Source organism: Thermobia domestica, chromosome 12, assembly GCF_964235325.1.
Source record: "Thermobia domestica chromosome 12, izTheDome1.hap1.1, whole genome shotgun sequence".
NCBI classification, from domain to species: Eukaryota; Metazoa; Arthropoda; class Insecta; order Zygentoma; family Lepismatidae; genus Thermobia; species Thermobia domestica.
This window is the reverse complement of record NC_137465.1, coordinates 129506138-129570236: the sequence shown is the minus strand read 5'-3', so window position 1 is coordinate 129570236 and position 64099 is coordinate 129506138. Positions and strand designations below refer to the sequence as shown.

The window sequence follows — 64099 nt, the reverse complement described above, 5'->3', positions numbered from 1 at the left end:
TATATCCTTGCTTACATGGCGTTCATGTTTTAGTCAATTCATTATATATAATTGCCAGACATGTACTTGGAGAGAAACAGAGAAGTGTATAATCTTTTGCATATTTATTGCATTCAACTCAACATGAAGTCTACTTTCATTGTGAACTTCTGAACTAAATTTGCAAATACGGTACATTCAAGTTGGATCAGAAAGGAATTTATTAGTTCCTTGGCTTTTGGATGGACACGAATCGTGTGAACAAACTTTGATAGTAATTTTACAAGTGAAAACAAGTCAAAAATGTCCCTTTCAACCTGTGTCCAATAACGAGAGTTTAGGAGTGACAGGGTTAAGAAAACACGTGAAAATGAACTTTTGAGCTGAACACTGCCAAAACATGTGCCCATCTTAAACCTGCAACTTGTTCTATCCAAAAATACCCTTTTCAGAATCATGCAATGGGGAAAACACGATTATTTCCTCAATATCTCATTTTCTAGGACGTTTCGATTCTTCATTTGTTCTTTTTCAACTATAACGAAAATTACTTAACTGAATTGTATAAAGAAAGATTGTTTATTTTGATAATTTTTCCACAATTAGTATAACTTATTTACAGGAGTTAAATGTTGGTGTGTGTCTTAAGATGTGAACATTGATATTGAATTACACAGCTTATTTACAAGTATTTCATCACTCGTATACTCATGGCTTGTTTTGGGGGAAGGAGTTAGATATTAACCATTCTTCATAATAATTTATCAATTTCTATGTTGATATCTCAAGGTGCATTTCAAGATTCAAGTCTGGAAGAAAGATGATGGGTATGTAAAACAGGTATGGAGAAATTATCAGAAACAAACTTTTCTTACCTGATTCAATTGTTTCCGTTCCAGTTGAAAAAGAACACCAAGAAGAGTAAGAAACGTCCAACAAAAATGAAAGATACTGAAGACATATCTATTATGAGAAAAGAAAAAGCCCTAATCATTTAAATTGATACGAATATAATAAGGTTTGTGCATGTGTGTGTTCATTTCAATAACTCTTGCAATTTTGGATCTCAACGAAACCTACACCAATGTCTTCATTTGAATCTCAGAATGGTTACAAAGTATTTTATTATGCTTGAATTCCAGGGAACTGACCAACAATGATAAAATATGGAGCAATCGCGTAAAGTAGTAATTCCTTAGAGTGGCTACAGTTTTCTGAGAAATTGGATGAATCTATTGTTTTCGCCGTTCAGCAAGGCCTTGACTTTGACGAAAGTAATAATTGGAAAGCTTAAGCTATTGGAACAAACCGCGGTGAAGATTATTCAAAGTAGTCTGTCTATTCTTAATTCACAGATTTGTCTGTTTCAAGTCGTCACTAAAATTGGATTAGAAGATATTGTCTGAAACTGCGGTTGAGTTGTATCGTCACGAATGTCTGGATATCCTAAACGGTAGTGAAATGCTATTCCCTCAGTCCTAGTTTGAATTTGTGGAACAGGAAGAAGTCTGTGGGATTCATATCCAGGGAATAAGGAGGATAAGTTAGCCTGGGGAATCCAAATTTCAATAAGAACTATGTCACAATTACTGCTGAGTAAGGTGGAGGATTGCAATCCAGAAGAAATCAGTTGCAGCGTTCTCGCAGATGAGGTCTCTCACAATAAACTCCAGCAAGCGGTCAAGAACGTCGCAACACAAGGGTCCGTTAATAGTTGCACTCTCAAGAATGCATTTCTTATGAATGATGCCTTCGCTCGAAAAAGATTACCCTCGTCTCGATCCTTGATTTCTAGAGGCGAATCTTTTGGGTGGTGGTGAACTTGTTTCCATCCACCCCATGCATTTTCTTTCTGTTAATGGATCATATTGATAACACCAGATGTCGCCACCTGTGACGATCTGATACAGCAACGATGGGTCCAATTCCACGGACTTAACAACTATGAGCACATTCCACTCCCTGAATTTTTTGCTTACTAGCTAATCTTGATCCAGATTTTAGTCTCACAACCTGCTGGATCATTTTTCGGTTGATCCTCCGTCCTCCATCGCGCGGACGATCTGCCTACATCCGGTTGTAAACACACTCCACATCATCCTCTTAATGACTGGTGGCAGTATGTTCACTTCTGGAGTCATCAAAAGTATTTTCATGTCAATCACAAAACCGAGCGTACCATTCAAGCACACGACTACTCAATATGGCAATCTCACCATAAACATTTCTCATTATGTAAATCTATTAATGATTTTCATAACTTTCGGTAAAATTTATTACTACACCTTTCTACTAAGAAAGAATCCATGACAGAATCTGAATGTCTTCGAAGATTGATATTTAGAAAGGAGTAAGTGTTCTCTTCACCGAATCTTCATATGTCCTACAAATTAAAAATATTATATAGCATTAATCTTATATGACAAACAATTTTCTCTCATTAGCAGTTACAAAATACCAGTATCAGTTCTGAAACTTCATTCTCAAACTTTGTAGCTAGATCTCGACTTGGGAGCAAGTCTTGAACTCCAGTGATGCTTCAACAAGAAGCTTTCTGAGTCAGAAGATTCGGATTGTATGTTTCACTATTTTCAATTAATCTTATCAGTTACAAGGTACAACCAAGGTACTTCAGCTAGTACAAAGAACACCTCTCTTGTTCTTTCAAAAATTAGATCTTATAGTGATTGGCTCTATTGTAAAGAATTGAAATAAAATAGATACACACTTCTCAACAATTTATTTACACTTAAATTGTAATAAAATGTTAACATAAAAATAATCGCCTTAGCCCATTGTTTATATACAATATATTTCATAATTATAACAGTTCTTTAAATCACAATATATATATATATATATATATATATATATATATATATATATATATATATATATATATATATATCTTAATTTACAGCATATTTACTACACATTAACTGTTGTATAAAGTGCAACTTTCAAAAAAGTCAAAATGAAGTTTTCTAAAAATATAAGTAAATTTTTCATAAGGCAAAGTATACATTTCACAATACTCATTTTATGATATATATCGCGTAACATAACTATTCTATCAGGCCTTGTTTCCATATTGTACTAAAACAATATAACACACTGAACAAGGCTATGTGAAAAAATAGACTGAGTGGAAGAAGGAGTGGAAGTCTGATGAAGACAGTTATTGTGTTGAAACTGTTACGTGATTGTGTTTTTATGTATTTTTTCACATAGCCTTGTTCAGTGTGTTATTGTGTTTTAATATCGCGTAATCCGTTCAAACCTCCTATGCTCTTACGTAGCCAAATAATATAACGAGTGCTTTCAGTGTGCGTGAGGACTTTTCTCAAAGAGCTTACGGATGTGACTGGCGCATGTAAAAATCCAAGGTCTTCCTTGCCGCCGCCTTTCGTTCTGCGACGGCGGTGTTCAAACTCTGCCAATCTGTATTTTAACACTCACCACCCTCCATTTGCTTTACAACTTGGGAATATTCAAAACACAAATGAGACACAATTCACCTGACAGGACTTGTAAATTTTACATTACGTATAGACATTGCTTGTTATATACTGATTTGGAAATTACGTAATTCTCATGCTTCCAGTGAACAAGTTCGCGGTAACTCGAGTGAATGATTGGTGTGGCTTAATAAAGGCAGCATTATCGGACTCTGTTTCCTTCCGCGTTGATTCAGTAATTTGTCCCATATTCCTGTACCACTGGAAAAATTCCTATACTCACAAAAAGTGATTCACAACCGCACTATCTTTCAACTACATGGATCCTCCCCTCTATTCTGATGTTCGAAGGTACCTCTATAACATTTTTCTACGTTGCCTGATTGGATATGATGGACACTCGCAGATTTCAAGTGGAGAACTCTGTGTTTATGACTACTATAAAGAATGGCACAAGAGAACCACAAGTTCGCATCTATGACATGCGTGCTGTATCAATGACACAATTAACATTTTAGAAAGAATGTGGTAGGAAACTGAAAAGACTCCATTTTTTTATTAGTGTGTGTTACATAATTATAATTTTAAAAATCATTTCTGTATTTGTTTTCGTTCTTACATTTTATCACACCCATTTTTTTCTACTCTTCAACTTGAAAACCTGTAGGAGGAGGACAGAACAGAGCAATAGGAGAATCGAACGGAAAGCTTTATATCACGGTATTTAGTATGTCTTTAATATTTTCAGTCTATTATCTTATCACATATTAGTTAGGACACGTCATTTTAGTATTGGACAATCTAAGTTTAAGAACACCTATCAGAGCAAACTACGTAGACTCTGTAGATTGAGGAACTACGTCCTTCGATTCTCTCATGTTACACACACACACAATACTCTTTAAATGAATTTTAGAAATTTTGAAGCTCAAACATTATTAAGCACACAGTAAAAGTCTATCAAAAACACATACACATTTTTAACAGATAATTCAAAAAATATATTCCCAAACATTTCTGACACTGATTTAATATATAATTCACATTAAACAGTTCAATGGAAGATTCAAATTTACAAATCTACTTCAGCTGTTTATTTTTACAAACGAAAAGTATAAAACAATAAAAAACAAAATTAATAAACCATAATAATATTATATTTAAGTTCAGTGTGAACTTTTGCACAATTTCATATAAATTTCTTTTATTGTCTTCAAAACCTTCAGATGTGGCTTTCCTTAACACCTATGCGACAGTTAGATGTAACTTACCTATGCGACAGTCACTCAATTACAGAATGAAGACATTCCTTTCTAATGTTCTTTCATTATGTCACGAATGTGAATTTAAGAAATGTCGTATAGCGTACGTGTATGCGTGTGGAAGAAAGAGAGTCAAAAATTTAAGATAATCAGTTTCATTACCACTGGATCAAATGGCCAAAAGTTGCAATCTTCACTTAACTTTGGAAGCAACAGATATTCTCAGATGCTGCGGAATAATGTCCTCATCCAACCTCCACTGGTTACATTATATACGCTGGACAGAATCCTCAACCTTTTACGGTATAATTTTGAAAATAACTGCAATTTACTAATGTTTTAGAGCACACAGTCAAGATATTTAATTTATATTTGTTTAGCAGCTTTTACATCGTACATACAATTTTGATTGCTACGTTAAAAATACTAAATGTTTACATTAAACCTCGAGAGAATAAATTTAAAAATCTAGTTCACAAGGACTTTTTATTCAATAGGTTCAAAATATTTATTCTTATTTAGGAAACTCGTGTTCAGAAGTAGAAGCCCCAAGCGCACATAACGATTCTCTGTCACTTGTTTTCGTAATTCCAAGTGTATAAGAAGAAAGAAAAAGAAAACTTCTGGAGCAACAGCTACTAGGGTTCAGCAGCCAGCTTGTGGGTACTCATGCCTTTGGGATGATGTGTAGCTCCTCTCGCCATCAATGCTGGATTTAAGTGTATAAAAAAAGTATAACACATAATCAGTGGTGTTATTCTATTTTTCTAAGAGAAAGAGGGAGATAGAAGATCGATAGATGTAACTCGTAGGAAACCAATTATACACGGTAGACAAAAGCAGATCTTTTACTGGATACAACATGTGACAAGTAGGAACCTACACAACATCCTAATACAAGGTGATGTGATAAAATTAGGTAGCACTGCAAATATTTTGGAAACGAATTATCACTAACTTTACCACTCAAATTATTCTCACGAAAGAGAAAAAAAAAATTAGTGAGACGCGCAGTGAAGATCTTCAAATATTTTTGATACTCGTACAATTCTTATTTTTATATAATGTAACCAGTGAACTGGTTAAAGTCCCTCCAGCTCAGTGCCTGGATGTTTCTGTGTTATTCCATCGCTACTTTGTGCATAATGTAATTCAATGCCTTATTAAAAAATAAAACAATTGTATAGTATGCCAGCAGGTCCTCTTCATTGAATTCTACAAATTGTCGATAGATTTCCGGTCAGTAAGCATTTAAGAAACAAAGCACCAACACACAAAAACTGTTTCTATCATTTATGCCTGAATTCGCATAGCAACCTAAAACTGAGAGCGGAACCCTGCTGTACCCAGTCACCCAGCTCAATTTGAATCTTTGAATTATGAAATAAATGCTAATATGTATATCCAGTACATGTAACTATTAAGAGACGGCTGACTTATTATCATTCACACAATATTATTCAAAAATAATGTAAATTATTAAGAAAACAAACATATTTCTCACTCACGAAACTTTATAATAAATAATTATATAAGTACATTATCTCCCGTTGAAGAGATTACTGTTATTAAGAAAAACTTTTAAAAATATTCGTGACTTAGCAACTTCGGAGAAAATCTAGTGACAACTTTCATTATGTTCCGGAGAGCTAAGTATTTCACAGATTGAAAAGTCTTAAAATAATGATTGAACAATCTCTTATACTATGTTTGAGCTTTTTCAATATTTGTTAAATGCACATCTGAAATGCATTTCATGAATCATGATTTTATAAAAATGATGGATTGTCGCATTACATTTACCACATATTACTTCTCATCTTTTATTTTTGTATTTTCTTTTTAAGAATTAATTGACTACTCACCAAAATAATGCTCCTTCCAATTATATTTCTTTCCTATTTTAAATGCTTCGCTCGGTCATTTTTTGTCACGGCCACAAGGCTTAAGCTGTTTTGCATGCACCGTCTTCACATTGTTCATATATATCTGAACCGTGGTAATATGATGAATATTGCGCAATATATTTTCTCGATACCAATGTTTATCTACTTGCCCCACTAGATATAAATTACTCTATTTACTAGCAACATAACAATTAATATGTTTAAATTTCGTAATTTGATTAAACTCATCCGTAAGATCTTCCTGTAGTACTACCAATCTATATGTTCTGATACACATGTTGATCCAAATGTTTGCTTTGGTCTGCATGCAGTCTGTATGAACAAAAAATCACTTGCAGAAGGTTTCCTGCATATCCTGAACTGCAATTTGTTGAACTTCCTATTAAAATCAAAAAAGTTAATGTTTTTAAGTTTATGAGTGAACTTAATTTTAGTATCTAGACCTCTTTTCTCAAAAGAAAGTGCAGTTGTTCGTAATTTTTGTAACTTACAAGTGTATCGTCTGCGTAGCGAAAAAATATTTTTTAATTCTGGAGTGGCCCTGCTTAGCACAGCCGTTAATGCTCTCGCTTTTGGTGCGAGCAGTCCCGAGTTTGATTTCCGGTAGGAACAGTCGGTCGGAAAGGTGTAAAAAGCGTTTTCAGGCCAGGTATTTTCAGCGAGGTTTTTCTTGGATTTCTTCATTCACAAAAGGCAAATGCCGGGATAGTAACTAACTAATATAAAGGTCCCAGGCTGCTTCCTTCCATCCCCACTTCCCCAGATAGTATGATCGCAGAGATACGTCATCCCTCATACGTGACGGACTAAAATTGCCATAGATGCCGAAAACCCAGAAATAATTCCTAATTTCTACTTCTGGATTATCTAGAATGCTCGTTTTATAAAGGTTCATCACTATAGTAACTACTGGTAATAAAGAACTAATACTGGCTAATAACACCATTTCTTCTTAAAAGAAATTGAAATATTGGAAAGAACATTAGTTAGGTTAGTAGTCAATTGATTATTACAATGTAATCCATAATCTTCATGAGTAATTAGTTTTACATTGATTCACTAACGAGGAAACCGATTCAAGTGTGACACGAAATTGTCGACGAGTTTATGCGCAAACGAAGTGCTTTTGTGTACAATTAAACCAATTAGAGGGGAAAATCCTCGATCTCAACCATTCCGGAAATATAGAGGAATACGGGGAAAGCTAGTGCTCCGATATTTTGCGAATTTTGAATATTTAGCGTTAGTACAAGTAAAAGTGTCTTTTAAAAATGAATAATTCCTTCATCCAGGAAACTGTAGTAGTACGTCGCCTTAGACATGAGGGTTACAAAACCGAAGAGTCCATAAAAAATTCCAGGGGAAGAATGTTTTGGACAGGCGAAAATACTGGTTACATTATTGCCTGAAATAGGGGTGTAAGATGTCAATGTTCAGGTATCTTGGTACGCTGAATCGAATAAAAGTATTATCAGTCAAATAGGATGAAAAATGTAACAAATGGTGGCCTTCCGAACTTTCCAACCATTTATAATTTCTACAATTATTAACCTATGGGAACTGTATGTGATATACAGTTTTATAAGGCTTACCAGTTTTCGTTTTTTAAGTTAAAGATACTATTTTTGCTTATTGATCCATACATTGTGTTTAAATATATGTCACACAACTACACACTGACGTACTTACGTTTGCAACAATGTGTGTTTCTGATTCATATTATTTAATTTGTCTTTCTACAGCACTTTTGCACAAAATTTAACATTGTATTTTTGTTCCCACAATAACGTCTCTGTTCCTTTGGCAATGTAATTAATACATTTCTATTACGAACTAACGACATGATATATTAGCATGTAATATTATACAATTTTGTTCTTCGTGTCAATGGCGTTTGTTATTCCTTAAGCTCCTCCTTTTTCCGGCCCCGGGTAAAAGCTACGCCACTCACCTCAACATTCAACACCACTTTTATTCCACCCTGGTGCATCTTTCTTAACGTTTCAATGCAATTTGCAAACATATTCACTCGCAACATAGCCGAAAATTCCCAAACATCGGAGCACTAACCATACCCTTATTCTTCTATACCTCAGGCACGGTTGAGATCGAGGGTTTTTTCCTCTAGTGGGTTTAATTGTATACAAAAACACTCCGTTTGCGCATAAACTCCTCGACAATTTCGTGTCACACTTGAATCGGTTTCCTCGTACGTACAAATATTCGACAGACATTCAAAGATCTTTCACAACTCATTTACCGAAGTTTCTTATATCATACGTTTAATTTGCTTATTATATTTGTTTTGTCTCACAGTTTAGTCTTTTAGGAGAAAAAAAAACGATATAAATGAATAATAATAATGAAAGGACAATACCCATGATCTGAGCGAGATTCGAACCACCATACACATCTTGCTATCGCGATTATTGTTCTTTTCTGGCAACAACAATATAAGGCATCAAGGAACGTAACCAAATTCAGCTGAAAATGCACAACAATGTTAACGAACGTTATATTCTTAAGCAACTACAAAAATAAAATTACGTTTTCACTAAGTTGAATTTCTGGTGGATCACAATATTCACATCTTTACACTCATCACAAAAGCAGATATAACAGAATTATGCAAAAGATCGCCGCAACCGACTTCCTGTAGTGCAGAAACTATAGATTTGCATTTATTATTTCCATGTTATTGGCTCTCTGCTCACGTTTTATTCTTCTTTCTCGCACTCCCCGAAAAATGGCACAAAATGAGTCATGAAACTGTTCTTCCCGGTCTAAATATAACTTCCCAACTAGTTCCAAAGTGTCAGGCACTGCTGTGTCACTGGTTTTCACTAATGGTATAATTCTTGCAATATTATCATCATCCATAGCAATAGCATATCGGCAGAGATGGGCACAGAAGTCATCCCTGGTAAAAGTGTTGGTGATATAAAAAATAATTTTAGTGCATATGTCCAAACTGCTTTCATACACGTCAAATGTTTCAGTTCCGCAAGCTAACATATCTTCCGGAATGCAACCTACTAAATTGTAATCTTTCATCAAAGTATCACACAATTCGCGCGCTTCTAAAAGATCATCCCTCGAACAAATAATGCCGAAATCATATGTTGCACTGTGGTCTTGACTGGTGTCAACATCACCCCCATATCTCGACCATTCAGAGGAACGACGAGAACGTCTCCTTCCAATTAATATTGGGTGATTGTTACGATTCCTTCGAAGTACGAAAGAAAAGCAGCTTGAGAAAAATTTTCCCAATCGCACCCTACTGGTCATTGCAACTTCACTTTGTTATTTATTGAAATAGCACCTCCTGAAATTCAGAAGAGATGTTTTACAAACTAGCAGGCTGAAAATGGATAGACAAGCAACACTGTAGACATGCAAAAATAGAAACTGAAGATTTAATACTAAAAACAAAATATTACTAATATAAGTCTAAAATTTCAACTATCACAGTAATATTATATCTTTCTTGTTTATAATAAAATTAATTAATGACAAAGTTGTCATTGTAAGTAAGTCTAATAACTTTTGTATTTTAGGTTAATACTAGTTTAGATGTCCATTCTTCGCACGGAGAGAATAGATTTATAGAAAATATTATATAACCCCTTCCTCCCTTCCGATAAGCATTTCAATGACAGTGTAATTACAAGAACCCATAAAGGTACTCTATTTCTGGCATAAATTTTAAACTTTCCCACCCCTTAGGTTACGCCCGTTAATTAAAGATGATAAACTCCTTTAAGGCAGGAACTATGTTTCAATATTTATCTTAAACGGGTGAGCCATTTTCCGTGATGCAGTCACAAAACAACGGATGTGTATTTCAATGTGGCGAAAAAAAAAAAAAAAACTGCTCCTCCTCATTTAAAACCGTAACTTCGGAAAATGCCGAACAACGTCCGCTTATTTATAATGAGCCGTTTATCGTATATCAACAATCAGAATCAAAATCGACGCTGACATACAAGCATTCACCTATACGTAACTCAAATAATGAATATCTCTAGTTACTAGTATCAATTACCCCCTTCGCTGGGTTAAATTAAGGGAAAAAAATATTAATATGTTCCGTTAGTCAGTCACTTTTTATTATTACTAAAGCGCTCTTTGATATCTGTCATTTTCGATGATTTTTATATATCCCCCTCCCCTCCCCATGTTGCGGGGCACGGCATCTTCAGTGTCATTGTTCACTCAGCAACCCCGAAAACTACGAATTCGACACTTACATTGGTCATTTCGATGATTTTTATGTATCTCCCCATCCCCCAATTTGCGGGCTGAATCTGGATTTAAACTGCATCAGAAGTGTCACTGTTCATCTGAGAGACCCCGAAAACTATGAATTCGACACTAATATCGGTTATTTTCTATCATTTTAAAATGTGTCTGCCCTCTCATACCTTCAAGTTACACCGTCAAAGTGATATAACAAAAACCATCTCAGGTTTAAACTTCATCTAGGTTGTAAATTTTATCGAAATCGGTCCGGTGGTTCAAGAGTTACTACGTTATATATATATATATATATATATATATATATATTATATCCCTCTTATCCCCTCCCCTAAGTTCTACCGTCAAAGTGAAACGATAAAAAAAAATCTCAGGCCCGAACCTTATCTATGTTAAAAATTTGATCGAAAATGATTGTTTGGTTCAAGAGTTAGTAAGTTTTATTTATTTTTTAACTCCTCTCTCCCCCTCCCCTAAGTTCTAGGACCGAACCTCATCTATGGTGAAAATCTGTTCGAGGTTGGTCGGGTGGCTCAAGTGATGGAGTCACAAAGCCAGTCACTTTCATTTTTATTTTTAACATATACAGTGAAACCTGTCAACTTGGCCACCTCTCTAAGTTGGCCACCTGCTTATCTTGGCCTAGTTCGTCTTGAACCTGCATTTTCCATAAGACATTCGTTACTTACTACTCTATAAGTTGGCCACCTGTCTATCTTGGAAGTTGGCCACACTGAAGCAATGTTTAGCCTATGATGATAATGATAAATTTACCTGCGTATCTTGGCCACGAAAAATACAGTTTTGTTATTTTTCTTAACTCTTTCGAATTCCCATATGAGAGGCAGATGTTCTGTATTTGTGACTGGACACAAAGAAGCATAGATTCGCACGATTTGTTCTTGGGAGGTCAATGGCCAGAACACTACCCTTATAAAGGGGTGGTGAAGGATGATGTGAATAAGAAAAAGCACGTGCAGGAATTCAGGAAATGGTTGTACGTATTTGTTTACTCCGTCTGTTTTGGTAAAACCATTAGCTATATCGGCTCCTTTCATCAGTGGGAAGCTTTAGTAATTCCGGAAAATTCTCAAGGTTAAAGCTCAATTGTCATTTATCGGCACCTGACTGCATGTCAAAAGGTTGCGGAGGTTTTGAGATATGAATTCCCTCAAGATTTTCTCAAAGCATCTTTTGCTCCGAGGGAAACAAGAGGTAGTTAACTACAATATTAGAATGTGCATATCTGCCAAAAAGAATAAAGCAAATATGTCTAGAATGAACCACCGTTTAGTAACAACTGAAAAGAAGTCATATAAATTGCATATGAATTTCTCAATTTATAACTTAGCTTTTCTTGTTTTCAATCTGAATAACTCAGTGTGCTATAATATCAATTTTAATAAACTGCGTACATACACTTCTATTTCATGGTTGTTTTTGTTATTGTGTTTTCAGTCCGAATAATCCAATGCACCAGACTAGATTTCAGGAAGAGAAAGGTATGCATATATATTAAACATACTATCAAGAGCGTCGATCCTGGGGGGACCGAGGGGGCCCGGGCCCCCGAAAGCTCATGTGGCCTCTATTTTATTTATGAGTATACAATATTTGGTATAATTTGAGTGCAATTTGTCTTAAAATCTTCATATATATACCTTCTGCATCTGAATGGGCCCCCCAAATTTACAGAGAAATCGGCGCTCTTGCATACTATAGTAATATGATATTTTCTAGTACTGTATATTTTTATGATTACTCTATATACATTATTTATAAGTAGCTGTCGTGCCATTGCTTATTAAAACTTTACAATCAAGTAATACTAGAAATCCTATTCTAAAAATACACAAATCACACTTTGGCCACCTGTCTAAGTTGGCCACTTTTCGATGGAACCGATTGTGGCCAACATAGAGAGGTTTCACTGTATATATATATATCCCCTCCTCTACACTGCACCGTCAAAGTTAAATGACAAAAATTATCCCAGGCCCAAACGTCATCTATGTTGAACATTTGATCAAGATGGTTGGGTGGTGCAAGAATAAAGTTTTATTTATTTTTATATCTAAATCTCCCCCTCCCCTAGGTTCTACCGTCAAAGTGATATATATATATATATATATATATACAGGGTGGTAGGTAACTCCACCGACAAACTTTAGGAGGTGATTCCTTATATGAAATGAAAGAAAAAAGTTCTTATAAACATAGGTCGAAAAACGTCTGGTTTCAGAGTTATGAACCGCCGAAAATTCGAAAAATCATGTTTCGAAAAGCCCTACCTTAGAAACTATAGGACGCGGTTTAAGGAATTACACAGGAACTAGTATGCGAACTATCCAAATATCCATGTTTTACCATCCTCCGTTATCGGCGAAACGAACGCGTTATTAGTACTTAAAGGAGTATCTCTATACCTCAATTTCCTTTTTACAGTTCGTTTCGCCGATAACGGAGGATGGTAAACCATGGATATTTAGATACTTTAATATTGCAAGAATTTCCTGATTGCCCGAAGGTGGAAATGTTTACCATTTAAACCAACATATTGCTACATAAGGTAAATTTTGTTTCTTATAGAAGGAATGTTCTGTCTGCATATAGTTTTTAAGTTGCTACATGACTTCCTTAATTGTTCTAAAGATGTGTGAACAACCTGCAGCACCAGCCTGGGAGTTAGATTTTTATTTTCATTTAAAATGTGAATAATTTACAAAGTACTGAGATCATAGTTAATTAAATATATTTTCCCTTTCGACAAATAACTTCTGTCATATTACAATAATTTCATCTTTCTAACTTGAGAAGCTCATCAGATATTCTATTTTTTTCTCTTTCAATCGAAGGGGAAAAATATAAAACACCTCTTTTCTATTAAAACGAGACTTTACAAAAAAATGGGACACCTTCCCGCTTATAAGGACTTTATATTCCGCTTTTATTTCCCTAACTTTAGGGATTTATGTAGTACTCTGTTTTGGGCAAAACATTTGAATCCCCTTTACTTCCCTTGGCATACACATTTCAAAAAAATACCTTTCTTATTCATTGCTCTCGTAATAAACTGAGCTTTCTATCAAAATTTTGTTTCTAGATATATTAATATGGCCTGAATTTTCAGTGAATCAAATCTTTCATATAATTCGTACGTACCCTGTCCCTACCACGAGCGGAATTTTCGAAAACGCTGAAATACATGTTTTCTTTGCGTTTAATTAAGTTTATATGACGAGTTTCACTTCAACTTAAGCAAATCCTTGCATTAAGCATTTCCTGAATAAATAATGGGAAATCTTAAAATTATAGAAATTGTTCTCCTTACCAGGGTGGAAAAAAATCATGACTTTTTTCAAAAAAAATCATTTTTGTTGATTTTTTTGATTTAAATCGATTTTTTTGATTTAAATCAAATCTTTTTCTTCGTATGATACAAGTCGCGAACTGAAGAAAAAACATTAGGAATTAGTATTAAATGTTAATTATGTCATTTAAGTGAAAGTATTGGGTTTTAATTTTGAATTAAATCCCAATCGTTAACCTATTTCAATCCCAAACAATGTTTCTTAAGCATTAAGGAAAAAGTACAGCAATGTATATCAACATGACACTTTTCTTTTCACGAAAGTTACTGATATTTGGCAGGGGCATATTTTTAAACAATTGGAACTAGCTAGCGGCACGAAATACATATAAAGTACATAAATTTCGCCTAAAATTAACTAACTAACTCTATGACCTATGGAACCCGGAGGTTCAATGCCATGTTCACAAAAGCTCTCCTGACTTCTATCCTTAGTCAACTGAATCCAGTTTCTATTTTGTATTCTTATTTCTGCGAGATCCATCTTAATATTGCCCTCCCATGTGCGACTAGGTCTTCCTAATGGTCGTTTTCCGATTGGACTTCCAGTTAAAACTTTGAAAGCGTTCCTACTTTCTTCCATTCTCGCTACAGTCCTGCCCACCTCAACCTCCAAGATTTGATGACCCTAACAATGTCTGGTGAATGGTATAAATTATGCAGTTCCTCATCATGAAGTTTTCGCCATTCCTAATTTCCGTTCCTTTGGGTTCCGAATACTCGTTTCAGGATTTTATTCTCAAATACTTTCAGTCTGCGTTCTTCCCTCAGCGTAAGCGACCATGTTTCACAACCATACAACACAACAGGTATAATTATCGTTTTATATATTTTAAAGCTTCAAATTCCTCGACACAATTCGCGATGATAAGAGATTTTGAACTGAATAATAACACGAATTCCCTGCAGGAATTCCAAAATAAAAAAAAAATCAAGATGATCAGTTCCACAAGAAGAAACACTTGTGATTGTTAAAAATATGCTTTATGTGACGTGAAAACCAGTTCAAATACGAGTTGTCCGTGCATTTAAGACATCTATACATAGCAGGCACGTTTTTATACTTTTCTGTTGGCTATTTTATTTCCTCTTCAGGGTGTCTACTATATGTTCGTTTTCAAATTCCAGGTTTTATCAAGGTTTTCAAGGTTTATTTTTCCTTTTTTTACAGGTCTATTCAGTAGAGTGACATTTATTGTAACACGTATAAGTTAATGCAATTTTATATAGTTCTTAACAAAAATTGGTTATAATTAGAGAATGCATATGGCAAGTGATAGTTTCTTTAAGTGACAAGATGAAAAGAAAAAACTGACTGAAATGTAGATTCTAAAAACATTTTACACAAGAAAATGTTTAATTAAAATATCCCCTACCAGAAGGCCGGTTGAGAAAAATGTGCAGTAGCTTTAAATATCCTAATGTAGGAATACTATACAGGGGTGAACCTTAATTAAACCGACTAACTTCGAGAAATGATTCTCGGCACCCAAACAAGAAAAAAAAATCCTCTTTAACTCTTCTCCAGAGCGCATAGTTTCCGAGCTAAAAGGTGCCGAAAGTGTGGAAAATGAACTTCCGACGCTTATATTTCCAAAATTATCCAAAGTAGGGAGTGCTGCTTAAAATCTCACAAAGGAAATCATATGTTCAGAACAGATAAGACTTCCTTAAAGAGCTATTAATATTAAGCTGCACTCTCTACATCTACATTCCTACTTTCCAAAAACATTCACCGCCTGCACTCTGCTCACGTCTGTCTGTCTTTCTCAACTACGTTTCCACTGAATAAGTTATTATTGGCTTTTAACTTATGTTGTAGTATATAACTTTCTTGCATTTTACAAAAATATACTTATTCCATACCAATCCCACAAACAATATTTTAAAAACAATTTTAAAACTTCCAGGTTCCTCATCCAATTCCAGGCTATTTCCAGGTTTTTCAGGTCCAAAAGTAAATTCCAGGCTAATTCCAGGTTTTCAAGGTTTTCCAGGTCAGTAGACACCTTGCTCTTACAATTTTTCCTGCACAGGCGCGGCAAATTTTCTGCGATCACTTCGCAGATCGCGGCATGTTCTGCAATGGGGTCAAGTATCCACTTTATCAAAAGTATTATTCGATATTTTAACGCATCCAAAATTTGTCGTATTACGACCCCGAGGAACTTCTATGTATTTAGTACATAATTTCGCCCAAAATTTTAAAATCTATTTTTTATTTATTTTTTTTTTTTTTTTTTGTTTCGGAGAGGGGATCGAACCCTCTAAATACGCCCCTGTTATCTGGAAACAAACAAATAGACATGAACACAAAAGAGCTTTCATCTTAAATGTCCATGGTGATTTCCCCGTTGGAACAGAAATTTTAAAACCCTGTGTTACAAAGAGAAGAAAGCAGGGTTCACCCGTAACCCGTTCAAACGGGATTTTCCCTGATAGTTCCCACATGATACTCGTTTCATGCTGTGCTTACATACATTTGAGTCTCACTGTATTATGATTGTTATCTTCCATAATCGGAATAACAGAAGAGAAACGGGATTTTACTCACTTTCACTTTAAATTAATTCATTTCGGAATTTGATTTAAATCAACGATTTTTATTACAAAAATCAAGTGATTTAAATCTTGATTAAAATCGTGATTTAAATCAGATTGATTTAAATCAATCCACCCTGCTCCTTACCCTCTTTAGGAACGTATTTTTCGCAGCTGAAATACATATTTAATTATCTTTATTCAGGAGTTTACAGGGTTTCTCCGGGAAGTAATAGAACTAGCCACTGCACGGCGCTCCAGTCGTCAAGAGCGTCCGCTATGAGCACGATTGGTGGTGGTGGGTCTTAGATAACCACCGTTACCCGGATCAGTATCTACCGTGCTCTAGTAAAGCAAGAGTCGCTTATGCTGCAAACCCCAAACGTGTTTAAAAACGATGTCGAGAAGTCGGTGCAAAAAGTGCTGGATGATGGACAGAAGGAAATGCGACTTAACATTTCCCGCCAAATGTTCGAGTAAGTGAAGAGTAAACTGGACTTTTTATACAACGTAACAACAGACACTGAAACATGAATGTTTCAATATGACTCTGAAAGCGAGCGTCAAACCATGCGCCCCACAAAGGCAAGGATGTTCAAGTCCAGGATCAAGACAATGCTTGACAAGAAAGAGGTGAGAAAGATTTCTGCTTCACGGGAAGACTATCGAGGCGGTTTACTATGTGGAAGTCCTCACACGCCTGCGAAACAATCAATAAGGTCCGACCGGAGATTGCTAAATGTTGGAAGATCGATCGCGATAACATGACTAGAGTCATACCACGTTCGATGTAACGTCAATACTGACTAGACTCTGTGTTGCCGCAGCCACCGTAGTCCCGACATGAGCCCAGCGGACTTTTTTCTTTTCCCAAAGCTCAAAAGAAGCTAGAAATATGTCAGTTTTAAAGATGTTTTAGTCATCCAGGCAGCAACGACGGATGTTCTGAGGGAGTTGCTGAAAGATGACTTCGCCCATGAGGCGTAAGCTACGTGGAAATTACGCTGACAGTGGTGTGACGACAGCCAAGACCGCTTCGAAGAATTTTAATAAGTTGTATCAATCGGATTAATAAACTTACTTCCTGGACCCAAATTCATTACATATTCACAATGGACACTTTCTCAATAAAAGGAAATTTTGATGTTATAGAACTGACTCCAATGTTTCCTTTCAGGAGCCAAATTTTCAATACGGCGTGGTGCTATATTTTTATATAACTGTTTATATACCAAATGTCTAATCTCCAACTTACAAAATCCTCATATTCGGCGCTTTGTGCATAAAGGAAAATTTCAATATTATAGAAACTAGCCCCTCCCTCCCCCCCCAGGAGAAAATTTTCGAAAACACTGAAACACACATTATCTTACTTTTATATACTTCTACATCTTCAACTTAAGTGAAGTCTCACAATTGGCACTCCATGAATAAATAAAGGGAAATTTCAATATGATTGAAATTGTTCTGGTTTCCTTCCATTGTGGCAAATTATCAGAAACGCTGAAATAGTGTTTCTTGATTTATATCTGGATCGGAGATCAATTGACACATGATCTTGAGTTGTCAACTAGATTTTAGGAGCAATCGAGAGTCTTACAGATTTTTGTACCTAATTCTTCAGCAGACAAGGTAACTAATTTAAAATTATTATTTTTGCAGCTTTATACGTTCTCGCGGGTGCGATTCCTGGTGGGAAAGCATTGAAATTTGAGCGCATTGCGTGGTTCGGATTTCACCCTAACTATACATTTGTCTCTCATCATATAGCCTCGGTGCCGAATAGGGACGCTAAACTTCAATAAACAAACAATAAATGATTTCAAGTAACAGAAAAACTTTACAGGAGGGAATTCGGAAGAAAAAAATTCCCACATTCATTTGTAGATCACGTACATCCGAAATGATTTCTAAGGCTCCAAAGATCACCTCGATAATTACATGTGGTGCAAAGCCGACGGACACATTTCAAAGTTGAATATTGGGCAGGCACAGTAGCTTGGGGTAGTTTGAGATGAAGGATGGGGAATGGATAGGATGACATTTCATAAGAACACGAACAGTTACAATGGACCTTTGGAGAAACGTCAGCTAACAAACAAACAAACAAAAAAAAATGCCTGAGAAATCGCAGCACTTTAATAAGACTTACATGTTAGTTTTGTAATAAGTACGAACACAGAAAACACATTGTTCAACGCTTCTATGATGTCCATAGTAACTGTTATGGTGTTCTTACGAAATGGCCCCCTATTATCTTCTAATTTCCTGTCAGCAACCCACTATAAGTGTTCGCTCCTCAGCAATATTCAACTTTCAAATGTGGAAGTCGGCTCCGCACCAGTCTGTATTAGTTCGTATAGTCAGGAGTTAGTAAGAACATGGAACTTAATGAATAATATGTTTAGTAAATACTGAGAGTATCTGAAATACCTACAATATAATTAAATAAGTACTAATCTTTTATTTTTTAAAAAAGTAATTAATTCTCTTCAAACAATTTCGGCCCTCTTGGGTCTTACTTAGTAACATGACCTTTAGTCATGCTTCTCGCTTACGTATTCATTTTCGAAGAGGATTTTCCTGAAATATTTGAATATATCCGGAAACCCTTTAAATTTGTACTTTCACAGTCTATTCTTGCACTTCTTACTACAGAAACCTTTCCACACTCAATATGCAAACTGAATATATATACTTTTTCTATACAATTTTATATTAGTAATTATGACTTACAGTAATTAGTAATTCGATTATACACATACTAACGTTATAAGAAATACCAAACGAATTCGTTATCAAATTATATTCCTACAACAACATATTTATAGACATGCGACAATAATTTTGGACATGAGTGTACATATGTTATCCTATTTATTAAATTACCTTTATCGAGATTGAGTAGCGGATATTTTGTCCGAATGAAAAAACCTCGAACACATTTGTATCTGTATTCGTGGAACTTCGATGCCTGTTTCTTGTAAATGCATGGATAAACCTGAAGTGGGGGCCATCTCGCCCTTCGGATTTCTCACGCGTTCCTTCATTCTAGCAGAAATATTTATCGTACCTATATAGGATTTGAGCTACAACAAACAAACATAAATCCTTGAAGTAGTTAACTCATCCTTACAATAATTCTTGAATATAGACAATGTGTTCTCAAAACTAGTGCCAGATTTCACGGAGAAACTGACCCTGAACTAGAATCATATGTTGCTTTCTATGGAATATCGGGCCACAGACGTGTAGAGAAATCAATTTTTTCTCGATTTGGAATGTAATATTTGGTGACCTATTGTGAAATTCCTATGCTGACTTTTTCCAGTTTCTCGAAGTGTACGAGTCAAACACATTATTCTCCCTCCTCCCCCTTTACAAAAATATTGACTTGATATTGCCCTAAACAACTAATTAAGCACACCTAACAACAAAACAATAAAAGAGCAAATAACAAAATGGAAATTACAAGATACTTGAATATAAAAAATAATTGAATCTTATTATTATTATTTTATAACTTTTATATTGAATTGCTTATAACATTTATCCAATACTGTGGTAATGCCTTTCCATCTTAATCTTCAGAGTAGTTTGAACAGTTGGTAGACTCGAACCTTTTCTTTATTTTCTGTGAATAATCGTAAGTTCATCCCTCAAATATTTGATCTGATCCTGCATAATGATTAGATTCTCAATTATTACCGCTATCCTTTAAACCATATTCATCCCAATATCTGCTTTTCCAGTCGAACGGATTTTATTTTCCACTTCCTGCCCTCTGTCTTTCTCTTTATTGAACTTGGACTTTCTGAGTAATTCCTCTTTTTCCTTTTATCTCTCATAAGAAATATACGGTTTTGTTGGCAACAATCTTGATTTATTGGAATCCGCTTATTCTGAGGTCGATGGTGCTGTCAGAAATTCCTTCACAAATGAGTTGATATCCTTTAGGATTCCAAGATAAGTTCAGCCAAGTGTCCGAAAGTAATGTTAGGTAGAATACTCTCAACTTCAATCTTCGCACGTAGATTCACTGTTCGCCTCTCATAAAAATGTATCCATTCTTAGAAAATTGACCATGGTATTTAACTCGTCCAGATGTTTATCAATATCTCTCTTGAACAGACTCCATAATTGATACCGGTGCCTGTTGTCTGTACTTGGAATATGGAAAATGACGTTTCGACAAATTTGTGCGAAATTTCTTCGACTACATTTCACATAAGGTTTCTCCCATGCTGGACAGTTTCCCTTCCTATGTTGTCCTCCACAATATTTACATCGAACTATCATTGGTAGTAACGATTTGGTAGATGATAAAAATTGTCCTTAGTTCGCTTTTTTATTGGAGATCTGATCGTTTCAATGACGTAAAGCATTTAAGTCACAATTAGTACAAGTAATTGTTTCTCTATAATGTCCATGGCTTGTGTAATCTCCATTGCTTTATGAAAGAAAATATATTTCGTGTTTAATAATTTCCACCGAAAAGAAACTGGTTCCAAAGATTGTCCCAAAATTTAAATTCACAATACGAAGACTGTTTTTTCAGCTTCAAACCAGATGTTGGTATATAGATTGGTGTTGTTTTTGTTTAATTGAATGAAACTGATATCGTTCCGAAATGATATTCATCTTTACAGCGTACTAATCTTTCATCGCTATTTTAATTTCTTCATAAAACTTACTAACTGGTGACTCAGGCCAACAAATATTACATAATTCTTCATAAGTACTGTAGATGTTCCTATAACAGTAAATGCCTATAATGTAGACAGTTTCCTCTAAGGAATTTGAACGGCATAAACGGTGAAATATTTGGAATGGATGATATTTTTTGCATTAGATTCTTTAATGCGACTGCACCAATATTTACAATATAGCATCCTCAAAATGAGAAAACTAGTAAATTTAATTACGTTCTGTAACTATAGTTTACGTTTAGAGTGTCCATACAACTTCTGAGCATAAATATTCTGATACTTTTTAATTCCTTTATTGTGAGATATTTATATATTCCAGATCGAGGGCTTCAACTAAATATATCTTAACATGATTCGAGAATCTATCGACAAGAGAACATTCACGAGAGCCTTCAGAATAATCTAAGATATATCCATCTGGTTTGCACAGATTCAGTCATGACAACTACATATTCAAAACAGAGTATGTGCAACCTTCTGTAGCACTTTGAACCCAGTACAATTATTCTGTAGCACTTTGTGCCTGTTCCAATTCCAAACATATTCTTTATTAGTTCAAATAGTACGAGATGGTGTTGATGAAGCTCTGATCCTTCGGAAATGACGGAAAAGACATTCATCTTTGTAAAATGTGAGTGTGTTATTTTATTTATTTTTTTTATGAAAAAACAATAAATAAAATAAAATAATAATTAAAAAAAACTCATGCCACTCCCTTCCTGTGACTCGCGGTAAAGAATCTGTAGTGTCGATAAATATAAGGTCAAGAAAATTTAGTCCTGTTTCTGATTGCTTTTCGGATGTAAATTTTATATTTGTAATCTGAAACTGTACATCCCAATATTTGCAAATAGGATTCCTAACATGTCACTAGGATAGTAGAATATATTTTCTCAGCCATTTGTAAAACAGTTTTTCTAGACTTATAGTGGCATTCACAAATTACTTTTCTATTCTGGGAAGTGCGCGAGAATCTATTGTGATCTGCGAATGCAGAGAATTTCTGGATGATTCTGTGCTCTTCAAATATTACAGAAAAATTCTTTCTGCGGATGAATAAGTAAGAAAAAAGGAATGACTTGCAGCAGAACGTAGCGTTAATAAGGAAGGTCCTAAACGGGGCAGAAACTATATAAAGAAATATAAATAATTTTTTAGATAAAAGATGCAACTTTTTTTTTTTTTTTAACTGAAAATGTGTGTCCAGTAACGTCCATTAGTAAATATGCGCAGCGAGTTTAAAATACATTCTAACAAATATCTAGAACATATTTTGAAACCACTGCGCATATTTACAGAGAAAAGTCATTACGCAGAACGTAGTCCGATACAAATTTACAACAAAACGTAATCAGATGAAATGTCAATATCATTGGCCACAGGTCGGATTACTAGTTACTAATACTTGTTACAGCTTACCTTGTTACAATTAACTTAATTTTTGATTTCTATACAAAGGACAGGGAAAGGAAACACATTATGAGAATATGTGCACATGTAGATTAAACAAACAAACAAAACAAAACAAAATAAAACAAAAAAAAAAAGTTGGTTAACGGCAGAAAGCTTTACAAGAACCCGAAGCTAACATGAAAGTCAAATGTTAAAACGTCAAGTTTCAATACAGGGTCCTGTCAAAGCACTTCCCGTTTTTGGAGAGGGCGCTGTGTGAGTTGTGGTGGGGATACGGCGGCGCGGCGGAGGGTATTTCGATTGATAGCAGTATGTGTGGCATTTTCACTAGTCGCAATGGCGTGACGTGGTAAGCATCGTGCGTTTCTTGTGAAAGGGTATATTTGTAATGGTGGTTTTGATTACTACTCAGCGGGCATTTCGTGTTCAGTTCGGCCTTAGCTGACATGATTCTTATTCCGGATTCGGGATACCAGACTATTCAAGTTTAGGTATCAAACTTTAGAGAAACAGGTTCTACACTGAGAAAAAATTGCATGCCCAACCGGTTTAAAAGAGCTTGTTCTACGATCAAACACATCGTCACAATCACTTCATAATTCATATTGTCCACTGCAGAATATTGTAATGCTATCCCAAAGTTCGTCGAAAGAACCCTACCGCCTCCCCCCCCCCCTTACCAAATTCCGTAAAGTTCACTGAGTCTCTTCTCGATCTATTACTGTTTTCGAAATTGCTATTGGTTATTAAAATTTGGCAGGTTTTAGAGGGAAAATTGGATATTTCTGGATTTAGAGAAAGCGACGCGACGTTATTGTAGATGCTTTCTATTATTAATTAATTTTGTAGAACGTTGTATCTATATTGGCGTCTAGGGCCAGTCGTATCTCTTATAAATTTAGGTAAGAAGACAACAAATATCCTGAGGCTGACATTTGACTTGAAAGGAACAGCATTGTTCGAGAAAAGAAATCGAAGAAGATATTTTAGGGTTACATAATAGAAGGAAGAAGCTGGTTAAGTGCTATATATGGAGTACAGGGACAGAGACTTGGACATTACGGAAGTCAGAGGATAAATATTTAGAGAGCTTAGAAATGTGGCGTTGGAGGAAGATGGAGAAGATAAAATGGGCAGAAAGAGTAACAACGAAGATGTTTTAAAACGGATAGGAGAGAAGGGGACGCTTCTAGCCAGCACCTTTCGTAGGAAGGTCAATTGGACTAGACACATCTGGCGAAGAAATTGTTTTCTTCATACCGCCACAGAAGGAATGATGAAAGGAAGAAGAACAACTGATCAATGATTTGAAAAACAAGAAAATATAGGGATTTAAAAGAGGAAGTTGAAGATCAAGAAACATGGAAGAAAAATTTCCAGACCCGAACATAAAATTGAAAAAACTCATGAGTCCCAGGACCTGCCGAAAGGCAGAATACTTAAGAATAATAATAAGTGTAAAGCTACACCCCCCCTTCCCCTACAAAAAAAGCATGTCCCACTGCTGAGAAATCTGTGTCGTAGTACAGTGAAATAGAAAAGCCAGCGTAATACAGTGAAGAAAGAAAGAAAATTTCATTCAGCTCAAGGACTTACGGAGAAAAAAGACACGTTCACATACATATTCACAAAAAAATTTCATGTGTACCGTTCTAAAATTTATAATGTAGCTATGTACACTTATATACCGTATTATATCTGCAAATTTATGCTATTAAACTCATTGCTCGTCGGAAAAATATCCACCAATCTGTGTTACACAAGTTAGCAGTGCATCTATTTCGTCTCACGGCAGGACACTGGAGGGTAGCTATATGCCGATGTACAATTCCGTTCGTAGCAAGCAGGCATGTTACCAACGGTACGTATACGCATAAAGGGAGACAAGTGCCAAAAACACGAACCAAATCTTAGCATCCTTCTACGTTCACCCATGAAATACATGTTATCTGCTTATGTAAATAAGTTCCTTAACCTATAAATACCGACTTCATTATGCAATTTAGTTCTTCAATGAAATTATAAGCAGACCCACGTATGTCAATACAAAGTAAAGTAGCCACTCAAATAATTAATGTCGCAAATAGTCTCAAATCATTTGTGCTGGATTATGTCGTTGAAATTTTAGTTTCTTCTTTCAACCGGAATAAATAATAAACGGAATAAAGAGGTGATACTGACTTGACAGTCAAGTGAACATCGGCACCATTTAAAACATTATGAAAAACTAGTTTCAAATTACGCTTAGTAAGTAGCGGTACGTTTCTGTTTCTTATCTTTCTTGAACGGTAATCAAAAATTAGGTGGCTACGACTTGCCGTTATATGACGATCGACATTACTTACAATGTATCTCGAAAAGCTCGAAGTTGTTTCGAAACGACTTGCTGGGTTGTGTCGTTAAAATTTTCACTTGTGTTCAGGGTTGGCAAAAACCATGGTTTTTATTGAAAAAACCAAAAAACCAGGTGATTTTGGTTTAAATAATTTACTCTATGTATTTATATTAAATATGGACAGAAATTAGTTTGTTTACACTTGGTGTTATTATGCAACAACAAGGTTATGCTGGAAGGGGTCACATAAGCTTAAAGCGGAATCCAAACCGCTTCTCGGCTTACATCCAAGAGAAATTGTCCATTTGGACACGAAACCGGGACTAATTGGTTACAAATGCAAATGTCGACTCACTCACAAAGGACTTCTGATAAAAAATACGTTGTACTGATCTTTACATAGGCCTACTTGTTAACATAATTGTCAAGAGTTATTTCAGAAGGACAAAAAGATAAACAGTTACGCAAGTAAAACATTATACAGAATTATATATAAATCGGGAAACTCCCGCCTTAGCCATTGGGAAAATCCTGTTATTACTTAAAATGTATTTGTATGTAAAATATTAAGGTCAACTTATCATAATCAATACGCTAAAACTGAGGTATTAAATTACAAATTTGGTATGTATATAGCATTCAATAAAATTAAAACCAAGTAAAATCCAAGCTGATGTTGGAAGCTACGTAGGCAGTTGATAAATTTGGCAATTTCTATCAATATATTTAAGCAACCTTGGCTTCTTTGTAAAACAACAGGCATTCATTAAAGTAGAAATATATAATTTGGTTTCATTTCGTATGCTTAGGCTTAACATCCTTATGAAATACCAAGTGTATCATGGAGAAGACTTTCGCTTAGAGGGACACAACTTCGCAGCCCCACTATTCAGCTATGGAGACAGGTAGAGTTATAATTCTTGTTGTGGTATGTACATAGGGATATAAATAAACTATATTTTATTATAGTTTGGTTTGCGCATGCGTATCTTTTTGTACATAAATTAACAAATGATTAATTTATCTGAAAAGTCGAAGTTAGCGAATTTTTCTCGAGCACTTCCGGTTCGAATTTTAAAATTCTGTTTTCACGGTTGGTAAGACCTAGTTACCCGATTTCCGAAAAAAAAAATGTATCGCTTCTGTGTGCATCCGTTTTGTCGCAAAAAAAATTCCAGAAATTGTAAAATTTTCAAAAATCGCCATTTTTGGGCGCCATTTTCTCGAAAACACCATCTTTTAAAATTCTGAAATTTTGTCAGATGGTTTAGCTTTACATGAATAATAAACACACCAAATATCATTCCCGACCAATGCTTCATGAATTAACTACAGCCTTTTGAAGTTAGCGAAGTTTCGTTAACTTTGATGTCACAGTTAGCAACACTGGAAACAATAAAAGTGCAATGGTTTGATGATGTTTGTGGTTCACATTAATTAAATGAAGAATAAAAGGTTTTCCTGACTTTTTTATCATTATTATTATTATTTTGATCAAAAAAGCTCTCTGGAATAGTAAAATGAGCCTCCCCTTACTCGTCTGTTTCGGTTCACATTCGGTTAGGTAGTTTAGGTTGGGTTAGGTTAGTTTAGTTTATGTTATATTAGTGTAGGGGTCCTGCATAATTTTCAAAAAAAAAAAAAAAAATGAAAAGGATAGAATTTCGCTTATTTCTACTAATATTAGGTTAGTTTGTTAGGATAGGTTAGATTTGGTTACGTTTTGTTACGTCTAAGTACTTGCATCATTCATTTCTCCTGTAAATTTTGTGTTTTTTACGTACCTCTGGACCCCTTTAACTAAACATACTCCCATAACGTAACCAAATCTAAGCAAACCTAACATAAACTAACGTAGTATTAGTAGAAATAAGCGAAATTCTATCATTTTTTGGAAAATTATGCGGGACTCCTACACTAATATAACATAAACTAAACTAACCTAACGTAACCTAAACTAGCCTAACCTAACTAAAACTAACCAACTCTACCCTAAACTAACCGAATGTGAGCAGAAATTACCAAAATAGTAACATTTTTTAGAGAAAAAAGCTGGACCCCTTCTGCTAAACATAGGCCACGTTATGTTACGTCTAAGTACTTGCATCACTCATTTCTCCTGTAAATTTTGTGTTTTTTACGTGCGTCAGGATCCCTTGAACTAAACATACTCCACAGAAATTACCAAAATTGTAAAAAGAGCCTGACCTCTTCTGCTACACATAGGCCGTAAATATAATTGCTATTGATTTTTCGCTAAAGCATTACAATACACTCTCCAGCTGCGCATCAGTAAGACCGCTTTAAAATGATAACGGTCGGGTTAGCTTACGTTACGGAAGTTTGGACCAATTATGTTAAAATTAGTATAGTTTAATTCCTTGTGTCTGGGTACGCATAGCAGCTGGAGCTGGAATTGGAAAGTTAATCTGGTTTCTTCGTATACTTACATTTGCTACAATTCTTCCATCCATATGAATTAAATTCTGGACAAGTATATCCTTCACACTATTCTCTTCTACCTCACATTTAACTTCGCACTCATTAGTTCCATCTAACCAACAATTATTTTGAAGATAATTTAATCAGAACAACTGTGGAACTACATACAATAAAAATCAATTTCTTGTTTGAAGATTTAAATTGTTACACATTTTCATGCTTAAAGAATCCTCCCCAAAACGTCTGCCTTCAGAATTCCTACAGGTGGGCAAGTCAGACCAGTGTTGCCAACACGTTGACATAGAAAATTACTAAACGACAGGTGGAATGACTCCAATTTTATGTGAAAAGTCGCTAAAAATTGGTGCCAAAGTACGCCCGGCACAAACTTCATAAATTTCTTACACGATTTATAAAACACTCAAAAAAAATTACAAATAAAAATCTAACACTTTAACTCTTGCTTCTACACCTATGTTATACGGTATTATTTGTACTTCATAACAGAAGATGTGGAAATTAAACGACATTGAAGCTAGATTGTTCTCCGTTAGTGTGCAAACAGAAAACAAACTGGGATTATGGAGGAGTAATCACGCGATTTGTTTTCCCTTACGTTGATTCAAACAAAAAGAACGGATAGAAACACATGAAATGAAATGAAAATGTCTTTATTGAAGCGGGCGAGGTTCAGCCATGGCTGCTCTACCACCTAACCCTTGTCAAAAGAATACAATATTAAACATTACACATCAAAAGGAACAGAAAAAATCTAAAAAACATAACAAAACTACGTCGGATTAATAGTGATGCATTACAGTTTGCTTGCAGCACAAGAGTCGCCAATCTAATTGTAATTTAAACATCACCAAAAAAATTGTTAATCCTCAAAATGATTTGTTTCAACCTTGGCTATCGAATCACTAGGTTTAACAATTTTTCTCGATATTGGCAACACTGTAGCCTCCCACCATTCTGTTTTGGTTTAACAAATTAAAGAAGAAAGAGTTACCAACGTGGTAACAAAAAGCAAGAGTTCTCATAAAATATACCAGAAATACAGTTCAGTTAGACATAATAACTACACACGTCGTATCAAAAAGAGAGACTATGATTTTTCCCACGTCTGCAACGCTGGAGAACGTGCAAATATTAAAAATAAGTTATAAAAGTGGGGCAGGGCAGTCCAGTGTTGCCAGCCCGATTAGATAGAAAAGTAGAAGACTCGAAGATTAAAAAAAAAAAAAAAAAAAAAAAAAACAGAAAGCAGTAGACACATAAAGGGGCATCATTTGAGTGCAATCCAAATTCAGGGAGAGTAAAAAATTTGCCATTATTAAGGGGAAAGTGGTCAAAACAAGCAGTCCAGAATGCATTATTACTTTCATTTTAAAATAAAACAATACATACAAAACATAAATTTGAATTTTAAATTTCATGTTTTCCAATGATTAGGTAACCTTTTGGAGGTAGAAAGACCCTCATGGCCCCTTTATATCAATAATATTTGATACACATATGTATGAAGTAAGACGTAGTGAAAGAGCAAAGTAGAGTGCGAAAATGTCTTATCATGCATCTAGCGCCGCTCCCCGCCGCATAGAACCGTTCCCCGTTCTATGTATCAGCGTTGTCAAGGGTAAAGAATATTGTCACATGTCACTTTGAAGAGTTTCAGTGTGATTGGTTAGTTTGGTAATTATTGGTGCACCCCCGCTCAGAAAATCCTGGATCCCACCCTGAGTGTGATCCTTGTTGGAGGATGAGTCCTAGCCCAAGTGAGTACGGGCCTCAATGGAAATAAGAACGCGAGCCCCATTGAAGGTAACGAACAGGAATCCATAAATTGCACATGTAACCAGTTTAAACGTTAAAGTGAATATTTAAAAAGAATAAACGCATTGAACACTACATGTTGGCATACGGAAAACCTAGTTTTGAGCGAGCATTACTGGCGGAAAAGAGAGCAGCCAATCAGGTTTGTCTCGATTATTTTATTTATTTTTATTTTTTTTAATATTTTTTTGTTTTTTATTTTATTTATTTATTTATTTATTTATTTTGGCTTCACCGAGTTATGGGGACAAAATGGGCAAATCCTCATTTCTAACATTTTTGCTCGTCCTACAGGATCGACATCCATTCGATATATGCAGAGAAGAAATTGCATGAGGGCGGAACTCTTTTCTTACAGGTAGCTTATGAAGTTCGTGTTGTAAGTCTGTCTCATAATCTTTCGGTAAGAAATGAATAGAATAAATATTAGCACTGTTTACATCGATTCTGTCTGCGCGTTTAAACCGAGAAACTTATTGTCATTGTAAAAACAACATTTTAGGAAAGGGGTGCTATGTCATACATGGAGTCTTCCTTTCTCAATTCGGACATTGAGCAACAACAAAGTTATTTTTATTCATTTTTGTCTCAATAATTACCCGTTCTTTATAAATTTCACGCGTCGACACCGCTTACTGTATTCCCTACAATGTGTTTGTTTCGTGCTCTCTTCCACGCGACGTCACGTCGCGCAAGAATTCTGGGTATTTTTTTTCTCTCGATAGCAGAAAATGTGCTATATACATTGCATCTAGCGATAGTATAGCTATATGGTAGTCACACGTGATCATGACGTAACACGATTTTTCGCTAACGATCGTGGAGAGGTGATCTAAGCTACCCTTCCAACTCAAGTCCCAATCTAAACAACATGTACTCGTAAATTTTAAAGTGTCATAAAGATCACCAACCATCATGCATACAGAAGATGACGTACAGTTGTATCCTTGTATTTAGTGATGGGCAGTGGGAATATTCGCGGTGGGAAGTAAAATAAAAAAATGGGAATATTCCCGGGTTTTTTCCCTCGGATATAAATTCCCGGGAAGGGATTTATTTCCATTTCTTTACTTTATCTTCCAAATTATAAGAACCATGTGTCTAATTACTAGAGCAACCCACATTATGCTTTATTTTTTGTTTACTTATGCTTTATTTTTTCAAAATTATGCTTTGTTGTTAATTTCAATCATTGTTTTACATTAATCGTGTATAATGTATAATATTTACTACACATTAAATAATCTAAATATCTTGATCTATTTATTAATATTTTATGAAGCAATTTCTTTCATATTTAATGAACTTTCTACTTAATGCACTGTAAAGAGATATGCTTTGCTGGAATCAGATTTTTCTATCACTTGTGTGCATCTTAGAAGTGCATATATACAGAAAGGGAAAGTATACGGAAAGGTGCACAAAAAGTACAGAAAGTGCTCAAGTTTGAGAGGTACTCATTACAATATAGTGTGGAGTTCTTGTGTACTATTCATTGTTGGCGGAAAGTTTTCTTTTTTTCTTTTCTCCACATCAAAGTATTACACCCAAGGATCTTATAAAATAGAGGATCTGCCCTTACAACAAAATCTTGAAGCCATACGTCACAGTTTCGCCACCCCTACTCTGCCCACTCTGCCCAATAGGATCGCAATGTTTTGAGCCAACAATCATGGCGGAAACGAAAGTAGCCAATAAGACGATGGTGGAAACGAAAGTAGCCAATCAGATGGGCCTATGCTCGGTTGTTTTTTGGTTTCATTGATTTAATAGGATGACGATACATATGGGCAGATCCTCTATTTAGAACATCCTTGATTACACCGAAAAATTTACAGAAATAAAAATTAGCTTTTCATTGTTGCATTGTTATGTTCTCAATGATTTTGTGTTGTAAATATTTTTTTAAAAAAAATATTAATATAGTATATGTTAAACTTGCAGTTAAGTAGAATTTTCCAAGAATTATGCTATATATTTCAAATTATGCTTTATTTTCTAAAATTATGCTTTTAAAATTAGTTTCTCCTGGGCACTTAGACAACCACAACCATGTTCAAAGTACCAACCATATATCTAAATTGCTATTATGCTTTTTATGCTTTTGGGTTGCTCTACTAATTATAGTTTGTTATCATTTATTATTATTTACTTCTAGGTTTTAAATAATTTGGAGATTTAAAAAGTAAAATTCGTTGACAGTACTTTATATAACTAATAATATGATATTTTAAGTTCCATTTCCATTTACACTAAACAGTAGCAAAGTACTAATTTACAAATGATGAAAAGGAACCAGCTTGTAAAGTAATGTTGAAATTATGTAGAAATAGAGATGAAGTACTATCAATACACTCCAAACCACAATTAGTAATAGACGTCGGTCTCTCTCCTGTCTCTAATTCGAATTTCTGAAAAGGTGTTCAGACTTCTCTTACGTGTGAATTAACGCATGAAATTTCCAGAAATAGGTAGGAAAAAAGGTTGTGTGTGGCAATGTTAGTGCTAAATTATAAAACTAGGTCACTATCTTGCAAATATTGTGAACATAAATATGCATACGCAAATGTGTCTTCTGATACACGGTGAGACATGTGTCTTCTGACACTTACCTAACCTAATTTGTTTATAACATTTAAAAATTTAATGTTTATAATATCAAAAGTAGAGTCAAGTTTAAAAAATCCACTTACACATAAATTTGAACTGTTTAGCGGTGTAAAAGTATGTGGACTTCCTATACCATCATTTCCACAAGTAAATATACATTTATTCGCACTCTCTAAATATAATAAAATAACGTAATACCGTTCAGAATATAGTTTGAAGAATCCCCTGAACAAAAAAGTACTGATATACAGTGATAAAAATCGAATTTACCTTTGAAATCATAATATATTATAGTAATAGAATTCAATTTTCTTTGTGTTTGTACAGTACATAAGTTTTCAGAATATTTCCAATTTTGGGAATCTTCCCAGGAATTTTCCCGAAAAAAATCTTCCCGGGTATTTACCCATCACAACTTGTATTCATATTATACAGGTTGTATCAGACTACCCGTCCCAGGCATTTTTCGCGGCTCGTAGTGCACGTAAATACTTCAATCAAAAATTGAATGGCCAATCGTATATGGGGAATCAAATGGTGATACTTTCATATCCAGTGGCGTAGCGGAAATATTTCCACGGGGTGTTAACTTCAAAATTTCAAATAGAAAGTTGTATCAATTTCAATTTCTTTGGAAGTATTATTGAAAAAGAAAGAACTTTTACAGGAAACACTTTTCGTTAAATTCTACGATTTTGCATCTATGTCTTATTTATTGTTTAATTGCAACTACAGAACAAAAGCTTTACGAGGGGCGAACAGTAAGTCGTGAGCAATATTTTTTCACAACCGTGATCTTTATTCGTTGAAACCAAATATATCGTCTCAATCTATAGACCTTTCCTTTCCTTTTCTACATAGTCTCCGTTCTTTTACGCACATTTTCCCCATCGTTCTCCAAGTTTGAAAGTACCCTTGCGATAGAAACCGTTCCAGCTGCCCATAGACACTGACGCACTGCTTGACAAATATCCTCCAACGTCTTTATTGATAGCCTTACATCTGTTCCTTCACAAAACCTAAAAGATAGTAGTCGGAGGGTGCCATGCCAGGACTGTATGGAGGATGTGGAATTGTTTTCCACCCAAATCTCCTGGTCTGCTCCATAGTGTCACGTAAAACATGCGAACGCGCATTATCCTATTTAAGGATGATCTTTCCAGAGCGCTTATCACGCAAGGCACGAAGGAGCTTCAAAAGTGTCTGGACGTAGCGGCCAGAATTTGTGGTTTGTCCAGGCTCAAGAAAGTGAACCAGATTGCAACCCTGTGCATCCCAGAAGACGCTCCCTATAACTTTTCCTATCGATTGCACTCTTTTGGCTTTCTTCGGTGGTGAAATCAAGTGTTGCCATTCCATACTCTGTCGTTTTGTTTCAGGTTCGTAATAATGGAACCAGCTTTTATCTCCAGTCACAATGCCCGTCAAAAGGTCATCACATTCATATCAAAATCTCTGAAGAAGGGTTTGGGCAATGGTTAGTCCCTGACGTTTGTGGTCCTCGTTTAATAACCGTGGAACCCAACGGGCAAGAACCTTCCGATAACCTAACCTGTCAATCATTTCTTGCACAGCACTATGTTCAACACTAAGTTTTGCAGCGATATCATTCACAGTGATAAGTTTTACCCCCATCTCCCCTAACTAGCTCATCAACATTTACCTTGTTGCGTTTCGTTTAGGCACTTCAAGAGTGCGCACTGCGTGGCTGATGTTCGATAATCGTGTTTCCATTCTTAAAATGTTTCACCCATCTCCTAACACTGCTGGCACTCATACACATATCTCCATAGGCATGCTGCAGTCTGCGGTGAATTTCAGAAGCAAATTGGTCCTCTCTAACAAGGAATTCAAACACAGCACGGTGTTGAAACGAAACATCGCTGCAGGCCATTTTGGAAATCCTGCCTGTGGTTACGTGCTAGCAAAAAACAGCGTCAACGTCTGGAAGGAAAGAAAGAAATGTCTGTAGATTGAGATGATATACTTGGTTTTACTTACAACTAAAGATTACGGTTGTGAAAACATGTTGCTCATAGAGTAATTATATAGTATTAGAGGTTTCAGCTGCTCTTCCGCTGAAACTGTGGAGACCGTGGCACTATCACTCAAGGAAGTTGTGTACTACGTTTTATTAAAAACAAGAACGAATCAAACCCATTCAGAGCGCCTGAGTCTGATAGAATTAGCCAATGATGCACTTAGCTACTGCCAGTAGCAAACGATACAGTTAGTTACAACTCTAGGCAATAGTGTCGCAGAATCACTTTCGTTGTAATGTGGGAAAAAGTTAATTCTCATTAGTTATAGAGGAAGTAGTTCATTATGGTAATCAATGATGTTGCTCACGACTTTCAGTATGCTCCTCGTAATTGGCAGTTACTTTAAAATAACACCAGATAACACATGTTCTATCAAATAGTATTGTTGTTGAAAACTCTTTGTATCATTCAGCAGGGGTGCCCATCCCCCCCAAAGCTGATGGCGCACTCCCCCCCAAAACTAATAATCTCTTCCCTACTCAAAACTCAAGTCCTCTAAAAACAATTTCCCAGTGTAGCAGTAGTTTTTATAGTACTAGTAATTGTTATTTTTGTTGTTGTTTTTATTTCCTGTAGTAGTATTATAGAATGCTTGTAGTAGTAGAATAGTAGGGGCAGTAGTAATTATAAAAATGGCATTACTTTTATTAGTAGTCCTGGTAGTGTAGAATACTAAATATGTTCTATAAGGATATTGAAGGGTATAAAAACTTCTACACACTGTGTATGACACAGGTATTCTTTTTTTACAATTAGTAGTATTATTTTTTCTTTACAAAATATTGATATAATTCCCTTGTACATGAAAAGTAAGACGCAAGTTACAAGTTATTGAGTTTGGTACCAAAAGAAAATGTTATCCTCGAAATTAGCCTACAAAAAGAAGTATCCAACAAAAAACATTCCTGTAAAAGTGCCAAGTACGAGTGGCCTTAAAAAGAATTGAAATCACAAAAATAGGCGCCAAGTTCTGGTGGACAACAGTTACAAACACTCACTGGCTCACTTCAAATTTAGATTTGAAACTTGGCTGTTGTCTGTATGGTTACCACTAGCTCACAATTATGTCAAACTACTTTATAATTTTCAACAGACAACATAGGCAAGTTTCAAATCTAAATTTGAAAGTGATTCCTTGAGTGTTTGTAACTGTTGTTCACCAGAACTTGGCGCTCATTTTTGTGATTTCACTTCTTTTTAAGGCCGCTCATGCTTGTTTCTTTTTACAGGAATGATTTTGTTGGATTAAATTATTACTGGTCGTGGTGGTGACATTAACCTACCCTTGATGTCCTTTATAGAGTAATAATTTTTTTCTTTGCTCACTCGACAAAGCAAATTTGTCTATAATATCGCTGTTGGGAATGCATTCTAAAATGTCTTTTTCGGAAGAAAGGACAAGCATGTCGGAGAGCCATACATCTCCCATGCTGCTTCTTAGTCTATTTTTTTACAATCTTTATTTACTCATAATCCTCTCTGCTGAGCAACTCGTTGCTGGTAATGACAGAAGTATCTGGTATAATATTGTTAGGTATGGAAAACCAGACATATTCAACAAACACCTGTAAGGCCTAATGAATCCTTCTTCACCCACTGATCCACAAAGCGATAAACCGACCAGCCCATCCTTTCATATAGCAACTTGCGCGGTACTTCATTCATAGAGTTTCTAAGCAGGGGGAAGGGGGATTCATTCTCGAGATTTTTAAAAAAATCGCATCGTGTTCCAATGTTATTCTGACGACAGCAAAATTACTTATTCGACATTAGAGTAAAATTCTTCCCCAATTTTTTAACCCCCCCCCCCCCAAATTTTTTTCTCGATGGCACAACTTGCGCCATTCATCCCTCCTGTGGGCGGCCCTTCTCTCTTAAAACGAACCAACCTTTCCTTTTATACGTACTTACGCGGTACTTCATTCAGCGAGTATCGAAGCAGGGGGTACGGGGGTTCGCCCCGGAAAATTTTTGAAAATTAGCTTCTCAAAATCGTGTTTTAATGCTATTCCGACAGTAAAATAGCTAGTTCGAAAGTAGAGTAAAATCCCCCCCAAAATTTTTCTCAATGGCGCAGCTTGCGCCATACATCCCCCCTGTGGGCGGCCCTGTCATTCAGTGTCAAATATTATGACGTATCTGTTGTACGTATTAACAAATCAAAACAACATTGCATTACATTATAGTTTAAATTGCGGGGTCGTAACCAATTCAAAATAGAAAAGCAAAGAAAAACACTCATGGGTTTTACGTTAAACTACGTATGAAACAAATTTGGTCTAAAGTATCAGCAACAAAACATAAAACAAAAATTTAAATTTGAAAATTATGAAATTATTGCCACTCTCTTGGGCTTCTTAACGGGTTACCTAACTTATGAAAACGTTTCAATAAAAATCACTTTTCACAATAATTGCACAAATAATTGTTCAAGAATAGTACAAATAAAATGAAGATAATAAATACAATAAATAACATGAACTGAAGTTCTGTACATTCTTCCCAAAATACTTGGACAAAGTAAACTTACAATTAATGTTCAAAGGATCGTCCAGTACTTGCGATGCACAAGCGAATGCGTACTGGGACATTGTTGACTGCTCTTTAACACTTCATTTGGACTTAATGCATGGCAGACATTACGGGTCCTCTCCATCATGTCCTCTCTTGTAGTAAGACGCTCTTGGCAAACCAGCTCCTTGACACGTCCCCAAAAGAAAAAAATCAAGCGGAGTCAGGTCCGGAGAACGAGCTGGCCAGGAAACCGGGCCTCCTATTCCGATCCACCTGTTTGGAAATAAACGTTCAACAGTGTGCAGTGGCGTACTTACGATTTTTTCGGGGGGCTTTGCCTGAAAATGTGAAAATTCAGCAAGATATTTCAAATACTTTACTATAGCAAGTAAGATTTCGGGGAGGGGTTAAGCCCGGAAGCCTCCCTAAATACGCCACTGACAGTGTGTATGGCAACTCTTGCAAAATGAGCAGGACAGCCGTCTTATTGTAGCCACATCATTTCACGAGTTGCTAGTGGGACATCTTCCAAGAACTCACAAAGAACATGTGACAAAAAAATTAGCGTACTCTATCCTTGTCAAAGTACCTTCGAAGAAATATTGACCGATTATTTGGCCTCCCACTACACCACACCAGACGTTAAGTATCCAGATATGTTGGTTGTCAACTTCACGTACCCTGAGGATTCACGCTGGACCAGTAGTGAGCGTTGTGTATGTTGATATCTCCACTACTCTTGAAGGTTGCCTCATCCGTCCACAGAATGTTCTGGTGAAAACAGGGGTTCCTGGCGCTCATCCACTGACAAAACTCCAGACGGTTATGGAAATCTTGTTCTCGGAGTTCCTGATGCAGGTGAACATGGTAAGGATGCAACGAGTTATTATGCAGAATCCTCCAAACAGTCATGCGGGTCATAGCAGCATCCGTGGCTAATTGTCTTGTCCATATTTGGGGATCCATATGGACTGCAGCAAGGATGTCGGGAGACCGATTATCCTGAACACGGCGTTTGATCTGTTGACGTTTGTTGTGATGAGGTTGAACATGCCCAGTCCTCTGCACACGAAGTGCCAAGCGCCGAAATACTTTTCTCGACTGCCGAGCACGATCAGGAAACCGTTCACCATATTTTTTGTTTCATGTGTTTACGTGCACTACGAGCCGAGAAAAATGCCTGGGACGGCTGGTCTTGATAGTAGCAATTCAACTGGCAATAACATTCGTAGATGCCAAACCGTAAACTTTAGCGAAAATTGTTTCCTATAAGAGTTGTTTCTTTTTCAATAATACTTCCAAAGAAATTGAAATTGATACCACTTTCTATTTGAAATTTTGAAGTTGACACTCCGTGGAAATATTTCCGTTACTCCACTGGATCTGAAAGTATCACCATTTGATTCTCCACACACGATTTGGTCATTCAATTTTTTGTTTGAAGTATCTACGTGGACTACGAGCCGAGGAAAATGCATGGGACGGGTGGTCTGATACACCCTATATATATATATATATATATATATATATATATATATATATATATATACAGGGTGATTCAATAAGAACGTACCAGGCCTATATCGCAGCTAATACTGCACGTAGAGCCTTTAAAGAAAAAAATCAAATCGTATGTGTAGAATGCAATAAAAATAGTAGCGAGACCAGTGGCGTCTCGTGAATACCTCTAATGGGGGGTAAGTTTGAAATGGAAAGTGGTATAACTTTTGGAATCGTTCGAAAGGACATTAAATGTCATGCAACTTTTAGAGGACAAACTTTGCCATACCCTTTCCCATTTAGTCGCTAGAGGCGTTGTTGCAGACTTGTATCTGACTACCCGTAGCAGGCCTTTATCTCAGTTAATAATGCACATAGAGCCGTCAAACAAACAATTGAACTACCAAATCGTATGTGTAGACGTCAATAAAAATAGTAGTGACGCCAGTGGCGTATCGTGGATATCTCCAACGGGTGTTATCTGCAAAACTAGACAGGGAAAGAGGGGTTGGTTGTGCCTCCATTGAAACAAGCGCACAATGTGAGAAACAGCGAGAGGAAACATTGGCATATTTCTTCCTCGTATGGCAGCAACACGATCGCATTACTAGGTGAAAGTCAGATGATGCGAGGGTTTATGCATGAGGAACCAAAGTGAAGAGTAAATACTGGTCTGAAACGAACGGGATGTACAATTGTACATACGCGGAATCACACCGTTTAAGTGGCGACAACAATGGCGTCAGCAAGAGACCACGACGGGGGAGCGTACATACTGTAACAGTAAGCAGAGGTACATTTGCTGTTGTTGAATGAAGCTCTAAATAGGGAACCAATGACATACGCAATATTTGAAGAGAGTGGTTTCTGTATGGCTGCGACAGAAGCGCAGTGGATGGTCAGAACTATGATGAGTGAGTATGTATGATGCTATAATAAAACGGAAGAAGAAACTATTGGTTGCAACTAATAAAGACGAACCGAATGTGCTGTTGCCTAAGCATGGAACAAAACATGGGGACAGAACGCTGAGGCGTTGCAATCAAGCCATTGGAGAAAGGTGAGTAAAGAACTAAAGAATCAGCTTGCCTTCTGCGGAGTGTAGTCGACGCCCCCTGGCTTTCACAAATGTTCAGTCGCCGAACAGGAATACAGCGATTTATTCGTTGTACGTAATTGTGAGCAACAGCTACCAACTCGGCCACGTTGATGGTCCGGAATGCGGTCTTGCATGTTGCGAATTGTAGTTGGTCGGTTGACGTACACAAAAATAGTCCATACAAGTAAGATCGGGCGACCACGGAGGAAACTGTGAATTGGAACCTCTTCCGATCCAGCGTTGCGGAAATATAACATTTAGCTCTTCCCTAGACATGGCCGCATTATGGGCTGGACAGCCATCTAATTGAAACCACAGCGTCTGACGTATATGGAGCGGTACGTTTTCCAATAGCGGCTGTAGATGGTGTCGCAAGAAATCACGAAACATTGCACCTGTTAAATGACCAGCAAAAAACCATGGCCCAATGACCTGAGTCTCTACAATGCCACCCCACACATTAATGCGTTATCGGTGTTGCCGATTGACTTCTCTCATCCAGTGAGGGTTTTCCGCTGCGCAGTAATGTGCATTGTGGAGAGTCATGTTGTCATCACTGCAGAATGTCGCTTCATCAGTCCATAAAATGAAGTGGATGAAATTCGGATATTCTCTCACGCGATTGACCACCCAGTTGCAGAACAGAAGCCGTAAATTACAGTCCGCATCACTTAGTTCTTGATACAGAGAAAGGTGGTACGGGTGAAAATGTGATTTTCACAGAATACGCAGGACACTACCTTGACTGATACCACGATCTCGTGCGATCTGCCGCGAAGATACATGAGGATTTACTGAAATAGCGGCAAGTACATCAATGGTAATGTATTCATTTTGTACGACTCCTCTCCGAACACCATAGCGTCCACGCATGTTGCCTACCTGCCGCAATCGTGCTGCTAATTTCCGCAACAGATTGTGGGAAATAGCTTGTCGCTGTAGATAGCGTTCAGCGTATAATCGAGCTGCAGCCCTATAATTTTCTCGGCATTCCCCTAAAATTATGGGCATTTGGAATGCCTCCAAATTCGTATACCGCATGAATGTTATTTACTACCGACACTTCCTACTACAATCACTCAAACATCAACACAATCAAAGAGGTTTCACTGCTTGTGGAAGTTTCGTATTCGTCCCGACACAAGCTTGTAATGCACAGGGGTAGTAGAACTCAATGCACGTCACCTTGTCCAGTACACGGACTCTACACGCTTGTGTTACCTGTTTTGGCTACAGCATCACTCCTTCTGCCCTCTGTCTGACATACTTGCAATCGCCTGTTCGAGGCCGCATAGACTGTCTTGAGCAAGGTCATGTACGTGTTAGCTACTGGATCTACAAGACTACCACCACACCATCACTGGCAACGATAAATGAGTGTGCTGTTCGAAACGACAAACAAGCCCACAACACATGCTCCCGGATTTGGGAGATATTTTATATTGTACGTACGCACACAAAATACATCGCGCGTCCACGTCATTGTGGGTCTAGGCTACCCTTGGCTTAGGCCCCGAGTTAATCCTGCAAAGGCGTCGGCCATGGTTCGCACGTACCCTCCCGGCATTCGCCTGGTGTGACTGGGGACATACTCGTACCATCTGACTTTCACCTAGTAATGCGATCGTGTTGCTGCCAACGAAGAAGAAATATGCCAACGTGTTTCCTCTCGACGTTTCTCACATTGTGCGCTTGTTTCAATGGAGGCACAACCAACCCCTCTTTCCATGTCAAGTTTTGCAGATGACACCCGTTGGAGATATCCACGATACGCCACTGGTGTCACTACTATTTTTATTGACGTCTGCACACACGATTTGGTAGTTCAATTGTTTGTTTGACGGCTCTATGTGCATTATTAGCTGAGATAAAGACCTGCTAGGGTAGTCAGATACAAGTCTGCAACAACGCCTCTAGCGACTAAATGGGAAAGGGTATGGCAAAGTTTGTCCTCTAAAAGTTGCATGACATTTAATGTCCTTTCGAGCGATTCCGACAGTTATACCACTTTCCATTTCAAATTTTGAAGTTGCCCTCCGTTGGAGGTATTCACGAGACACCACTGGTCGCGCTTCTATTTCTATCGCATTCTACACATACGATTTTTTTTTTTTTTTTTGTTTAAAGGCTCTACGTGCAGTATTAGCTGCGACATACTCCTGGTACGTTCTTATTGAATTACCCTGTATATATATATATATACAGAGTGAATCAAAAGTCTGGATACGGTGGAATAAATCGAGAACTTAACTTCGAATCGAAAAACCAAAAAACACGTGTTTAGTAATATTTAAAAAACTATCTGATGAAACCAAACTCGACCCTCTAGACCCACCCCCTGGGGGCTGAGGTGGGGTCAACTTTGAAATTTCAAATGGAAACCCCAATGTTTGATTGCAGATTTGGATTCTACGGCCCAAACTATGTAAGGTTTCATCAACACTTTTCCGTCGATGCATTATATGGCGCCATAATCGGCGAAAGTAAATTAACTGTTTGGGGTGAAAAAGAAAGACATTTTGCTGATAGACCGAGAATCGTTACCAACAGATCCGTCACCGTTAACGACCTGCCACTTATAAACGAATCGCTCAGGTGAACGTCGCTTTAACATGTGTAATGAACGAACGAGCAATGCCATCCCAATGTTGCACTCCCATGTCACGTGCCACTAAACGTGTTATAATTCACACATCCATACGTTGCATGTGAGAAGAGAAAACAATAATGAAAGGAATAACACACACACACTCACACACAGGTATCACTTCTTGTACAAATGCTCCACTATAATGCTCAAATTACAGGTTACGCCTATAACCTTCGTCATGTCAATCCCGAACGAAAGTTCGATCAACGTACTTAAAAGGACTCCATGCCACGAAAATGAAATGAAATTTTTGAGTTTTAGGTCCCACGATTTTGCCGGTTAGGCTAAAGGAGACGGTGATAATGAGAGAGATGAATGAAATGGTGGAATTAAGAAAGTGGGAGGCAAAGGGAGATCCCCGAGAAAACCCGCGCACATGGTGTTTGTCTACCACAAAGTTCATTTGGCGGGAGCAGGTTTTGAACCCTGGACCCCAAGCACCAGAGGTGAACGCTCTACCACTGAGCCACCGTGGCCCCATCCATGCCACGAAATTAAGGTGGTACCATACATATGTATTGAAATGTGCACTCTGTTCACACAATGCTCTTTAGTGGTAACTCCTTTAGTTTTGAAATTATATTGGAACGACAGAATCTAATCTTGTCTAGAGTCCGATGTGATCAATTTATTGATGACACATTAATAATGTCGTATTTACGATTTTGTTTCGGGTGGGGCTTTGCTAACTTTCGGGGGGACTTTGCTTGGAAATGTGAAAATTCTGCACGATATTTCATTTACTTTACTATACTAAGTAAGATTTCGGGGGGGGCTTAAGCCCGGAAGCCACCCCCTAAATACGTCACTGCACATTATAGACATTTAAAAATTAAAGGATGAAAGGATTAAAAATAAAAATAAAACATACTACTACAGACTACTACCCTTCACAGACTACTACTATTATCACTACTACTACTACTACTACTACTCAACTACTACTACTAATGCTACAATTGCTACTACTACAACTAATGCTACAATTCCTATTACTACTACTGCTACTACAACTACTACTACTACAACTACTAGCAGATAATAATAATAATAATAATAATAATAATAATAATAATAATAATAAGGAGAAGAAGAAGTAAAGAAAGAATTCAATAATAATCTCACCCATCTAAAACTATGCGAGACTGCGAGCAGTCTCGTGAGTCGCAGTCCGACTATTCGCACAAAACAGGCGAAATGATGGCGAAAATCATGATGCCGTCGCTTCGGGGGACGACGTCGTGCCACTGCTGGGCCAAGACAACCGTCTGTCTCATAGCTGCCGTTCCTGAACAGCGGCGGGGCCGTCACGGTGTTCGCTGCCAAGCCGACAAATAGGCAGCCGCCTTTGAACCAGCACTAGCACACCCTTTTCGCTGTTGTCACCCAATAATCGACGACGGTCGGACAAACTTCGTCGGCAATTGTTCATGGGGAACATCTCGGTTCCAAAACCTAATAGAGGTTCGGATCTCACTTTCAACTGTAGGTCCCGTCTCTCTCGTCCCACTGCGGAAAAGGAACGATAAACACCCTAACAAACCCAATAGTCACACATTTTCTTTTGTTTTTTGATCACATGTATATTTCTTTCATCACGTCTACAGAATTGAAGCTAATTAAAGTTCATATAGGAAGTTCTCCTGATTTCGCCATTACAGCGCCACGTCACACAGTCACAACGATGTTTCGACTAAATCTTATACAGATTTGTGCGCAGAATCCGACTCTGCAATAAGAAATAAAAGCTTCCATTTCAAATCTTTCAGCTAACCCCACCTAGCGGTAGGGTGCGGTATCGTGTTTGGTACCATTGAATAACTTTGTTGATCCGACGCATATTTCTCAAAATACTGCACCTTGTACAGACGGTCGGGGCTAATATCAAGCTCATAAACGAAGAGGGGAGCATCTAATTTCGCCGATTACAGCATGATATCACACATCGACGAAAAAGTTTTGATTATACCTTACATTATTTGGGATGCAGTCTCCGAATCTTCAATAAAACATTGGAGTTCCCATTTGAAAAATCAATGCCCCCCCCCACTCCATTTCAGAAGGTGGGGACGGAGTGTTGCGTTTGATATCATCGGATATCTTCTTGAAACACATTAAATACGTTTTTTTGCGCTTTTATGATCAGAAATGTATTTCTCCAGTTACTCTACCGTGGCCAAACTTTTGGTTCACCTGTTATTTCAAACATAAATTAGCTTGACAGTTACAGACTATTTTTGATAATTTCACACCATTCGAACATTTGCACGTTATAGGGCCAATTCTACACTATCCTGATATCTTTTAATCGTCAGATAAGATAACACTGGTCGCAGTGGTCACGTGTTATTTTGTGTAAGATGAGATCTACTACCGCGACAAGGTTGGATCATTCCGATAATTTATCTTTATCAGAGAATGGTACAATCGACCCTAATGAATTTTATATTTTAGCGATTAGAAAACAGTTATATCAATACATTTTCATCTTAGACACAGAAATCAAAAAACACCATAGTGCAATAAGCAGATACTTCAATAGCTATACTTTTCTTCAATTTTCCTTTTACTTTTAATTGTTTTATTTTTTGTCCTCTACTCGCCGCTTTTGAATTTTCTGGTTTGCAACACTGATACTGCCCGAAGCCCGAATGAAGAAGGTGTGCCTTTCTCTGTGTCTTCTGCCTGTGTGTAGTGTGCTTCTATCCAGTGACGAGAAGGAACAGAGAAGTGAACCAGTGACACTGAACGAGAACAGAGGTACCAAGCTCATGAACGAAATGGGAGTATTTAGGGGCCATTTATTTTCCCCGATTACTGCGACATGTTATGCATCGACGGAAAAGTGTTGATGAAACCTTACATAGTTTGGGCCGTAGAATCCAAATCTGCAATCAAAAATTGGGGTTTCCATTAGAAATTTCAAAATTGACCCCACTCCAACCCCCAGGGAGTGGGTCTAGAGGGTCAAGTTTGGTTTCATCAGATAGATTTTTTAATATTACTAAAAACGTGTTTTTTGATTTTTCGATCCGAAGTTAAGTTCTCGATTTATTCCACCGTGTCCAGACTTTTGATTCACTCTGTATATATAATGTAATGACATTAGGTAGAGTCAATAATGGACCGAAATTTATCCACTTCAGCAATTTATTATAGAAACTTGTTAAATACAAAAAGTATTTGATTACAAAGAGTAAAATAGTGTCTATCTCGTTATATCCAGATGAGAAGAAATAGGTGTTTGCACGTGCCCCTTCTCTCAAGGCAGTCTCCAAGGCATCTGCCTGTTCTGGTGAGTCTTGAAGGATAGCCCCCTCAGCTCAACGCAGCTTCGCGAGGCTTGGTTGTAGTAAGGACCCCTAGTCCAGTGCGACCTCGGGTAAGGATAGGTGTACCCCTAGTCCAGTGCGACCTCAGGACGGTGTAGGTGTTATTTTATATACCTTGGTGTAGGTGTACCCTAGTCCAGTGCGACCTCAGGACGGTGTAGGTGATTTGATGAGTTGGACGACTGATGCTGGGTCCCTCGGTGGACCGTCTTTTATCTGACCTCTTCGGACCTTCCGCGAGATCTGACGTCCGTCTTCTTTCGGCGATCCTCGGTGCCTTTCGTGTCGGCTTTTCTTCTGCTCTTCTGTTTATATCAACTAGCAGCGTTCACCCCGCTTCGCTGCGGTCACCCCGGAACGCAATAAACTTTGTTACTTAGATAATTTTTACTTTTTCGCTTTCAAGTGATATGATAAAAACCATAGAAGATTGCATTAAATGTTAACATTATATCGCCTGTCATTTATGTTAACCCGCCCCGCTTCGCTGCGGTCACCCCGGAACGCAATAAACTTTGTTACTTAGATAATTTTTACTTTTTCGCTTTCAAGTGATTGCAGTAAATGTTAACATTATAGCGCCTGTCATTTATGTTAACCCGCCGAGTGACACGGTCATGCGGGTTGCATATAAATACGTTTATTTTTACCTATGATGATCTAACAAAGGATTTGTACGTTATGGACACTTGAATGGTCAATTATCTCAAGACACTGGTAATTAAAAATTAAAGTGATATGATAAAAACCATCTAGGGTCCAAATCCTAATAACCCCCCAAAAATAAAAGAAATTGGTTCAGCCGTATTAGCGTGATGAGGGAACAAAGGATTTTGTACGTTCTCTTTTATATATAAGACTAGCAGCGTTCACCCCGCTTCGCTGCGGTCACCCCGGAACGCAATAAACTTTGTTACTTAGATAATTTTTACTTTTTCGCTTTCAAGTGATATGATAAAAACCATAGAAGATTGCATTAAATGTTAACATTATATCGCCTGTCATTTATGTTAACCCGCCCCGCTTCGCTGCGGTCACCCCGGAACGCAATAAACTTTGTTACTTAGATAATTTTTACTTTTTCGCTTTCAAGTGATTGCAGTAAATGTTAACATTATAGCGCCTGTCATTTATGTTAACCCGCCGAGTGACACGGTCATGCGGGTTGCATATAAATACGTTTATTTTTACCTATGATGATCTAACAAAGGATTTGTACGTTATGGACACTTGAATGGTCAATTATCTCAAGACACTGGTAATTAAAAATTAAAGTGATATGATAAAAACCATCTAGGGTCCAAATCCTAATAACCCCCCAAAAATAAAAGAAATTGGTTCAGCCGTATTAGCGTGATGAGGGAACAAAGGATTTGTACGTTCTCTTTTATATATATAGATAGCATGTGTTGTGTTGACATATGCTCTTGTTCTGATGTGGGGATCCTTACAATATTATATATATATATATATATATATATATATATATATATATATATATATATATATATATATATATATATATATATATATATATGTGTGTGTGTGTGTGTGTGTGTAATATCCCCCTCACCTCCTCCTCCCATACGTTGCTGCGTCAAAGTGAACTGACAGATTACATTCCAGGCTTGAACCTCATCTAAATTTAAAAAAAATAATCGAGATTGGTCGTTTGGTTGAAGAGTTATTAAGTTTTATTATTTTATAACTCCCCTTTCTCCCCTCCCCTAAGTTTTACCGACAAAGTGAAATGATGAAAACACTCCCAGGCCCAAACCTCATCTATGTTGAAAATTTGATCGAGAACGGTCGGTTGGTTCAAGTGATTAGTAGTCACAAAAATAGTCACTTTCAATTTTATAATATAGATTTATTGTTGTAGTATAATGTTATATCGCTCAATCCTCGATGTGCCGTATACCTAAGGAGGCTAAAATTTATATTAATAAACAATTATTCAACGTACAAGCATTCGTCCATGAAATCAAACTTGCGGTCATATGCACTAAGTCTTTGTCAATATCATGAAAATGTTATTTCGATATTAATTTTATGAGTACACATTAAAAATGTTCAACGGATGCTTGAGTCTCGGAGCCAAGGCAATTCCCATTTAGTCGACACCTACGGTATTACCGATGTTCAATACTACATTCCTCTTTAGTTTTTGAAGAACACCACTATTATGTTTTGAAATGAAATGAAATATTTAGTTTAACGTCTCACGATTATGCATCAAGGCTAAGGGAGACGGTAATGATGAGAAATGACTGAAATGGTGGAATGAAGAAAGTAGGAGGAAAGAGAAAAGCACCGAGAAAATCCACGCACATAGTGTTTGTCCACCAAAAAAGCTCACATGGCGCAAGATGACACCTGTGTGACTTGAAAGCGAGCAATACCTATAGAAAACGCGAACAACCAATTCACAAAACGACATACTGTAGCTATATGCTACAGGAACACATTTACTCACACGGATCGCATAAACTACTAGGAACACATTCACTTCAGTGACATTTTTACTGAAGCCAAGAAATTCAAGTGAAAGATGTAATGATTTTTCCTTTTTTTTTACATTCTATAAAAATTTCATGTAGTACCGGTACTTATGCAAGACTCTTGCGCAAGAGTCTTGGTCTTGGTCTTGCACCCCTTGGTCTTGCTCTTGGTCTTTCATACAAGACACTTGTAAAAACTGCAAGACCAAGACTCTTGCGCTCATCACTACTCGCTCGGGCTCGCACTCACTTCTCTCAACAATTGGGCTCGCGTTCAGTCGGGCTCGGGCTCATTTTTTTCGATTATATTCTGAAGTTGATTGAGCAGTAGTTTATTTCTTTACGTTTCCAATTCTGTTGCAAAAATAGATAGATAAGTGATATGATACGTCCATGAACACCCGGATGGCGATTTCTTTGTATGTTTTTTTTTTCTTCTCCCACTCAAAACCAAGCTTTATATGCTCAAAGACACACACATACACATACACACATACAAAACCGGTTGTTAAAAAATTAGAATAACACCACTGCACATAACCATCTCCGAGTAATCCAATAGATTCGTAGTGCAGAGTGTAGTTGTCCGTTAGCAGTCAAGGGGACCTGCAATCTTGGATCAAGTACACGTGCTGAGCTGTCGTTGTTAATGCATTACAAATGAAGTGTTCCAATTTTGTATTAACAAGAGTGCCTAAACTGAAACACACGTTTTCTTCCAATTTGAAGAAGTATCCGTTTCTGAAAAAAACGAAGTTGTACTATAAATTGACTGCAAAATTTGCAGCGCTACTTCTTCCATTGCATCTGGTGGAAACTCGGACACTCTCCATCACCAAAAAAATAAGCAGACTTAAGATGATGTTAAAAGGACGTCTGCAACATTGTCATGCAGCAGTACGCTCCAAATATGATGAATTATCCACTAAGAGTGTACAATTTTCCGCCACACATGATTCAGCAGAACGACTTAGCAATCGTGGAAATTTTGTGAAACAGGTAGTAGTCCGAACGATAGACCATGTTTGTTTGTCTCGTATTCTTTAGGAATTTGGACGCAAATTGATGTTAAGCGTTGCAGTTTTGCAGTGTCCCTCTCTTGTCGCACTTCTTTGACATGAAAATTTCTATTGATGCTTTTCTCGATGAAATTTCTCGTCCTCATGTCAGTATTATTTTATGCTTGGTATATTACACAATTTTTTTGGATTTTTCAGAACACCAATCCGCCCTTTTCTTGTTGCAATTGTCCTCTGTCTGACTGGCTTCTTTAAATTTGCCATTCTTCTTCAGAAAAACTGAGAACACGTGGATTTCAGGGCGAATGCTATTAATATAAACTTACAGACAGACAAGAACACAAAGATTACGATAATTGTTTAATATTACGGGAATTAAAAAAAAAACTATATTATATACCATATTAAGTGCGATTATGTGTGTGAATATGCGATAGTTTGGGTTTGACTACACTATATATAGTTCTCCAGATATAAGGCGTACTGGAAAATATTTGATTGAATGAAATATATTGGATTTTTTGGATCAGGGGCCACAAATTTTTGAACAGTCCCTAGATCGAGTTTTCGTATTTTTATTACGGAATAAGCATATCATAGTGATAATTTGGATTTGACTACACTATATGTAGTTCTTCAGATGTAAGGGCTACAAGAAAGTTTTTGCCTGAAATATATTGGATCTTTTGGTCCAAAAACGGAAATCCAATGAATGAAACTGTCTTAACATCAGTGCTGTTGTTCGTTCTTTTTTTCAAGCAAAGGGAAATAGATTACACAACATTTCGATTGAGAATTAGGATACTACATGTACAAAATCTTAGTCATTACAGCTTCATTACACAAAATATTCGCTTGCTTTCTCCAAAATAAGACATTGAAATTCTATAGGACAAGAAAACAAATCCTTGACAAAGGAAATTTAGATACGCAAACAGGAAATTAATGGAAGAAAGTTGGCAACCGTTCTTCTAGAAAACAGGATTGCACAAGGCTACTTGCAAGGTCACGTCTCGCATTTCAACCAACGGAATTTCCATTAACAACATAAACAAAGTAAACAGAGGGGAAAGAGGACTTGGCGGTAAATTATTTCTTTCAGTTTGCGGAAATTAAAAAGGGCCATTTGCTTATTGAGTCTTCCTAAAGTAACGTTTCTGCTATTAATATCACCTGTAATAAGGGGCAGTTCACATGTTACGTAACGCTATTTATGATTAATTTTTACCCCTTTACCCCGCTTGTCGCAGTTCGTAACGCATACTGAACTCCTTTCGTTCCCTTCGTCACGTAACGCTTTTCGATAATTTTTTTCACCAATTTTGCTTATTTGGGAGCTTATTACAGCAAAAAAAAAAAAAAAAAAACTAATTTTAATGGCAGAACCTTTTATTACAAAATGCTTGTATTCTGAATAAATTTGTAGAGTTTTTTTTTTCGTCAACAAATCAAAGTATTAGAAAATGGTAATACCTTAGTAATATTTTAACCCAATAAAAAGTTGATAAATTAAGCAGTCTTAATTCTTCGAACTTGCATAGGCCTACGTCGTTTTCCCAAGGAGATCATATCCATTGTTTTAGGGTCACCGATGAATTTAGAAGGAGGAAGTACTGCCGGAAGATGCAGGTGAAACAGAATCTAAAGAAATGACATTGACTTCTTTTTCCGGGATGCAGAATGCTTCCTGTATTCAGTGATGCCAACCTGAAACTTTATTAAATCCCATCTCGAGAGGTAGAAATTCCCATTTTGGTCTTAAATTTCCCATGTTATACCAATAACAATATACCACCTTCATCCCTAGGACTGGATCTTCCTGACGAAAGCTTTCGAATCGCTTGTGCGTTACGTTTGGGTTCAGATGTCTGCGAACAACACCGATGCCCTGCTTGCAAAAGTTTAGTGGATAAGAAAGATATACATGGCCTACCATGTCTTCACAGTGCTTGTAGATAGGCCTACTCTCGCCATTCTACTGTTGACGACCTCATTATAAGAGCCTTGATCTCCTCTGGAACTCCTTCCGTGAGAGCCAATAGGGTGTAGTCGCTCTGATGGCAAGAGATCTATATATCCATGTCTCAGAATCCTGCGGTACTCACGCAACAAGTTTTATAGAGGCAGCTGGAGAGTACTTCAAATTATATGACGGTAGCCAAACGGTAGCCGGTAACTTTCGGCGACAAAATAGTGTTCGCGTTGTTAGGGTCTTTTTAGCATTCACCTTGAATAAGGGACAAACTTTATTTTTTTTAATTGTACCGTCTAGTACTCTAGTCCCACGTACATATAATGTTTTATTTCCTTATATTTCGGTAACCATGAGGCATAACGAATTGTAGTATTTATGTATAAAGCATAAATGTGAACATAGATGGCAGCAGATTTGATATTTCTCGAAAGAATACAGAATTGTTGCAGATATTTTAATATAAACTTAAAGTGTAACTTACAGTATAAACTTCATTTAAACGTTGTGTTTAAAGTATAACATTTTTCTGCGTTTGTATATAAAAAGGTAAAAATTTCAAGTACTCGCGGCTAACATATCAAGATATTGGATATTAGTAAGAAGCAACGGCGCATTTTTTGGCACAATAAAACCGCTTGAATTATGTTTACTTTAATGTTTCGTACAAGAAGATGAGAGACGTGGGTGTTTTCACGGTTGTTTATTTGCTTTAATAGTTTGGAAGGTGAGGTAAGAATATATTGTAGCATAGATTTAGTCAGAGAGTCGATATATACGGATTTCTTACTGCTTTGTTTTATCTAAATTCGCTTACCGAAAGCTTCCGTTTAGCGTTTCTTTCGCTTGCATTTAGCTAAATAAGGCTTGCCATTGATGAGTTTCGCCTATACTTGGCTTGCGTTTGAGATAATTTGACTTGAGTTCCACTTGTGAAGACAGGCTTGCCACAAGCCTTGCCTTGATGTAACTAACTAGCTCGCCACAAGCTTGCAGCAAGCTAATTGGCTTGCATAGTACAGCTTGCGGCAAGCTAATTGAACTGCAACAGCAAGTTAGTAGCTTGTTACAAACAAGTAAAGCAAGGTCATAATTATGTATTCATAACACGTAGCAAGCTGCTTTACTTTTCTGCATGTTAAAATCAAACTTGACATTGATGAATAGCTTTGAATTATATATTCCGTGGAGATGTTGTACATAATAATTGTTTTTACGGGCGGTCTTTTTTATAGTATGACAGTTTGAAGAATGGGTACACCTTTTTTCCGGTGAAAAAGAAATGTTAATTGGACAAGCAAAATACAGAAAAAACCTTTCGGAAATAAAATATGCAGATCACACACGTAGAACAAGGTAATTCATTAATATGCAGCACATGTAACGCGGCAGCTGCTGCTGGAGAATATTCTAGAAATTTGGATCGTTGGAATGGGATATCACGTGATGGACGAAGCATATTAAATAGCCGGGGTTTTTTAGTGAAAAGTAGTTATAGATTGGTTTTAAAGCATGGATTTACCGAAACCTTTGAATTTTAGTACAAGAGGTGAAAGTGATCTCGCAGAATCGTTATCTTTGCCGGGGACAGAGGTTTTATCCCAACCGGTGGTGAGCCCGCAACTTCCGCCACTGGAAACAGAATTTACCCCGGCCAACTTGGATGTATTACCGGGAACAGAATTTTTATCCCAACCGGTGGTGAGCCCGCAACCTCCGCCACTGGAAACAGAAGTTACCTCGGCCAACTCGGATGTATTACCGGGAACAGAATTTTCATTCCAACCGGTGGTGAGCCCACAACCTCCGCCACTGGAAACAGAAGTTTTCCCGTTACTTGATGTGGATCATGAAATAGAAGAATATCCCCCTACACCTTCACCAACAGTGAGTAATTCCCCGGTGCAGAATTGGGAGTTGGAAGAATTTTTGAATTTGCCATGTGAGTGTACTGTGGAACTAGGGATGCGCACGAGACAAGATTTGAGTCTGTCTCGTCTCGAAAATGTGCTGTAAAAGTGATGTCTCGACTCGAAAAATATATATTTTTCTATTGGAAGAGCTGTGTCTCGACTCGAATTTTGTCTGGAAAATTCTGTCTCGACTCGACTCGAGCGCATCCCTATGTGGAACGTACATCATTGGATTGTATAAAAGACTGTATAATATACTGGAAACCAGACGATATTTGTATTTGTTTTGCTTGCGGGTTCGGAGACGGCAGTCAATGGACACACGATTGTTTGGTGTTGGATACGGAATCTCTTGAACGGAAAGCTATAGATGCTGTAACGAAATTTGAAGTTCGTGAAGAATTATTATCAATTTACAGAAAAAAGCATGGACAGCCTTTTGCGATGATATGGAATTTCATTGAACGTTTCCGAGATCTTGTGTGGGACTTTGAATATAGACCCATTTTATTAAAAATTTTACTGGAAAAGGATTATGGGAAATACGTGGACATATGGTAAATTGTTTAATTGTTTGATTTCTTTTTATTAGTAATCATGTATTGTGATAGTGAGAATTGTGGACAAAACATTAGTGAAAATTGTGTGTTAGAAACGATAACTGTATACTTACGCTCAAATGGAATAAGTGGTATGCAGCATAATCCTGGAACTTTTCTTGAAAAGCACTTGTTGAGTGATAAGACTTTAGTAGAACTCTTTGAAATTTTTCATGAACGGCATCGTGAAATTTCAATCACAAACTTTATGTTAAAAACTGGTGAATGTTTAAAAAATACTGAATTTATTGGACAACTTATTCCAGTTATCATGGAACGTTCGTGTGAAATTTCAGTTTGCCATAAAATGTATATTGTAGACATACAGGGATTTAAGATTTCCCCGAATGAATTTGTGATACGTGAATTTTGTCTTACTGCGTGTGATGATACTTTAAATTTTCATTGTTTAGTAAAAGTACCATGTGAATTTAACGATTTACCAATAGGTTGCCAAAAACAAATCGATTGGCTTACAAACCACTTGCATGGCTTGTCATGGTCTAGTAAGACTGGCTATCTCGTATCACATATTCGGAATATTATGTATGATTTTTGTGCATCAGATGCAACTTTCCTTTGTAAAGGTGGGGAAAAATCCATTTGGATAAAGAAAATCTTTGCGTTAGCAAACGTTGTGGATCTGGAAAGAAAAGGTTGTTCACCATTAGCAGAATTACAAGGTACCGTTTGTAATGAAATTTGTTCATTTCATAAGCAAGTAGAATCAAAATCGGCATGTGCATATCGAAATGCACAACAATTGAATTATTGGTGGAAAAATGAGCGATCCACAACCCTTACTAAGGGCATAGCAAGTTTAATGTTTTCATTGTAATCTTAAAATTATTGTAAGGAAGATATATTTTATGGAGAAATAAAAATATAAAAGTTTAAAAAATTGGTATTTATTTATCTCTAAAAATCTACAAACATCTACTTTTTTTCTTTTTCATTATATTTTCTACATGTTTTTTGACAAGCTTATCATTATTTTTTAATTTTTTATGATTAAACATTGCAATACATTTGTCAAATGAAACACCACGTATCATATAATACAGAAAATATAATACAAAATATCCACACATGATAGAATGATTATCTTGAACTTGTACAGTATTTACAAAATAGAGTTTACAATTCCTTTGTAGGAACTGTTGAATTAGTTTAGGCACACCCTGTGCCAGAGAATCAAAATAGTATCCATGTTTATTGTTATTGATATAGATCGCTACCCAATGGCTACCAGGTAAATCAGACTTGTCCAAATTAATAATCAGTCCTACAGGGTGTTGAACAAGTATAGGTAAACGATCAATGGGATAAATTCCAGTCACATTTGCACCGGTAATACAGTCCTTTAGTAACACTTGTAATAATTGATCACTATACATGTTTATTAGTCTATTTCATCCTTACTTTCCTCCTCTTGTTTTATTTTTGATGGAACATACGTTGCACTATTTGGATTTACGTATAAAACATAACCATAGACTTTTAAGTATTCGGCATATAATAAAGCTTCACGCACACAACACTTAAATTGTCCAAATCTATGTTTTAAATAAGCACAAGAGTAAACATGAAATCCCAAGGAAGACGCTTTTGGGCACTGTAAATCTTCTAAATTCACAACAGTCCGTTCCAATAATTGCTGCAGATAGTCCTGACGTGTTTTACCATAAGTATACAAGGTACAGGTATTAGCACAATATTGTTTCAATATAGTAGGTAACAATGAGTAATCTACATCGCCATTGTACCAGTCAATACCATAATCATGTTGTACTAGATGTTTATTCGAAAGTATGAGCGGCACACGTAATTCATGTAATGGATATGGTGGTTTAAAAATCCAGCTTTGTACAAAGGGGATATCAGGATTTACAATTGCAAGTTCCTTAATAATAATATGATCATCATTATCGTTGAACGCGGAGAAGTGAACAATAACCCTCATGGCACTCAAATGACGAAATTTTACATTGTATGATCAGTATATACATTCCTGTCTTTATCGATTTGAATGAGAGAGTCAAATTGAGCGTACACAATACATGTAATGGAATTTTGTAGAGGTTGAGAAAATGATAATTTTAAATTGACAGGGGAATCACGTATGACATCCCACGTAGAATCATCTAATGTTCCTGTTGGAGATAGAATGAACGGGTACAAAGTGTATCCATGTCGAAATTCTTCACGGGAAATTGTATGTGAATGATCTTGATAATATATACCGGTACCGGAAAACAGAGTGGAATATGTTTGAACATATAATCCATTTTCAAAATTAGGAGTGAGGGGTGTCGGTGGAAATGATTTTGAACCAACTTGTAATTGCAGTTTGTTAACGTTAAAATGTTGAAATTCAAAAGGATTTACATGTGGTTGACCATTAAATGCAGCGTTTGATACAAAACCTATAACAACACCTTTTGGTACTTTACCCAAAAATAAATTATCGAGATTATATGAACTTACTTCTGCGGGAATGGTATAGGTACGAGTTTCAACACGAGTAAGAGGTATGCTGGCCGGAATGTGTTCCATGCCAGCATTGATTTGCATAGCTAAGTCGGCAGCAATATCTAGACGCCGCACGTGAAGTGTTACGTCTTCAAGTTTGACTTTATATGCTGTATTTTCAGCAGACATTAAACAAAACGTATCTTTTGTACGATGTAATTTTACACGTAAGCTTACTTTATTAGGAAGCATACATCCCACACCGGCAATATCAGCATGGATACGGCCATACATATCGAATGATGCACTATTTCTAACATACTGGGCACGATTTGTAAATCCAGTATTTGCATTACCTAATACATTAAATTGGTTTGCAGTATCTTTATACCATAATCCCCCAGTTAAATGGGTTCGAGCGGCATCACTACCATAATTTAATAATGTTTCGATATAAGCCCGGTACGGATATGAACCAGATGATGAACTAATTAATTTATCGTTTAATAAAACATCAACTTGACTAAATAACGAATGAAGAAAATTATTTACAGGTGCAACAATATCCGCCGCAACTAAATTTGTATTATCGTTTTTTGTAATTTTACATTTTACATAGAGATACAAGTATGCAGTGTGAATAAAATCACCAGTTTCACCAGGTACAACAAATTCAATTGGTCCTTCTGACGATAAAGTAGAAACCGGACGATATTCAACAGTGGAAGATGACTCAATAGCAGTTTGAGTCATTGGAATAGTAAACAAATCAAGTTCACTTGTACAACATTCAGGACTACTTCCACTGAGTAAAGCCATGATTAACTAAATATATCACCCGAATATTTTCGATTACGTTTGACCGGAGGACCGAATTGTACAATAGCAGGAGCCTTACGTTTTCGTGGACGTCTCTTACCACTACCGGTTAACAACTGACTAAGTTTATTTGCAGCTTTAGTTTTTAATGTTTCTCCAGCTTCTTCTACGCGAGCACGAACGGATTCTTTAAATGGACGGTCTTCTAATACATCACCTGCAACTTGTATTCCTGTTTGTAACGCTTGCCGGCCTACAGCTTTGGCACCTTGTTTTAATAAAGGCAATGCAAAACGAAATAAACCTTTAAAGAAACTACCAATCCCATGACCCCGTTGATAAACTGGACCTGAAAAGAAGGGAAGGCCACGTCCCCGCTGATAATACGTATGTTGCTTTTTCATTTTCCAGGAGAACGTTTAAAATGAAGTGTCACTGTCAATGTCCCGGAACGAAATGGTAAATTTCGTCCTGCGTGGTCCTTTAGTAGTATTTCAACACTGTTAAAGCAAAATTTAGAGAGTGGTATATAGTGAATATCTTGATATCGTAACGTTTGAACTTTTCCATAAGTCATATTGCCAACAGTTGCAATACGTAGTAAGGGAGCTTGCGTATCTCCCACCAATTGATATTCAATGAGATCAGTATACACAAAAATTTGAAAAGGATATCCAGTATCTAAGTATGGTTGTTTAAATCCCTGTTTTTGAATAACGAGGTCATTTTTTTCATGAAAACCTAGTTGTATAGCCAAAGTAGGTGAAAGTGTTATAAATTCAACGTTTGGTTCAGAAGTAACATGAATAATATTGGAAGCGTTAAATCGTATAAATTCTGAAACTTTATTTAATTCTTCCAGTATGTGTTCAATGTTTGCATAATATCCAGGAGTAATTTTACTTTTCATAATTTCATGACCTTCTAATTTGTACCAAACGATATTTTCATCTTCGGTGACATTATGACACGTTAAAGGAATATGTATTTCACTTAATCCGACACACCAATCCGTATCTGTTAAACGTACAGTATTTTTCAAATTATTAATGAAATGGGTTGGACTATTTTTAGGATAAACGTCTGTACTTGCATTTGAAACCAGTGTAATGTAGAAACTGTCTTCGATGCTTTCAGAAATCATTTTCGTTTAAAGTGAAGTGTCAAGTTCGAAGTTCCAAAACGAAATGGTAAGTTTATACCGAGTTCATCTTTTAAGTTTACTTCTATCGTATCAAAATATTTCTTTTCAACTTTCACGTACTGCGGGTTATGAAATAAAATATTTTTGATTCGTCCATACCGCTCGTAAAATATACTAATTTTACGAAGTAAAGGTCCAATTTCTTCTTGTTGTTTTACAATATCCACACATACGTTAACTTCTGTTGGAATATTATAATCAAGGTTACAGGGATATTTTCCCTGAGGAGCCAGAAATTGTTCCCTATGTTGATCTTTTATATACACCACTGAATTATAAAATTTTGAATTTTCATTCATAAAACCGAGTATATGTTGTAAACCTTTTGTTATGTCTAGAATACACCGATCACGTGACCGGAAGGAATGTTGAATATACACTTGATTCTTAAAATAATTATATTTTATTATACGTACTTTCTCGGGAATTAGATTTAAGATGGCTTTAATGGATGCATAATATCCCTCTGTTACTTTAACAGGATATCGAATATATTCACCATCAATAAATGTATCGATTGTAATTTGTTCACCCGGACCAACATTATAAAAACTCCACGGTATATTAATTTGTGTTAAGCCCACAACCCACTCTCCGTCCGTTATATCTATGGCCCTTGCAAGTTTTACTCGAAATGAGGATGTTGTATTATCAAAAAGTGTACTACTTGCATTGGAAGGTAACGTCACGTAAAAACCGTGTTTCAATGACGAATTCATTATGCAGACTGAATACTAGATACTCGAATCCACGAATTCATACTTTCTGGGTAGCCTAACCATTTTACGAAAACCCACCCCTTCTTACGTTGAAGAACTTTTTCAATTAAATAGGTCTTGTTTGAGCTTAGAAATATTTTTTGTAATTCTTCAGCATAAAAGATTCCTTTAATTTCATCACCATTCCAGTCTTTTAATTTATAAGTTACAGGATTTGATTTTATACATTTATCAACAAGAAATATTTCTCGAGACCAATTGGGCAAATATCCTTTTTCAAGCTTATGTTTATATTTAGTAATACGAACATAATCTCCTGCTTGAAATTTACAAGTTAATTTCTTCTTATGTACAGTCTTTCCGTACAGCGTATTCCACACTTGATTGATATTTGAATCATTTACTTCTGCGGGTGCCATTTTAATAGTTGAATGATAACTATGATTATAATTGTGTACAATTTGATCCAACACATCAATGTACCGATACGTATTTTCTGCAGTAAAATAACGATATATTTTACTTTTAATGGTACGAATTACTCTTTCTACTAACGCACATTTCATTTCCGAATGTACACTATAATGATTAATCCCAAAATCTTTAAACACTTTCTTTACATGGCGATTATAAAATTCTGACCCTAAGTCAGTTTGTACGTGAACCAGTAATGGCACTTGATTTAAAATTGAAGTTATTGCATTAGCCATTTCCGGCCCTTTCTTTGTTTGCACAGGAATGCAATACAAGTACCGCGAAAAAATGTCAATTGCACATAAAATATAGCGATATCCGTCATTATACTTTGCAATATTTTGCATGTCCGCCAAATCGCATTGTAATGTTTCATTAGGACCACTAACATAATATTGTTTCCGTGGAAATGTTTTTCGTATTGGAGCGTGCATTGTATATGCATCTTGTGATGCTAACCATTTTTTAATTTTCTCTCGGGATAATTTTGTTTTACGTTCTAATGTACTAACACTGGATAAAGATGCAGGATCTGAATACTTGTAATAGATTTTTGATAATTTTGTCATTTCTTATTTACATTTTATATTCTTTCCAATACCGAAATACGTTAGCTGCAATTGCGGGTGATACTGCAGTCGAAGAAGAATGCCGTTTTCGAATTTTACTGCCAGTCACTTTCGGGGTTGTAAAAGCAGGTGAAGGCGGTCCTGGTGTACGTGAACTAATAAATTCCCGAGGAACATTAATATAATCCAATAACGTTTTAAATGGCTGTAATCCTACTGGTTGTGTTGAATATTTTCGTGTACGAACGACATCATTTACTAAATCGATAATATTGGAACCGGGAATGATATTTCCATCGATAGTTACTGTACCTGTTTGATCCCACGAGATTTTCTGTGAATTAATGAGTTGTTTAAGTAATAAATCCGTTTTCCTTCGAAGTGTTTTTGGTACTGATTGTAATATATCGGGTACAAGAGTTAAAATACCACTATCTGTACGACTACTTGCATTTTCTGAGTCAACAATGGGTAGGGCAATAGGATTTTCCGGTGTGGGACTCGATTTATAATGTAAATATTGATGTAATACTTGCTGATACAATTTCCATTTTTGTTCTCTACTCAAATCTGTACGATGTAAGATTTCGCTCATATCTTTATCTAGTCTTGATTGATGTGCTTCATGCGTCTTTAAATTACATTGTATTCTATGAAGTGCATTTTCTGGAACTAATAGCATTTTACGTAATTCCGACATGTTATCTTCCAAAAATTGTTGAGGCTAAGGCACCAATGAGTGGCCCGAGAATTAATGGAAGTAATGCACCACCTTTCTGTAGTAATAATTTCTTTTTCTTTTTAAGAGAAAGTTTTGAGGAGAGAGCACGTAAGATCTTCTTATGTCTACGGAGCCTTTGCTTCTGAATTAATGATATGGGGATATTTCCTTTTATAGTATTTTTTTGCTACTTGTGATATGGTACGAATCAAATCACCCGGTGCGTTTTGAAGAATAACTTTCCGATCGGATGGCTTGCATTTCGCAAGCGTGCAGAGCGTATTATAATGATGTTTTACCTTCAACATCTTGATGCTAACTAAACATAAAACGGTGTGGCCGCGTTTTTAACACTACTGTACACATGCATTATTTCTCCGGGAAATATATTTGTTCTCAGTCGTAGAGCATCATGTGTTTGTTGTGTAAGGTCAAACAATAAATACGTGTGTGGTTTTTGTGTAATTTCCTCAAAGACATTCACGAGTTGTTTGCTTTCACGAGGCATAATTTGTCTTGCTAAATATTCAATTTGTAACTTATCACGTGGATTCTTAAATACCACTATATAATGTGCATTTAAACTAATATCTCGAGCATGCCGGTTTTTTGGAAATAAATTTTGAACAATAAATATTACGGTTAATTTCTTGTGGTGAGCGTACTTGGTAAATAATTTGGCCACATCGTCATTTGTTTCTGACATTAAATCATCTAATATGAGTAATGAATTTTCACTTATATCAAAAGTATTTATGTCGGGGATTCCTTCCAGAAAACGTATTTTTGCATCAACGTCCAAGTTTGGTATAACTGCGCCATAACACCATACAATTTCTTTAAAGGAAACATTAAACATATCATTTCTTTCTTTGATTAATCGATTCACAAAGTGAGTTTTACCAGCACGGGAAGGGCCGGCTATGAGAATAGTGCACGGATGTTTAAAACGTAACATCTTCGTTGCAAATGACACAATGTGATAGAAACTCTGCTTTTTATTCCCCAAAAAACGAGTCTCTGGCCAATCATTTATGAGATCTATAGCCATACGGAACAGTAACACTTTTTGGTACGTCAGTCACAATGTCAGCGTCTATTCGTCTGCGTTTACTGGTCACCATTTGATGTGTCTTTAGTTCTCTTCGAGAAAAGATGCGCAAATCTGGTTTCCGAACAATTTTGGATGGCATTTCGATTACAGTTGCCTCCCGATTCCCCGTCACTAAATCATAAAAACTATCAAAATTAATTTTATCACTTGTTTTGTGATTTAATGTTATTCCACGTATTTTATAGACATATTTCATTTCCCCACTAGCATTGCGTAAAGCGTAGGCGTAATTCTTTGCACCTAATGCTATTACTTTACGTATTTCCCAACCTTCGGGAACTTCATTTGTTAACCCACCCAAATACGAACTTAATTTTAATGGGAGTTGCTCATCTTTTCTTTGTATAAACATGATACTGTCCGTATCGCAATAGATTACATTCTGTTCTCCAACACTTGTTAGTAGATCATACAGCCACAGTCGTGCCCATGAGGTTATAAATGCTGCCAGCACAACATTTGAAAATGCTAATGGGATATTTTCACTCTCACAGTCTTTATATTGAACAATTAAATGAGTTTCACCAACTGGTGTTACAGCTTGAATTTCATATTTAGGATCTGTTAAAATTTTTAAAAAATCTTCTGCTGTATCAACCATTGTGCACTGTGAAAGGTCTGTTCTTTGTCCCCATTTCCCGTACAGCGAATTCAAAAACAGTTTCGCTGTACTGCGCAGGCCTGGATTATATTCTATGTTCTCATAATTTAACTGTATTCCCTCATGCCTGAAATATTCTTGAATGTACTTTTCCTGCTCTTCTTTTGTAGTGCATTCTGCAGGAAAGCCTGAAGCTTCTTGTTTCATTTGTAAAAAGGATTTCACATATGACCCAAATAATCCTTCACAAACATCTTTTTCCGGGACTAATAAATCAAACTCCCATATTTCATGAATTTCAATTAGCTCATACCCATTGTCTAATGCTTTGTGCAGTTCGGGGGTACAAAACGTACCGGTAATGATACGTTCAAGATCTATGTGCGTACATTCATCATCATTTTGTTCATCCATGCACGATTTACACATTCCAAAGATTAATCTTCCTCCCGTAACATAAGGGAGGATTGGAAAATATAAATCGGAGGGTGGAAGAACACTGCATTTTACAAGTCCATGAATGTTTCGCACATTGGGGAAATTGGGGCCATTGTGTACTTTAGGTACATTCACAGGCATGCCTCGTTTACACATTGTTGCGGGATAAAGCGAGGTGACATCTACGTAAACTACGTATTCGTCCTCTGCACAGTCTACATATAACTTAAAATTTTCTGTTCTACCTCCTTGATAGGCAGATTTCGGAATGAGAGGATCACGAATATGTTTGCACCGTTGTTCGAGGATCTTCTGTATATGTTTATCACGTTTTACCATTGCATCCCATTCACATTCCCAAATTTCTATTAAATTATAACCTAATTTTTTCAAATAGTTGCGGCAGTGCACTGTTTGTTCGTATCTCTTTTCAAAAGTGTTGTACGCACCATTTTCTTTGCATAAAATGCTATTTCTATTATCTTTATAACAGCTTTTACAGGAATGCCAGTAACATCCCATGAACTGATATATAGTGTTTGTTTTAGCGTCAAAACCATCGACTTTATATCTGCCAAACCGTTCCTCCAACGCATTATTCGAAGTAACAATAGATCTCTTTGTTACATGTTCCATATACTTCAACCATTTTAATGCTTTAATACTCTGTTGTTGAGTAAGTTGGAACCCGTTTGGAGGAATAACTGGAATTGTGTTTTCAATCAGGTGATGACACCGGTACGTCAACATTGCTAGACTGGCGATAGTCGTGCTGGAAATAAAACATTGAATACCATTTGTTTTCTCTTCAATCATGGAGGTAAATTTAATTACTGCCTCCGCCAATATACGCACATCGTTCCGGCAGTACTCCATCAATTCTTTCTGAAAATCAAAAATATCACCATTCCGTACTCGCTCTTCATGCCACAGCATAAGTTCTGCCCGGTCTGCCGTACTACGTGAGTCTGGGTCATAATAATACAATGCCGGCCATTCTCCAACATAATTTTGATGTTCCTCTGTATTAAAGAGATATGGAAAATCTCCTTTTTTCAATTCCACATTCAATCCTAAGGTTTTCGGTAATTTGGATAATTTTACACCAAGATAAAGAAAAGTGTCCCGAAAATAAAAACGATTACTAATACTAATTTGAAATATCTTTTGACCGTGCATAAGAACATGTGGAGTTATTTTTTGTTTCTCAATAAGTGTCCGCACACAAAATAGACCATCATATCGCGAATTATTGTGAGCAAGTGCCACAATAATCTGATACTCTGGTCTTTCCATAAGCACATGTTCAATAAACGCCTCCATGGTTGTGAAAGAAAACATACGGTTCCCTGATATTTTATCTCCGCACTTGAAACACAAACTATCTACTCCTGTATTTATGCAGTGAAAACATACATTCAAACAACAACATAAATTTACGGCATGCTCTCGTTCACCTTTCTCATTTGGTGCTAATAGCATGGTTTCCACATCAAATATAATGTACAAAAACCGTTCAGTGCGTTTTAGTTTACACTTTTGAACGAAACATCGATGGCCAACAGTTACGTGCACTTTACAAAGACTACAATAGTAGTCGCCGCATACATGAGCTGATTTTCTTTTTCTCACATCATAAATTACACCACATGCGTTACACAATTTCACGTAATCACATGTGGATTTTTTTACTTTATTTAGTGTT

General features: G+C 36.4%; 1 long non-coding RNA gene across 1 annotated transcript; it reads right to left on the bottom strand.

Moving 5' to 3' along the window:
* Positions 1 to 7009: 7009 nt before the first annotated feature.
* LOC145666648 (uncharacterized) lies at positions 7010 to 27979 on the bottom strand. Its single transcript, XR_014127803.1, has 2 exons — positions 27685 to 27979; positions 7010 to 9934 (listed from the first exon to the last, which is right to left on the bottom strand). It is a non-coding gene; the product is annotated as an uncharacterized LOC145666648 (long non-coding RNA).
* Between the last annotated feature and the right edge of the window lie 36120 nt (positions 27980 to 64099).